This window comes from Camelina sativa, chromosome 7, assembly GCF_030686135.1.
Source record: "Camelina sativa cultivar CO46 ecotype springtype chromosome 7, ASM3068613v1".
NCBI lineage: Eukaryota > Viridiplantae > Streptophyta > Magnoliopsida > Brassicales > Brassicaceae > Camelina > Camelina sativa.
This window is the reverse complement of record NC_141886.1, coordinates 22,802,292-22,854,323: the sequence shown is the minus strand read 5'-3', so window position 1 is coordinate 22,854,323 and position 52,032 is coordinate 22,802,292. Positions and strand designations below refer to the sequence as shown.

Sequence of the window (52,032 nt, the reverse complement as noted above, 5' to 3'; positions counted from 1 at the left end):
TATATCTTTTGCATATTTTTTAGTTTTTGCCATTTGACATTTTTAATCATGTACACATTGAAATTATTATTTTTAGAAGGAAAATAAACTATAATATATTTATTCCACTGTTTTGTTTTTAGGAAAAAGAAAATTTTCAATTTTGAGGAAAAGAAAATAAATGAAAAAAAAAACAAGTTTTGTCAAATTAAGAAACCTTGGTAAATTGTTTTTTGAACCGCTTCAGTTCAATTTTGAGTGTAACCACTAACCATAACCGGACCATTATAATTTGGACTGGTCTAGCCCACAGTGCCGTTTGACATCCCTAGCGCCGATTTCTGTATACATAGTGCCGTTTGACATCCCTAGCGCCGATCTAATAAGTATACTGTATCAATATATATATATATATATATATATATATATATATTAGTCTTGCGAGAAAGCCAGAACTTTCAAATTCAATCGGTAAACGAAAAGGTTGAAGCTTTTACCCTTTTGTAAGTTTCGTGGAACCATCATTGTTTAATTGCAATTGTAGGATTTGAATCTTCTATGATCTCTGTTCCCTTAAGATTTCCTCTGGGTTCTTACAAGCGCTTAAATTGTTGTTCTTTTGAGCTTCCACTAGATTATAGCTAGACTGGTTTTGCAATGAGGCTGTTGTAGTAGTTTGATACTAATCGGTTTTCTCGTGTTTACTCGAGCTCGAATCTTCCTTTGAATAAAGCTTGAACCTTTAGCTTTTCGTATTAATTCATCGTCTAGTTGCGTGCTCAAATTTTTTGTAATTGTGAAATCTGTCTTTCATGGTTTGTGGAACTTCTCTCTTCTTTGCTTTTGAGCTCTCGCTAGGTTTTAGAAATATCCAATTTTTTTTTTTTTTTTTTTTCGTTTGGTGCGTTATGGCTGGCTTTTATCCAGCAGCTGAATCACTCACTTCATGTTTCAGGCACTTATAACTTTTAAGGAAGAGATTGCTTCTGTCACTCTATGGATACCAAAAAGTTGGATACTGGCTACGAAGATGCAATCAGCTGGCTCCCTCATGAGGTTCTGGGCGACATCTTGTCCAGAGTTCCGACCAAACTGGCTGCTTCAACATCTCTTCTCTCGAAAAAGTGGAGGGATCTGTTTGCATTGGTACACAATCTCGATTTTGATAATTCTGTCTTCCTGCAACCGGAAGATGGTAAGCGAGAGAGGGACGAGATCCGCGAGTGCTTCAGGAACTTTGTCGACAGAACACTGGCTTTGCAATGCGCTTCTCCGCTCAAGAAATTCTCGTTAAAATATCACATTGGCGACGACAGTGAGATGGATCATATGTACCCCTGGATACGTAATGCCGTAGAGCGTGGTGTAGTGGAGCTTGACGTTAGTATTGAGCCTACCTATGGTGACATCTTGCTGCCTTATGAGTTCTTCATGAGCAGGACATTGGTTAAGCTGACACTGGGGACACGAATTTCTTTTGGAAAGTTTCCTCCAGATTTGTCTCTTCAAGCACTTAAGAGTCTCTTCTTGGACTCGGTCGTTTTTGAATATGAAGATCTGTGTCATGTGCTTCTTCCTGGTTGTCCAGTGCTCGAGGATTTAGTCGTACGTCACAAGTACTTCGAAGCACTCCCATACTGCATATCGAGTCGGAGCATCAAGAAGCTATCAGTTCACTACGATTGTGAGCTTGAAATTGGTCCTTATAGTATTATGTCATTTGACGCCCCAAGTCTTGTGTCCTTGGACTACTCCGATTATGCCTTGGCTATATACGAACAAGTTAACTTGGCTTCCCTAGTGGAAGCTAAGCTGGATATTCGTTATTCTAAAAGAATCGAGAGGCCTGATGTATCAAATCTCATTGAAGGGATATGCAACGTGGAGACCCTGCATCTTTCTCCCGGTTCTGTTGATGTAAGTTTGCCACTTTCTTTTCTTTCTTTGCAACTTTGTAAAGAGCTTGGACATTCTCTCTAAGTGTGTGTGTGTGTGTGTGTGTTTCAGGTGATTTTTCGATGTGTTAAACGTGGAATACTTGTACCGGTGTTCAACAATCTGGTAAGCTTGTCTTTTGGGAGTAAGAATAAACGAGGTTGGAGACTGCTGCCATATCTGCTTGAGCAGTGTCCAAAGCTGGAAAGTCTAATCATCCAGGTATATATATCATTAGCAAAACCATGAAACGAATAGTATATATATATAAAGAGAGACAGGGATAGGGACTTAGTGGTTGATCCCTTACACATGCTTCTTCTCCAGGGGCTGGATAGTTACAGAGGGTATGTGACCATTCATCCATCCCAGGTGAAGGTGTTGCGTGTTCTTGGTTATGGAGGAACCGTTAAAGAGTTGGAAGACTTGAAGAAATTGATTGGGGAGTCGGAATGCCTTGAAGTGGTGCAAGTGGAGGTTGTGCAAGGTGTTGTGGTAGATGATGGCGTTATATCCCAAACCTACAACGATCTAAGGAGGCTACTTGGTGTTTCACTTCCATCCAAGTGCAAGATCACGGTCGCATAATTCAACTCAACCAGGATCTTCAACAACCTTCAAAGAAAAAACAAGTAGTAGTCATGCATAGCAGCACTTGAGAAAATGGATAGACATCATATATCATATAATATATTTGAGAACAGCAATGTTTTTTACCATCATTTTTTTTCTAGAATACTTGATATAATGATATGCTTTGAACTTTTAAATCGTATTTATATCCAATTATATAATTTTTGGAGTTTAATTGGGTAGCAATCCCGGATATAATTTGTTGGTAAACCGAGCTAAACGTCAGCTAAACCAATGATATACCTACTAATTTAATTACTCTTATAAGAGTCAAGCGAAACGGCGGCGTTTCTTGGATCACCATTCTGGTTTGTTTCTTCTTCTTCAGTCGCAATTCCAAATCTATTAGTTAAATTACTCTTAAAAGTCTAATAATTATTTTGCACTAATCTATATACTGATAAGAATCCGAATAAATGCGACTAACAGTTGTGTTTTTTCAATCGTACTTTTTGGATATCTTCTAAAAAATCGTGATGGATCATTAAAACAGTTATTTATGAAAAGTTACAACTATTCACTGTAAAGTTGTGTTGATTGGAATATTCATATCATTTGAAATATATATATATATATATATATATATATATATAATTGTCTGTTTGAAATGTTTTCATTTTTTTTGCCATGACACAAAATCAACTAAAATTTCATTCTTAACGGTTTACATTTTCTAAATTATTTTCTAGCATTCATTCTTTTAAAAATGAAGAAATTCCTCTAATTCTTGATTTAACAAAAGATTTTTGGAATAATGAATCTAATTTACATCTTTTAGTTAATTTTAAATATAAAAGTTTAATGAAAATAGATAGTGTTTTTCCAAGATTTAGATGGATTACATAGTGAGTTTTTGGATTTGACTTTTCAATATATTTAAACCCAATCTGAATAGATGCCACCAAAATTTGTGTTTCTTCAATCATACATTTTGGATATTTTTAAAAAAAATCTGTAGAAAAATTAAATTGTGTGTTTTACAAAAAGTTGTGATTGTTCATTGTAACGGTTTTTTTTGTAAAGTTGCAACTGTTCACTGTAAAGTTGTGTTTATTCGAATATTCATATCTTCTGAAATCTAGATATATTTGTCTTTTTGAACTGTTTTCATTTTTTTGTCATGACACAAAATAATATAAAATTTCAATATCAACAGTTTTAACAGCTTTCTAAATTATTCTTTGGCATTCATTCTTTTAAAAGTAAAAATATTTCTCAAATTCTTGATTTAACAAAAGATTTTTGAAATGACGAATCTAATTTACAACTTTTAACTTTTAGTTAATTTTAAATATAAAAAATTCATGAAAATACCTAGAGTTTTTTTTTAAGAGTTAGATGGATTATATAGTGAATTTTTGAATTTGACTTCTCAATATGATAAGAAAGATGTCTTTTATTTAAAATCAGTTTATATGAGTTATTAGGTGAAATCAAGTGCAGACATAATATTTGAGATTTTTCGTAGCACCTTTTCATAGCTTTTTTTAATTCAAACGGTTGTATCTATTTATTGTAAAGTTGTGTCTTTTTACAATATTTTATTTATATCTTTTCATCACAACTTTTTGGTCTAATAGGTGTGTCTATTTAAATAGTCATGTCTTTTAAAGTCTCTTTATATTTGTCTCTTCATCAGTAACTAACAAGTTCGTTGAAACAAATTTTCCATTTTATGTTGAATCTAAATAATTAAATATTATTATCTAATATTCAACGTGATTCTATAATCTAACTAAAATTTTAGAAATGAGTATAGCGATAGAGAAACTTAATACAACTTAATATAGAATTTACAGTTGCGTCTATTTTTATCGTAAGTTTTTGTTAGATAATTAGTTTAATATTTAAAAATAAGAATAACAATCTGAATAAATACGAACAAGAGTTGCAATTTTGCTTAGTATTTTTTTTGTAAGAAAATTGTTTTTATTCCTTTTTTAAAACTCAAACAGTTGTATCTTTTCATTTTAGAGTTATGTCTTTTCATTATATTTTATTCATATTTTTTCATCACAACTTTTCGTTCTAATAGGTGTGCCTATTTAAATAGTCATGTCTTTTGAACTTTCTATATATTTGTCTTTTCATCAATAACTAACAAATCATTGTTCGTTGAAACAAATTTTTCCGTTTTATGTTAAATCTAAGTAATTTGAATATTAATATCTAATATTCAACGTTATTCTATAATCTAACTAATATTTTAGAAATAATTATAGCAATATAGAAATTTAATAATACTGAATATAGAATTTTTTGCGTTGCGTCTATATATCGTAAATTTCGTTAAAAACTAATTTAATATTCAAAATTTATATTATTTTGTTTTTAACTATAATTATTTAATAGAAAGTTATATTTACTCTTTAACAATTAGTTCAATATTCTTAGTTAGGATCACTTTGTTATAATAATTTTTTTAATTGTAGATTTACCATAATTCTTCATAAAAAACCTTATATTTATAATATTTTAAACAATATTTTTTTTTTGCAAAGTTGCGTCTATTCTACATAATATTTTTTGTTATAAGTTTTCATTTTGATGGTTGTGTTTTTAGTAACAGTTTATGTTTAATTTATATATTCAAATTATTTTATTACATTCAAATGATTTCATAATATATAATTTTAAGTTTTAAATTTTATTTACTTTTTTTCTAAAATACTTCCCCATGACATCGCGGGGGAGGGGTCTGGATTCTAATTACTATAATAACTTGTCTACCTTTTATACCCCTAAAACTAGTGTACAGAAAAAACCATATTATAGAAAATGCCATTAAGCAAAAAAGAAAAAATATTAGAAAGTGTCAATCGTTGGTTTAATAATATACAGATCATGTAAATTTAGTTGGTAGACTGTAGGTGTACGCTAGATTAAGATGGAAGATTTATTAAAAGATGTAGACATGTAATCATATGGGTACCCTAATCATATTAAAAAAAGTAGAAATTATTTTCATAACTATATATAACTATATGTTATCTTTATATAAACATTGATAATGACATTGCATTTTCTGTTTGGTCAGACGGCATCAACATATATTTTAACTCAAGAAAAGAGCTAATAGTGATTTTTTTTAATTTTCTTGGAAGCTATTGTTCACGTGTCGTATTTTAATTGGTTAGATTGCAGGATCCACTGACGAGCACCCAGGAGGGCACCTGGTCATCGAAGATTCCAAAAGGGTATATGCGTAAACTAGAAATGGGCAATTTCGTTAATTGGCGTGTAATACGACGTATAAACCGGTACCCCTCTCTCCTCCTTATAAGAAAATTCCTCTCCTCACTTGCCAATTTCACCGTCGTCGTCGCGTTTCTCTTAAGCTTCTCTCTCTTTCAAAAATTTATTTGGATCTCTCCTCTCTCTCGGGTACGTTCTTCGTAGGTAAGCTTTGAATCTTCTAGATCTCAGCTATGCTCATACATTCTCAATTTAGATCATCAGGTTCTGCTTAGATCTGTATTGGATTTCATATGCATTGCGTTTTTGTGTTTCTTGTGAATTTGTGGTGATTGATTTGATTGAGGTTGACGTTGCTCGCTTAGATTTCACAAGATATGTATGTATGTCGAAGATTCTGATTACGATCTGACACTGTGGATCTGTTTCTATTCTATTCGTTTCCGTTTTCTCAGACGTTGTGATTGATTCTGATAGCCTCTGAGAAGCTGAAGATCTGGTCAGAGAGATCGTGAAGTTTAGGAATGTTTCAATTCTCTGTTTGGATCTGGCTGATCTCGTTATATTTTATGTTTCGTTAGTGGCCTTTTTTGGTATTGATCAGGTTCTTAGAGGATATAAGAATTGGATTTGGCATTGTAGATGCATAAGTTTTAGGATTTTCTGAGATTGAAATCGCTGTAATATAGAATGTAGATGAGGTTTTTGATATTGATCAGGTTCTTTTGTTGTGTTTGTGCAGTGAAGCAAAGATGGGGTTGAGTTTCGCCAAGCTGTTTAGCAGGCTTTTTGCCAAGAAGGAGATGCGAATTCTGATGGTTGGTCTCGATGCTGCTGGTAAGACCACTATCTTGTACAAGCTCAAGCTCGGAGAGATTGTCACCACCATCCCTACTATTGGTAAAAGCTTCACATTATTATTCTGATTTCTTATTGTGTTATTGAGTATATATAAACTCTAGGATTGTTTAGCGACTGAACTAAAAATCTGTCAACAGGATTCAATGTGGAAACTGTGGAATACAAGAACATCAGTTTCACCGTGTGGGATGTCGGGGGTCAGGACAAGGTACTACCATATCTAGTTATTTCTGCATTTACAGTATTCGTATCTGTTTGTGTCGTCCACAAGTGTTGAAAGTAAATTTTCTCTTGTTTGCTTCTTTTTCAGATCCGTCCATTGTGGAGGCACTACTTCCAGAACACTCAGGGTCTTATCTTTGTTGTGGATAGTAACGACAGAGACAGAGTTGTTGAGGCTAGAGATGAACTCCACAGGATGCTGAATGAGGTTTGTAACCAATGCTACAGACAGAGAGATTCTTTCTTCATACTTTTGTTAATTCGAAAGTCCTATATACTTAGCAACTTTTTTAATTGCAGGACGAGCTGCGTGATGCTGTGTTGCTTGTGTTTGCTAACAAGCAAGATCTTCCAAATGCGATGAACGCAGCTGAAATCACAGATAAGCTTGGCCTGCACTCTCTCCGTCAGCGTCATTGGTAAATAAACATCCCAACAAGTTCCAAAAATCGAAATCTTTCGTTTGTTCAATAGATTTATGTGTGTGTTTTTTTGCTTTCTACAGGTACATTCAGAGCACCTGCGCCACTTCAGGTGAAGGGCTGTACGAAGGTCTGGACTGGCTCTCCAACAACATCGCCGGCAAGGTAACATAAGTTTCAAAACACACAATTCTAACGAATTGGTTTATTTGTATTCTGTGGTACTTATATCTTTCCTTCGTGTGGCATCTTGCACAGGCATGATGAGGGAGATATTGTGCATTGCATCGAGATGATTCTATCTGCTGTGTTGGGATCTCTCTGGATGCAAAGAGATTATAAATATTATCTGAAACCTTTTTTTGCTATTGGGGTATGTGTATGTTTCTGATCGTGCAAGTAGATGTCTTGTACCTAAAATTTACTAGAAGAACCCTTTTAAATAGTTTTCGTGTATTGTACCTGGATTAATATGATTTTTTTGCTTTCTTATTCATGTCTTTTCATCTTTTTCATCGCATAGATAATTCTTTCTTTACAAAAATAAATGAATGAAGTTATTTCTTTCGAAATGTTGTGTAAATTTCACATCAGTATTGGTAACAGTAAACTCTTTAACAAGGAATATAGATATCAACATTCTGTTGCTGCTTGTTTCAAAAATCCTCAAGATATTTTTTTTCCAAAATCATGGTCTTGAGGCTTAACTCTTAAGACAAGTCATTCCGGCGTCTCCTTGATGTTCTTCTATGTGCTGCCCATCTTTCCTTTATGTCCCCAGATGTCCCAATCCGTTGCTCATCCGGCGAGTGACCATCCTCCATTTCTCCAGCTGCACGGATCCTGGTGGTCTCAGCCAATAAGTCATAGATGAGCATCTCTGTCGTCTTGGCCGTGATTCCTCTGAGATACCAAGAAATGGGTGGAGGTGGAACAATCGCTGGTTGTATTAGCTGGTCTAGTGTCACCTTAGATCCGATCCTCCCTTTGCCTCCAGTGCACCGGTTATACTCATCCAACGTTTTCGGCTTCAAACGATCACACATATGTTCGTCCACAAACAAAGGCTTAACTTGCCAGCTTCCTTCAAATCTCTTCATGAATCCACTCTTCACTTGCTTGAATTTCATCTGCAACACATCCACCAGTTTCACGAACCATTCAAGAAACTTAAAAAGACTATTGTTGTAATCAGAGAGGTCTTACAGAGTGATCTGCCCGGTTCTGATCCACCAAGACATGAACTGAGATTGTCCCTGACCACCAGAGAAATCTCCACAAAGCTGCTTGTTCTACTTCCACCACTTGCCTCAACCCTTCATCTACCAATACTTTCCGCGACATAACCTCCTATGATTTCGAGGCCAATGAATCAGAGGAGCTTAAATCTTACACAGAGCAAGATAAATATAAAACATACATACCTTGATATTCTTGAAGACTCTTCTGTTGTCAGGGTCAATCACAATGTTGTAGACTGCATCAGGAGGTAAACCAACATTCACCTCGGCTTTGAGATTGCAAAGCGATCCTTTTGGAATACTCACCTGCAAAGAATCTTGTTATTATCTCTTATACAACAAGATTCTCACTGGCACAGATAAGAAACCATGTGATGGAGTGAAGTCTCTTGTTCACCTTAATGACTGGTATCTGATCAGTCCACGAAGGGTTTTCTCTCCAAATACCTAACTGTTTCTCCAAATCAATTTGCATTGAGCTCGATGAGCTTTCTTTATCCTGCCTCCATGAAGAACCAATCCCATGCTTATCAGCTTTCAAATTCTTCAGCTGGGACTGTGACAAATATACCAAAAAATGCTTTATTTTTCTCAGCTCCTCTAATAGATAAACAAACATCACAGGCATGTGTGAAACCAATCATAGTATATCACCTTAAGACAGGTTTGGAGCTTCTGAGAAAACCCAACGAATCTAGAGATTGCAGGATCAAACACACTTGTGACCACATTATTCTTGTTTCTCTCGGTGTCTGGACCTGGATTGCCCATTTATTCCCTGCACAATGTATATATAAAGCAATCAACATCCAAAAGGTTCATGTCTGGATCAGAAACAACAACAACAACACTGAACAAAGAGCTCAAAAAGTAGGAAACGTTCTGAAATTGGTCATACACATATATTACATAAACAAAGAATTAAACATTCACTTAAAAGTATAAAGCTTCCACAACAAATACAATATACATCAAAAACCCAGACTTTAATGACGCAATTGAAGTAAAATCACCCCGAAACAAAAGCAAAAAGCTTTACTCACCAAGATACACAGCTCAGAAAAAAAAAAAAGCTGTAAAAAATTCACAATCAGATCCGAAGCAGAGACTCAATTTGTGCGAGGCATTAAAGTGAGAGATGGGTCTTCTTTTTCCCCGACAACACTCACCGAAATCGAGGACCCAGACCAGATCTTACAATAGCGATCGACAAAAGTCTAAAAATATCAGATTTTTTTTTTTTTTTTTCCTTCCCCAAGGGTCTAAATCGTATGGAAGCTTTATGTTGGTTTTGTGTTACACAAAGCCACCATGTGATTGATGTACACGCCTAAACACGTTATTCCAAGGAAGAAGATGACGAAATTATCATCAAGCTTTGAATCGGGATGCGATGGATTCGAGAGACCATTGAGGAACACGATTGCCACGTGTCATTTTTAGATGGGCGCGGAGAAAAAGAGATGAAGCTAACGTTTATCAAACTGCGTGCCGTTTTTTTACCCCGCTAGGAAAAACGTCAATCACTTTGATGGCTCTTTTTGCTCTATATATGGTGTAGTTGAAAATTTACTTTATTTTGTTTGGAGATAAACTTTTTGAATTCACTACAAGATTGGACCATAGTTCTTTATTTAATTTTCTCTGAGTAGTTGTTAATTATGAGTCTAAAAGATTGTATTGAGTGCACAATATGGTAGTAATGGAAGAGTGTTCATTGTTTAAGCTCATGAGTGATGAGTATCAAAAATGGCGTGATAGGAATTCATTAATATGTTCTACTTTTTCACCTCATGAAATTATGGATTTCAAACCTTTTGTTTAGCCAAAAAAAAAAAAAGTTCTTAGAGATTATCGGTCCCAACAATAGATTGTGTTACGGCGTAAATAATTAAATCAAATTTAAATACAATCTAAAATGTTGTACAAATAATTATTCATACTTTTATCATGAATTTTTAATAGAGAATAAATATGTCACTAAGAAACTGAATTGAACTAAACCAAATGCGTTGATAGTTATTTTGAAAATGAACCGATCAGTGTTAAAAAGAAAACAAAAAAAAATCTCATGACTCGTAGAAGTATAATTAGAAGATTTTAAACTAAGTGTCAATTGTATTTAAATGGATATATCTCGATAATCAGTATTTAAATACATCTTTTGTACAATATCATTTTTTTAACCACATATAAATTATAAAATTGTTTTCATGATAGTCCAATCTGAATATAAATATATTTCCATTTATATATATAATTAACAAAGGGCTTTATTATCTTATATTTTGAATATAAACAATCTTCATGTGTCATTTTAATAAGAGAGAAATTGTTAGAAATACATTTTTATAAATACTTTTTTACAAAAATACATTTTTTAGGTTATTTTTAGTTTTGTCATCTTTTTCACAATTACAATGTGTTAAAGTGATTTTGAGAATTTTTTCTTTTAGATTTGGGTTATTTATTTTACATTTATAGTATAGTTTTGAGAGGGTAGATTTTGGTATTTGGATTTTAGGATTTAGAAGTTAATCATTTTATATATTTAAAAATTTATTATTGAAAATAGACGACAAAAGAGTGTATTTTGCAAAAGGTATAAAAAAAGATATGTTTGCAAAACATAGACACATAAATATAACTTAAAGAAGAATATGTTAGAAACATCATCACCATGAACTAACCAAAGTCCAACACTAAACAAGTTGGATTCAGAGTCATATAAACAAAATATAATCATTTGTTACTCTCAATTCTACATTATTTACCTTATTCTATAATATTGCTTAGTTTTTGTAGTTTTTGCGGGTAAACACAACGAATACTATAATATCTCAAGTGCATCCTTCCTTCTCTGGACATCTACCTGACTCTTCTCAGCCATTAAACGCTTAAGGAATTCATCGCATTGACTATCATGTGGACACTAGTAATGAAATAATTTTTGAATCATAACACTCTTTTAGTAGCATCTTTTTTATTCATTACTAACAAACTTAAACCTAACCTTATATCAAACTAATCATACTCAAAGTTCTCCATTTGAAAACATATATAGATATCACTTCAAGAATCTTCATATATAATAAATTTACATAACATCTTTCAAATATTGTGGCTATATAGCAAATTTAACGACAAGTTTTTAAACGAAAGAAAAAAAAAAAATGTTTCTGTCCGTAGAGTTTAGTTTGTATCAATTTTAAATATATTTACAATAAATATATTAATTTATTTAATCGATAACACAATATAGTCGTAGGAACGAATGATGTATTTTTAAAGACTCATGCATGCAAAATGTTTAATAAGCGTTTTGAGGTTTTTCAGTTCATTAAAAACTTGAAGAACTTTTTGTTTTGCGCTCAAAGGCTTCAAAGAGTTATGCTTATTCAAGGATTGTTTTTCTTTCTGCAGGAAAAATAAAGGGAAGAAAATAAAGAATTATAAGTTTAAATCGAAAGATAATACATTGCAATTCATAAGAAGATAATACATTGTGAACACTTTCAGCATTTTCTGAGAAAGAAAAAGACATTCAAGGAGACAAAAAGTTTGAAAGAATATGAAAAAGAATAGAGGAAAATAATATTTGTGTGAAAGAACGAATATAAAATAAGTTTTACTCTAATCCCTATGTTGGATACAAATCTCATTCCATTCTCACTCATTGGAAGTTTGTAACCCCACTCTGAAACTGAAAGACTAAACCTACAAAACTAAAAGTTAAAAAAAAAACGAAACCTCCGCTCGGAAACTCACATGAAGGGTTAACCCTTGACACTAAAGAAGACTGATGGTGGATTTTGTAGAATTAGTGGATCCATATTCATAATTTTATTTGAAAACTCGAAAATCATCATTTAGTTCTCCTGATATTTAGCCTAACTTTATATAGAATACACAATATACATTCAACCACTACGGAATTGAAAATTGGAGACTAATGAAGAGTATAGAAACAAAAAAAAATGTGTATAAATTAACTCGGAATCGCCTAAAGAGTAGAGTCAATGATTGGTAAAGCATCCGCCCACTCATCAAATCTTTAATTTATCTTTCTTGGAAACAATGAATTGTGTCTCATCTTCAAAACACTTAACCAAAATCCCACTTTCTCTTCATACAAAGCAATCAGAAATTGCTCTAAAGTGCATCTCTTATAAACAAACCCACATTGTTGATATCAAAAGAAAAGAAAAGAAAACAACTACAGTATACTTCTTTATTAAAGAAAACAAAAAACAAACTGATAATTTCCACAAAAGTAAGCTATAGGCAACTTTATTTCAAAAATAAATAAAAAACCTATGTCTCACATGAGCTTTATTTGCAAAAAAAAAAAAATGATCATGGATGGACAGGAGTGCTACTACTATTAATACAATGAAGTACTCTTCATTATCACAGACCTCCTAAAGCATTATATCTCACCAACACAAGAATCAAAACCAAACCCACCAAAAAAAAAATGGGAGATCAACCACAAGAGATTCAGCAGCCTCTTTATGTGTATCCGTCTTCTTCTTCTTCATCTTCTTCCTCTTATACCCCGTCCCCGCCTACATCCTCTAGTACTTCACGTGGCTCGTTCGGTACAGTATTCATTGTTCTAGCAGCGATCCTTATCTTAGCAGCACTTGCTTGTGTGTTTGGAAGGCTATGCAACCGCGGTGGAAAGCAGCACAAAGACAAAAACAACAACAAAAATTCCAAGCATGAGAAACCGTCGTCAAAGAAGAGCCGTGAGATCAGACCTGTGGAGCGTGAACCGAGAGAAAGAGGTGATGTGGAGTTTGGGTTCGATATGAAGCGTCCAGGTCCAATGGGGAAACCCTCTGGTCGAAACGGAGGGGACATTGAGTTTGGGTTTGATAACAAGAGAGGAGGAGGTGGAGGAGGAGGAAAAGGAGGGAAAAGACCACCTCCGGTTATATATTAAACATGGAGTACGGTTTAAGTTACCGGAGAAAGGAGATTAACATGTTGAAGGCCACTTCATCAGACACGGTGGTTCCGACTTCAAACTCCGGTCAGAACACATTCTTAATTAAGACAAGAGACTTCTCATCATGCTTGTTTACTTTATTGTAGTGTTCTTGTTTGTTTGATTTTTGTCTTTTTTGGGTCGTTTGGGTTTTGTTTCATATTGGTATGGAACTTAGATATCAAATTATATATGAAAGCAAGCAAGAAAAAGAAAAATTAGATGACAATTAGTAAAGCTCAAATATGTAAAAGAAGAAAAGATGATGGAGTTCTTCATTCATGTTATCACACTCAACAAAAATCCGAAACTCATAAACATGGAGAAACAAACAAAAGCAAAACAAGATTCAAATGATCACTCTTTGAGAACTATTGTGACATCTCTTTTTCTTTTTGGTTGTTGCTTTTTTCTGTTCTCACCTATAATAAGTCTTTTGAGGCAAATGGCCACCATTATGGAGCAAAACTAAAGGTAGCTAGCAAGAAACGAATCTCACACAAAAAAAAATACAAAAGCGAGTATTAATGCTGTACAGAGAGCTCAACCATGAGGAGTGATAATAAGGCAAAGGAGTTGTTGACCTATATTTGGATCAGAACCGCCGGTTATTCCTTGTGAACTCAGCAGAGGCTCCGTTGGAACCTTTCCGGGAGCCTTGGACAGAGTAGTCTCCACTGTACATGCCGGAATCTGAGCTGTCGTCAAAACCAAACGCCATTTTCCTGAACTTCATAGTATCATGGTTATACTGACCAGAGTCATAAGCACTGCTTTGTCCCACTTTGATTCCGTTGCTGATATCTCCCATGTCTCCTTCACTATCCAGTGCTCTCACAACCTTATTTCAAACAAGATTTGTTTTAAGTTTTTCAAATTTGATAAACTAAAACATGATATGTATAGAATTGTTAATTGTTGCTATGCATGGGAGATTTGATTATAATGTAACTAGAAAGGTACCTGAACCATGCGTGGACGTTTTGGACCAGAATGCCTAACACAAGCAGCAGCCGTTTCAATCATTCTGAAAACCTCATTCTCCACGTAATGCTTTTCGAGCCGTCTATCAACTAGTTCGCTGAAATCACCGGTCTCAATGGCTTTGTGAAGCAGTGGGCGAGCCTGTGAGTTCATCATAGATTATGTCATTTGTATAAAAAACAAATCCCCAACTATATATTGAGATGTCAAGACAGATTATATTTACCCATTCAACCAAACTCTCTTCTCCAAGAGGCTGGTACTGGTCAACTGGTTTGCGTCCTGTTATAAGCTCTAAGAGAACAACCCCAAACGAGAAAACATCTGATCTATCAGTCAGCTTTCCGCTTTGTGCATATTCTGGTGCCAGGTACCTGAAAACAAAAGCCAATAACATAGAGCCCCTTATGTACTTTACAAGCAAACTAGTTCATCAGACTTGGAAGTGAAAGCTTACCCAATAAAGATACTATAATAGATTATTAACTATTGGAGTAGAGTCTTTGATCAAAGCTTACCCAAAGGTTCCCATAACGCGAGTTGATACATGAGTTTGTGTTGAATCATTGAGTTTGGCAAGCCCAAAGTCAGCAACCTAAACACCAAGAAACAGAAAGGTTAGAACACATAAATGTCTCATCAACTAAAAACTTCAGGGACAAAACTCCAAACAGAGGAAACGTTATTAAAAAAAGAGATGGTTTTTTTTATTGCCTGAGCTTCAAACTCATCGTCCAGCAAGATGTTTGCAGACTTTATGTCCCTGTGAATGATTTTTGGGTGACCTGCAAAACAAAGTCGCCATGATTCAGCTTATGTTTGAACTTTGAAGGACCTAAAACATTGCCATCACATGCAAATTAAGTACTTACAGTCTTCATGCAAATACGCCAAACCTTTGGCGGAACCTATAGCGATTCTGACTCTCCTAGCCCATTCAAGGACTGGCCTTCCCTTCCCTATCAAGAACAGAACCCATGTAAGTCAATTACTACATAATATCTGATGAGAAAAGTGGTAAAAAGAACCTCACCATGCAAATGATGCTCCAAGGTCTGGTTAGGAACATACTCATAGATAAGCAATCTCTCCGAATCCGAAATGCAGTAACCAACCAGAGAAACCAAATGGCGATGATGAACACGGCTAATGATCTCAACCTCTGCCTTAAACTCACGATCACCCTGTCCACTACCAACCTTAAGCTGCTTAACAGCTACTAGTTTCCCATCATTTAATTTACCTTTGTAGACACAACCAAACCCTCCTTCTCCAAGTATGTTCTGCTTAGCAAATCCTTCAGTTATGTCCATTAACTCTTCATAAGTGAAATGCGTTTGACCACTACCCATCACAGCTGAATCAGGTGCGCTCCCTGACCGTGTATAACCTCCACCTCCTCCTCCTCGTTGGCTGCCAAAGCTGTTCCCGGAACTGGATTGTTGTTGTGTATTGTAACCACCAGGACCAGAGTATCCCTTTGTAGGGTTTTGACCGTATAAGAATCCATCTAAGTTAAAGCAAAAGAGAAAAGCTTAATAAACATTTTGAATCTTGAAGACGAACAAAAGAAGATGAGAGATGGAGGATCAAGATTGAAACCTGATTTGATGGAGAAGTTTGAAGGAGGCAAGTATTGTGAGTCACTGTAAGCATCAATGTTTCTCTTCTTCTTTCTTCGGACTAAGAACACAACTGCCATCAAGGCAATGACTGCAAAACCGGCAACTGCAAAACCGACCATAGTCTTCCCTTGATAGCCGCTGCCACCGCTATTTGGAGGTGGCGGGACAGAGATTCCGCTGCTGGGGACTCCGCGCGGTCCACCAGCAGCGGTAGACTTAGGTGGTAATGCGTGAGAGGTATTACGCGGTGCAGCATTAGGAGGAGCAGGAGGCGATATGGCAGGTGCTGAAGGAGACTTTGTAGGTGCTGAAGGAGACTTGGTAGGTGCTGAAGGGGATTGTTTAGGTCCTGGTGAGTGTTTTTTTGGTTTCTTGTGTCCGGCCTGAGGTGAAGACGCTGGAGGGGGTACTTGTTCAGGAGGCGGAGGAGCAGGGGGGCTGCCTTCTTCATTAGGCGGAGGCGGTGGTGATTCAAACACTTCCGGAGGTGGAGGGGACTCCGACTCCGGCGGCGGTGAGTCTTTCGGTGGAGGTGGAGAGAACACGGTGGGAGTCGGCGGCGGAGCATCTGCCGGAGGGGGTGGAGGTGGAGAACTTGGCGGAGGAGATGGATCAGCCGGCGGAGGAGATGTATCAGCTGGCGGAGGAGATGTATCAGCCGGCGGCGGAGGAGGAGGAGGAGAAGAATCGGCCGGCGGAGGGGATGAAACAGCTGGAGGCGGAGATGAATCAGCCGGCGGACTAGGAGGTGGTGCTGAATCAGCAGGTGGCGGGGCAGATCCGCCGGTTGAGTTATCCGGAGGAGGAGCGGAATCAGCAGACGGTGCAGGTGGAGAAGAAGACGGCGAGTCCGACATTTTCTTCCTTCTTCTTCTACTTCAATTGTGTAATACTCAAATCCGTAAGAAACCTCTCTGTTTTAGCGAATACTCTGCTTCTGAAAATCCAAAAATCATTCAACAGAAGCAGAGTTATCGTCTCTCTCTCTCTCCAAGAAACCCACCAAAAAAAAGAAAACTATACCTTAAAATTCATCCATTGATTAAAACAAGATCCGTAATAAACTATGATTTTTTTTCTAATCACCAAAAAAAAAAAAAAGTTTATAAATCGAAGACCTGGAAAAAGCTGGAGAAATGCGTACCATTACGGAGTTATAAATTTTGAAGATGTCAAAGTTAATACAAACGTAACAGCTCCACATGATCTTTTTTTTTTTTTTTTTTTTTTTTTGAAATTTAGTTTAGTGATTGATGAATGATGATGATGATACACTTCATTGGAGGCACGTCGTTGTGTCTTCTGTGCCCCCCCGTTTGATCCAAAACTACGTCGTTCGGAATATTCCCATGTTACCGCGCAAACTTTCAAAATTCCTCGATCCGACCCGTTCAGACCAACCCGACCCGTTATAAATATTCCGCGTTGGATTCATAAGGAAAGAGGAACAGACACTACACGTGTTTTCTAATTCCAACCTACTGTGGCTTTTAAAGCCCAAACATATTGGGCCTCTTTATTTTTCTCCTGATTTTCAAATTCCAAATATCTAGAAATACAGTATTCTTTTTTTTTTTTGTTTTTTTTTTCTGTAATCACATGAAAAATGTTAGGGTATCTCAAAAAATAATTTATTGAATATTTATTCCTTTAAAAATAATATCATTATCGTATATCTGAATAATATTTGTCAAAACTTGAGAATTATGTGATGTGGAAGGAAACTAAATGGAAGAATATACAATTTCACAAGCTAACTTATTAATATACCAATATTTTTTTCTATTCACAAAAAAAAAAAAAGAAAAAAAAATAGAAGAGAGAATTCGTACACACTATTATGTAACCGACATCGAAATATCTACACATAAACACATTACACGCATTTTTTGGTTTAAGATTCTACTCTATTTGGTATTCTCTCACAAGTCACATGCATTCCCCAATTAAGTAATGTTGTTATAACTTCTAATACCCATTCTATCCCCACAAAACAAAAGTGTTAAGTTACTTACCCTTGCCCATATTCAAAGAACATTAAAAATTATTGACTCGTAGGTTGGTCACAAAACCATTAATTATAACCACATGATTTCAAATCCTAATCTGTAATTACCTAAATAACACGACACACATAAATCTTAAGATTTCACAATTTCTAATTATAGTCTAAAAGGGTAAAATAGTAATTGAAGAATATAGAAGTACAAACGCCACACACTCTCTCTCCTACCTATAACTGTAATCTGTAAATTTTCCTAAAACCGCCATTGAAACAATCATTTCTCTTTTTCCCCAAGAAAGCTTCTTCTTCTTCTTCTTCTTCTTCTTCTTCTTCTCTCTTCTCTCTCTTCTTTCTAATGGCGGCACAAGTGGAGATCGAGGATCAAGAATCCGTAACCAAATCAGATAACGACGGCGAAATCTTCAACCCCGTCGTCTCCGATTCTAGACCATCATCATCACCACCTAACTTCTCCGGCGGCGATAATAATGATTCAACGATCCTTCTACGTGAAGACACCTTAGAGCACGATCTCATCAAGAACTGTTTCATCTCAGGAATGGGTTCTTTCTCCAACGAAACAACGATCGTCTCCGTGCGCAAGAACTCGACAGAGAGAAGAATCACAACGAAGGCCAAGTTCGCCGTGTTCAAAGTTTTCACCGAAGTTATGACTAGGAAGAACGAAGGTGACGCGAACGTCAAGTACGGATGGTACTCTGGTTCTAAAGAAGAGATCGATCGTATCGTTGCGTATGGGTTTAGTAATAAAGAGATCGACAAGTTTGATAACGACGCTGGTTCTCACGGTGTTGGGATTCATCTTGTTCATCATAGATACTCTCTTGTTGCGTAAGTTTGTTTTTTTTCAATTTTTCTTCAGATCTGAGTTTTGGTTTTTTTTTCTGAGAAGTTGCTTAAGTCTCTTTTGATGATGGTTCTTTCTGCAGGGCCTTTAGTTGGTGAAGGTGATGAAGAAGGAGTAAAGCATGTTCTATTATGCCGTGTGATTCTTGGTAAACCGGAGGTGATTGTGGCTGGTTCTAAGCAGTCTTGTCCAAGTTCGTACCAGTTTGATTCTGGTGTTGATAATCTTGAGAATCCGAGGAAGTATGTGATTTGGAGCTCTACTATGAATTCTTACATTGTTCCGACTTATATCGTCAGTTTCAAGTCTCCTCGCCTGAGAGGTAATAATTACACAAACTTATTCAAGATTCTTTGTGTTGTTTTGGTTAGAGAGAGAGTGAAATTGATGTTTGTTTCAGGTCTAATTGGAAGAGCAAGGTCACCGTGTGTTAGCTTCTCTGTTCTTATGTCTATACTTTCGAAGTCACTAGACCAACCAAGAATGAACTTGATCTTGACAACTTATGATGATTTTAGGGTATGCATAGTTGATTTCAATTTCATTCAATTCAAACCCATGAGTCTGGTTTCTGAAATGTGATTCTGTTGCTTGTTTTTTCTTTTGTGAAGAAACGGAAGCTGGGAAGAGAGCAGCTGATTAAAAAGACGAGGGAAGTGGTTGGAGACCATCTTCTTTTCAAGATTCTCAAGAATCAGAGGCGTTAGAAGAAAAAAAGTAGTAGGGGGTAAGTCTCTACTACTAACACATATATTCCAACGTTCAGTATCTGAATAATAAATGTTTTTGCTTATGGAGCAAGGTCTCTATTACTTTTCTTAATAGGTTTGTGAAAAAAAAAGCATCTTTTTTACCTTTATTTCGTATGAATAAGTCAGATGAGAGAGTACTGATCATCCCTCTTTTGTTTTTTTTTTTCCTTGGCAGAGGAGAAAATTGACGTTACAGATTTTACCAGAAGTAGCCAAAGTAAAACAGCAGCTGATGAATGATGATGATGCGTAAAGGAGTAGGTTTGAAACCAGAAGAAACATATTCACACATAGTCGTATATGTAGAAATATATAGATTGCAGTAATGACTAAAGAAACACTCTTATATCAGAAAAAAAAAAAGTGTAGTCTTTCATTTGTTACCCTTTTTGTTTGTTTGTCTACGCGTTCGTTGTATCTGGAACCAGATTTTTACATTACTAATACAAAGACATTTGGTAAAAATCCCAATCATGCCCATTGTTTGGTTTTGTGACTTAATCCTATGACACTAGAGTCTAGAGAAGGATGACTAATGGATTTATGTGAAAGAATAGAAAAAAGAGAGAGTAATTTGACATTATTATATATATTGAATTACATAAAAGAATCATCTATTCTCCGATAAGCTTTTAAGGAATGCTGTTGCTGTTTATTAGAGAGCTGATTTGTTGTTCTAGCTGCAAAAACGTATTCATGTATATTAGTTAGATACTCTCTCATATATATGATCTCTAATACATTTGGTATAAGTAGCCCTTTTTTACCTGACTATTTATTTCTTTTCTTCTCTGAACTTCATCTACGAGCTTCTCAACACTGAAAACACATGAAACAATACTATTATCTCAACATTCTAATCAAATAAAGAATGAAGAAGAAGTAGTCATGAGTCATGACATTTTTTACCTTTGCTCCAAAAACTGAACCTGAGATTGCAGATCTTTCTCCTTTGATGGATATATCTGCACTCGTTCGGTTTTGGAGATTGGATTTCCAGTTTCTGTACAAATTATGACGGGAGGGTTATATCTATCAAGACCTAATCTATTACTTGAAAGAAGAAACATAATCTTGCTACAGATAAAACTCATGATGAGAGACATTACCTGCACTTCCATCAAAATATCTAATTAATCTGATTACTTTCTCCTGCCAAGAAAACAAAACAAAATGAATTCTCACAAGACAAATCCAAAATAAACCATTTTATCCACCAGAAGCCAGACAACACACTCTCTGAATGTCATTCTGAACCAGGAGACTCTTTAACAATGGGAGGATTTCCGTTGCTGCGCAAGGTGTTCTGTTCACAGGACTAACAGTGTATCCATTTTTTGGTTTCTCCTGATAAAGAACATTGTTTTCCAAATTTGACAACTATTATTACGATAAGGTTTCACAATCTCGAGAAACACATGACATTGTAATTGAAAATTACCGGCTCAAGTCCTGTTTTTTTCACTTGCTTTGTAGTATCCGCTAATGGTTCTAGTAGATGTGGCTCTTCAGAAACGAGCTTCTCCGCAGTTCCTAACTGTACATTATAATGCACCGGTTGAGAGGTTAACTGTAATGCAAAATAGGCACGCAGAAATATATATATATGCCTTACATAGGACGAAATGAAACTTGCCTTTTCTGAGAAGTATTCCAAAGGCATAGTCTGTGACCTTTGTACCACTGTGTTTCCTTTTGGTACATCAAGCCTGACATCCCCATTCTCGTTCAGTTCCTGAATCTCTGAATCGCACATTTCATCATTTGGAATCTGATAGCAGAGCACTGAAGCTTTGAGAGAGTGCGAATAAAAACTAGTTTTTTTACGTTTACTTTAAGACAAATGACCTTACTTACAAGTGATGCTTGCGTCTTCAACTCTTCGAGATCAAAATTCCAAGCACTAATTCCTCGCATATACTCATGCTGTAAGAAAGCAATATATAGGATTCTAAATTAGGCATGTCCACATACAGACTATAGCTTAGTACCAAAAGGGGTAAGAGTAGATGTTAGATTGTTAGTTATCGTTGTACGGTGAAAAATGCAAGGATTGAGTTATACCTGGGATAACTGTTCTTTGTCACCATTTAAGCCTTTAAATAACTCAGCCTCTGCCTCCTGTAAAGCCAACATAAGAGAAATTGCACAACTTAAATCACACCTACTAATATATAAAAGGTAAGTAGTGAAGATTCTAAATTCCAACAGATAAGGAAACTCTTAAACTCATCACCTTGAGCTTTTTAAAACGTTCACAAAGAGGAGAAAGACCATTAAGAATTTTACGAGACAAGTAATCTGTAGACCGAGCATGTTTGAAGAAAGGATGTTTCAGAAGTTTAGCTGAGGTTGGACGCTTTTTTGGATCTTTAACTAAGCAAGCTGCGATTAACTCTCTAAATGACTGCGAGATGATGAAACACAGTTAGTTCCTTTTCTAAGTGAAAGAAATGGAATAATACCTTTATAAGTTGTGTACATCATTAATTTCCACTTACCTTTGAGAACTTCTTATCTCTTTCATAGTCAAGACGAGGAGGAGCATTTTGTAAAGTCATCAGTAGCACCTGAAAAATAGTTGAGAGAATCAGCAGAGTAAGATTGTAGTAAAAACCACAATGGAAAAAAATCAGTAGAGGTGGACAATTCATAAACTCATTATGGCCATGAACTTTTTACACAGTTAGGACTCACCTTCATAGGTGGATATTTGGAAAATGGAGCATGACCATGAGCAAGCTCCAATGCAGTTATGCCAAACGACCATATGTCCGCTCTGTTATACCAAGCAGACAAAATGTAAAAAAACCAATAACCTACTTGTGATTTCTATGCATACAGAGAGACTAGTAAAATCGCATACATACTTGAAATCATATCCGTTTACTTGCTGCATAACCTCAGGTGCCATCCTGTAAAGCCAAAAAGATTCCATTTTTTAAAACATACAAGAAACTTGGGTGTAGTCAGAGAAGTAAGTAAGAACTCACCAACAAGGAGTTCCAACAAATGTATTCCTTGTGCGCATCCTATCCCCACTATCAAACATACATGCTGAAACTCCAAAGTCTCCAAGTTTCACTACACCTCTTGAATGAATCAATATGTTCCCAGCCTAGAAAAACAAAACCATGTCAACTAGCAAACTAATGATCTCTATCCAAAAAAAAAAGACAGAGACTTTTCTATCTAACCTTAACATCTCTATGGATGTGACCTTGTCGATGAAGATAAACAAGCGCTTTAAGCACTTCCCTAAGCAAAGTAGCAATGATAGGTTGCTCAAGACCATCCGGAAAAACAGATTTCATCAAATGAAAACAAGAACCACCAGACATATAAGGCATCACAATCCACAAACTACTACTGTCTATAAACGAACAATGCGCTTTCAACAAATTCGGATGATCAATCAAGTTCATTATATGAACTTCCTTGCGTATTGTTTCCTACATAGAATAAAAACAAGGCAAAAAATGTAAGCTTCACGGTAACAACAAAATTCAAAAAGAGATATTGAGGAGAAGAAAACGAACCAAATCGTTTCTGCATTTTTCGAGATCTAATATCTTAACAGCAACAATCTCGTTGAGAGCAATGCAACGAGCTCTGAAGACAGTAGCACTAACACCTTCGCCTACCTCTTCAAACAACTCGTAATCTTTAGCGTAAAGAGGAAACCTCTTCGTTGATGATGTTGATAAACCAGCCATATCTCCTCTCTAATTCGCTCCCTACAGTAACATTGATAATCTCAGGAGATTTTTTTTTTTTTTTTTTTTTATCAAATTCGCATTGTTAAAGAATTAATCAGAGAAACACTAACCTGAAGATGATGAAAATGCAGGGGAGAAGAAGAACAATCTCAAGATGATTCGGTTCGGGTTAAAGGAGGAGGAGGATACGAGAAAGAGGTAGAAGGAGGAGGAGGATACGAGACGAGAAGCTCGTGAGGAAGAAAAGAGTAAAGATTCGAATCTAAAGAGACACAGAAAAAAAAAAAAAAAAAAAACAAAGATTTGGAGAAGAGAGTGCAATCTTAATGTTAATGTTAATGATGATGGAAGAGATCAAACTTTTGTGTTTTGCTTTTTGGTGATTTTGACCAGACAATGTCTTAATTTAGTAAAAATCTAATCCGATATTTAATTGGATCCTCTCTTTTCGTCTTCTTTGTGATTTTCTTCTTTTTTTATTTGAGTTACCCAACCAAACAAAAAGAAACTCTGTCAAAAAGTAAAAGTTCTACGATTTGGTTTTTATTTTTGTCTAAATATAAACATGTATTAATCTTTTGATTTCATATGATTAAGATTTATATTAATTTACCCATTCAATGATGACCACTTCATCAAATTAATTATTATTTTTGTTTTCCACTTCTAATTGATGAAAAAGTATTTTTATGTTCTTCCGTATAATCCAAGGGACAAAAAGCCTATGAACTTTTTTCCTGTATTTACTGATGTTTACATAGATAAATAGCGTTATAAGAAAGGAAAAATAATTGCCAGCTATTTGAAATATAGGCCAACACATGACCACACATACAAACAATATAAATGTCTTGTTAACTACGTTAACTATTTTCATCATATAAAGACATCCATAAACAAACAGAGGTTATGTGTACAACACCATAAATATTATTTTCCTTTTTACTTATTTATAAGATCATGTCATTTGAAATATATCCAAGGCATTGCCAACTATTTCTTTGATTTTACAAAATCAACTTTTTCTTAAAATTATGTCTTTCATGTAAATAAATAGAAAAAAGAAAAAAAAATTAAAACCCCACCTGTGAGAAAATACAAAATAAAAATGATTTTCAAAGGAAAAGATATATAAATGATGAGGGGCGGAAGCTATAACAAGAGAGACGGGCAGTATTTAGACGGAGAAGACGTAGGCTGAGTGAAGGTGGAGTGTTGCTATGTTTTGGTGTGACAAAAACAGAGTATCAAAAGAGAGATGACGATGGTGATGATAAGACGTGAGGAAGAAAAGAGATAGAGTTGGGATCTCTTCCAGGAATTGATCTCAACAAGGATTGTGCAAGTCTTCCTTGCAGGGCTCTAAGACAAGCTCTTTTTGGATAGTTAAAACTACCTCTTTTTGGTTTTTTTTTTCTTTTATCAAAATCAAAAGCAAGTTGTCCTACAATGGAGTCTACAATCTCTATTTATAGAGATGTAGATTAACATAAACGAAAGCTAAAAGCAAAGAGAATATTCTTCTCTCATGAAGAAATAGAAAACTAACATAAAGCCTAATGAAAAAATAAGTAAACACTAAAATCGACGGGAAAAGGGTATATTTCTACCCGTACTATTTGTAAAGTGTATATTTCTACCTGAACAAAAGAAAAGTGTATTATCCAACCTGAACTCTAATAAAATTCAAAATTACTACCCAGACTTTGAAGCGTTATCGATAATACTACATTGACACAAACATTGTTAGTCAACTATTAAATATGAGTGATTCATATGACACATAAGCAATGATGTGGCAAGAGTTTTTGGAATGAAACTCAAAACGACGTCGTTTTGATTTGGGAAAAAACTTCAATTAGGGTTCTTTTTTTTTTTTTTTGATTTCACGATTCGTTTCTCTCTTTCTCTGCGAAGGCGTTTATGCTTCTCAATTTCGAAGAAATCAAATGGATAATCAAAGAAGAGGTTTCCCCAAGAGATGTCAATGCGGAGAACCTGTTGTTTTGAAGACATCGACAACTGCTAAAAATCCTGGAAGATTGTTTCATTGGTGTCCGTTTGGAAGGGATGGGGTAAGTGTGATTCTCTCAATTTTGTTGTATAGTTTGGCTGTGTCTGCAACTAAAAGTCTGTAAATGTCATAGAATTGGTATCATACATTTAAATGGACCGATACGTCTATGGTCAAAGAGATCGAGGACTTGATTGAGAAAGTGGAGAACATTGATGGAGCTGCAATGACATTGCAGAAGGGCGTCAATGCTTGTGAATCTCAGATTGATACTCTCGCCATGGAGACTCATGTGCATTTGGGTGTGGTTGAGAAGGAGGTCAAAGAGATGAAAATGCAACTAAGAAGCTTGAAGAACATTGTTGGCTTTGTTATGGTTATGGTTTTGTTTTTCATGTGTATGTATTGAATATGTGAGTTAAAAAGTGGTTGTATGAGAGTAACTAGTTTGGATGTTTAGAGAAAAATATGGCTTGTAAGATTGTTTGTTTGTATGAAAGGTAATGGAAAAAGAACAAGACATATGACATTGCTCAAACCCAATCCAACTGTGATAGAATCCAAAATAGACCGAGACATTTGGTTGTGGTACATGTCACAAAACATACCATAAAATTAAAAGACATTGTGTTGCTACATGTCCCCAAAAACAGACCATGACATCAAAAAGAGAAAAATAAATAGTCCTAAACCGCTTCATACTTCAAGCTTCCAAACCCACAAATGTCATGCTTGATCCTAAGTTCTCCAAAGTTCCTGTCAGAAAAACAAAAAAATCTAACCGTACAACACAACATAATCTGAATATTTAAGATGAGAATAAGAAGATTGAAACCTGAAAATGTGTCTTGTGTTGGTTGACTTGGTCCTCCTCCATCTGCCGATGGTTTAGTCTTCTTCTTTTTCATAGGTGGCATAGAATTCTCCACTTCCATATTTGGACATTTAGCTGCATTGTGTCCAGTTAAACTGCAACGACGACAATGCATGATTCTCTTCTTTCTACTAGCCTTTTTCTTTTTTGGAGACTCATTCTTCCCTTTCTTCCTTTTTGGCTTTGGCTTTCTTCCTTTTCTGTTTTCAAGTTCTTCAACCAGATTTGGAGGTGGCAATATCACATAACCGGAGTTATCCCAGAAACACATACCATTTACTGGCCGAATTGAGTCCCTATAAATTTGTTGTTGCCTTCCATTGAGAAGCCAACTAGAGATGTAATCTTCATGATTTAGCTTCTTTTCTGCGATGATGCGTAATGCATGCCTACATGGAACTCCACTCATTTTCCCATCTCCTGCAGGCACATGTATTCATTCTAATGTTCACAGAGTAAGATGTACCTGACTCACGGACTTCATTTCTACCGTCTGATCCAGGGATAACCTTGCAGAACTTAAGCCTTTTCTGCTCCAACGCTATCATTTCTTTTATTCTAGGAGGTACTCTTCTTAGATCCTTGTCAGCTTTTGTCTTCCTCATATCAATACGCACCATGGTTCTTCTCCTTATCGTCTCCAACATCTCTACCATTGGCATATACCTTGCAGCATCTATTGCATTGTTGAAAGATTCAGAGATGTTGTTATGAACATCTACGCAGGAGGATGTTGGCGTGCAAAAAGCAAGGCTGCAATTCTTTGGGTTCTTCTCCATCATGGCTTCATAAACACGCATATCATAGCTCTTTACCAATTCCAAATTTGCTTCATACTCTTTCGTGGTATAACTTTCCGCTACTTGCCAAAAGAGATTTTTCATGTCACCTTGATCGGGAAATATCTTCTTTAGGTTCCCATAGATGTGTCTAGCACACATTCTATGTTCAACATAAGGTAACTCTCTTTCCACTGCATTCAATAAACCCTGTAAAAGCAAAACAAAGATATATTAGTTAAACCATACATGTCATTTTACATGTTCTAAAGCCTAGTACGGGTTGGAGATATACCTTTTGCCTATCAGATATGATAGTAAACCCTTGACCCTCCTGTAGATTGAAATCAACCTTCAACTTTTCTAGGAACCATACCCAATTGTCTTCATTTTCTATATCAACAACGGCCCAAGCCATGAGATACATTCCATTGTTAGCATCCCTCCCCACAGCAGCCAATAATTGTCCCTTTAATGTGCATTTTATAAAACAACCATTCACTCCAAAGATAAGACGACACCACATAAACCACATCTTTCGAATGGCAGCAAAACACACATAGAATCTATGGAAGATCTCTGATCCATCATCATCAAGCACTGTGTCTAGCACCACTATTGACTCAGGGTTAGATCTAGCAAAATATCAAAATGAAAACCTAGTTAACAGATTGGAAAACACTTGCTAAATTTAAAATTTCAGTAATGGAAGAAGAAATTACTGAAGAAGTGCTAAGCGGTAATCTTTCAGCCTAGAAAATTGCTCCTTGTGCTCACGGTCGATGATCTCTACAGCTTTTTTCTTAGCATTTTTACATTTGTCTATGCTTACTATCAGATTGTAGTTCTTCTCAATCTCTTGTTGCATCCATTTTGGTCCATAATCAGGATCAGTTCTGATATCATCCAAAAACATCTTGCAAATCACAGGTGCTTTCAATATCTTACAATAGTTATCATTTGTGCAACTGTGCTGATCTTCAAAAGTTTTCACTTTCCACTTGCCAACGCACTCCTCATAAGAACATTAGATATACCATGAACAAGGCTCTTTAGTCCCACACACAGCCGCTGACTTGTCTTTCCCCCATCTACTTATCTTTATGTTACAACCCTATTTTAATGCATAAGCTACTAAAGCTTCTCTGAACTCCTCTAGACTATCAAATACTTGTTCTATCTCTAGCTGACCACTACCTCGTTTGTATCTAACCAAATGCTCCTCTTCTTCTTCACCATCAGAGTTAGGAGGTGTGTTATGATAATCGAAATCCTCATCCTCATCAACAAAAGAAGCCACAATTCTTTCAACCCGGATCTCTTCTTCACATGGCTCAGATGACTCGATATCATTAGGATGCTCTGCTGAGTTCACCAAAAAAACATTCATCACTCCAGTCCATCTGCCCGCATCACACATCCTCTTAAAACTCAAATCCGCAGACCTCAATCTCTTTCTTTCATTATGCTCTTCAAAAGGGTACTTATACCACATGTTTTGGCCATATAATCCCTCCCCCAACTCCGCCGACAACTTGATGAAAAACTCTTCTGATTTACATTCTATAGCTATGTCTTTACCATTGAGATAAGCAACATCTCCTACATGATTCTTCACCCAATACCCTCCAAAATACACAAGGAATGTCACATGATCCGGATTGCTGTCAACAAAAAAAATTATACAAAGTTTCAAACACTCAAGCATTTAATCAAACACTTAGTGTGCAGTAAACAAATACGACTCTTTAAACATAAAACTTCAAATTATTGTCTCCCCAAACATCTACATTATGCAACTATTAAACAAAAACAAGATAAAATACAAGATTTAATACCAAAAATCGAAGCAACGTTTGTGATTTACGAACTAAAAATACCTCATTTTTGCTTCTGTAGAAACGATTGTGGGTAATGCTAACAACTCCTTCGATTCACGCCTTGTTTCCTCTACACTTATCCCTCGCAATTAACTTCAATCCTCGTTCTCCATTTTCTCCTTCGCAGAGAAAGAGAAAGAGAAAGAGAGAAACGAATCATGAAATCAAAAAAAAAAAAAGAACCCTAATTGAAGTTTTTTCCCCAAATCAAAACGACGTCGTTTTGAGTTTCATTCCAAAAACTCTTGCCACATCATTGCTTATGTGTCATATGAATCACTCATATTTAAAAGTTGACTAACAGTGTTTGTGTCAATGTAGTATTATCGATAACGCTTCAAAGTCTGGGTAGTAATTTTGAATTTTATTAGAGTTCAGGTTGGATAATACACTTCTCTTTTGTTCAGGTAGAAATATACACTTTACAAATAGTACGGGTAGAAATATACCCTTTTCCCCTAAAACCGACACCACCGTAACTTGTTGGGCAAGCAACTCAACACCGAAGCCCAACAAGAGTGTAAAATATGCTGCATCAGGTCCCACCGGGTAGGGGAAGATTCGACCACGAATCTAGAGGCTCATTATCACCGTGAAATGGAGAAAGATGTTTGACATTAAAAACGTCCGACGTCCGCATGTCCGGTGGAAGCTTCACCTTATAGGCATTAGCATTAATACGTTGTAACACTTTAACAGGTCCAATCTTCCTCGACTTCAGCTTATTATACTCCCGTGCTGGAAAACGATCCTTAGTGAGGACAATCCAAACTAAATCACCTGGCTGAAACTCCAATGCTCGACGCTTAACATCAACAGCCGCCTTATACTTCAACGACGCATGTTCTAAATTTTCTTTGGCTTTAAGGTGAACATCCTGCAAATCATCAACAAAATCAACAGCTTGGCCATGTAGACGAGAGCGATCTAGCAATATTGTTAAATCCAATGGGCAACGAGGAACACTTCCATAAACCACACAAAATGGTGAATAGCCAAGACTTCTATTTAACGCATGATTGTGAGCAAACTCAGCTTGGCACAACTTGGCATCCCAACTTTTGATATTATTACCCACTAAACAACGTAAAAGATCTCCAAGGGCTTGATTAGTCACTTCGATTTGACCTTCAGACTGAGGATGGTAAGCGGTGCTCATGTTTAAACTTGTCCGGAGTAATTTCCACAAAGAGCGCCAAAAATGACACAAGAAACGAGTATCACGATCAGAAACAATGGATAAAGGCAACCCGTGAAGGCGATAGATTTCCCGAAAGAACAAAGTTGCCACACTAAGTGCATCAGTCGTTTTCTTTCAAGGAAGAAAATGAGCCATTTTAGAAAAACGATCTACCACCACAAATATAGAATCGTTACCTCGTTGTGTTCGCGGGAGCCCCAAAACAAAATCCATACTAATATCAGTCCAAGGTTGTGCTGGAATGGGCAATGGAAGATATAACCCAGCATTAGATGATTGCCCTTTTCCTTGTTGACATACAGGACAACGTTCTACAAAACGTTCCACAGCCCGTCGTAAAGAACGCCAAAAGTAAGAGGTTGACTCTTAATGCAACGTACGATCCCGTCCAACTTGTCCCTCATTGTGTAAGTCTTGAATAATTTGAAGGCGTAAACTACAAACAGGAACACAAAGGCGCAACCCTTTGAAGAGGAACCCATCATGAACGACGTAGTCAACGTGTAGCCCTTGTTCTGCCGTGAGAAAAATCTTAGAAATATGGATTTGTGGAATACAATTCCGCAAACGAAGCAAATCCCGGAACAGAAGTGTGAACAGTCTAGAGAAGGGAGTGTCGTCGGCTCAATGCGTCTGCTACACGATTCGTCGCACCAGATTGATGTCGAATCGAAAATGTTAATTGTTGGAGGAAAGCAATCCACGAAGCATGACGAGACGAAACCTTTGATTGACTGTCTAAGTGGCGTAAGGTATTATGGTCAGTGAAGAGGACAAAGTCACGGTGGACTAAATAATGACGCCAATGCTTGACAGCTTGCACAATGACATAAAATTCAACATCATAAGTGCTATAACGAACACGAGCTCCCGATAACTTCTCACTATAATAAGCGATGGGCGTCTGGCTTAAAACTGCGCCAATGCCTACTTTCGATGCGTCATAATGAAGTTCAAAAGTCAATGAAAAATCCGGAAGAACCAAGATCGGAGCAGAGGTGAGTTTAGTCTTGATCAGCTGGAACGTTTCGGTTGCTGAGGGATTCCATTCAAACTTGATTTTCTTCATACAATCAGTAATGGGAGCCATGATCGTACTGAAATTATGCACAAAAAGTCGATAAAAAGATGCTAACCCGTGAAAGCTACGCACCTCCGTGATAGTGCGTGGAATAGGCCAGGAACGAACAACCTCTACTTTAGTCGGATCAACTACTAACTCATGATTAGACACCACACATCCCAAAAAGAAAATCTCCGAAGTTCCAAACTCACACTTATGTTTAGCAGCAAATAATTGCTCCTTGCATAAAACTTGAAGAACCTCACGAAGATGAACCACATGATTAGCAACGGAAGAGCTAAAAATGAGAATGTCGTCAAAGTAGACAACCACGAACTTTCCAATAAAAGGTTGAAGAGCCTGATTCATCACACGCATAAATGTGTTTGGAGCGTTAGACAACCCAAATGGCATCACAAGCCACTCAAAAAGTCCTTCACGTGTTTTAAATGCAGTCTTCCATTCATCTCCCGGTTGAATACGAATTTGATGATACCCACTTTTCAAATCATTTTTGGTAAAAGTCGAAGCTTTTCCAATTTGATCCAACAAATCATCCAAGCGTGGGATAGGAAAACGATATCGTATAGTGATATTGTTGATAGCGCGACTATCAACACATATTCGCCATGTTCCGTCTTTCTTCGGAATAAGTAAGGCGGGAACAGTACACGGACTAAGGCTCTCTCGAATATGGCCTTTAGTGAGAAGGTCTTCCACTTGTCTTCGTAGTTCCTTATGTTCTTGTGGACTCATTCTGTAATGAGGTCTGTTAGGTAGTGTTGCACCTGGAACAAGATCAATACGGTGTTGAATATCCCGTAACGGTGACAGTCCAGTGGGGAGTTCACCCGGAAAAACGTCAACAAACTCAGCTAACAACGACTCAAAAATTGGAGAATGCAAAGAAGGCAATGATGCCAATGACGGTTAGTAACAAACAAAGCCCATGCGATGCCTTCGGTGCGAAATTCTTCCTCAAACGTAGCGAGAGAACAAAGTGAGGACTGGCCGTGCTTGTTAGAAGTAGTAGATGTCTTACTCGAACTAGAGCAAGAGGGACCAGGTAGCGATGGAGTCGGTGGTGTGAGTAACGGTTCTCGAGATAGAAGCAATAAAATCTTATGGGCCTCCCAGATGAAGGCATATGTGTTATTAACACCATCATGTGTAATTTTACGGTCGTATTCCCATGGTCTCCCAAGAATCATGTGACATCAATGGGAGCAACATCAAAGTAAAATTGATCCTTATATAAAGGACCAATCGAGAACGGGACCATGGCTCATTGTGTTACACGCATGTCCACGCCGTCTCTCATCCATAACAAAGAGTACGGTGTTGGGTGAACCTCTACAGGCAGACCAAGCTTGGTAACCGCATATTCAGCAATAATATTGCGACAACAACCAAAATCAATGATGAAGGTGCAACTACGATCTTTAATCGTACATGTAGAGCGAAAAATATTCGTCCGTAGCCAATGCTCCTCACGCTGTTGTGGTATACGACAAACATAGTGAGAAACCAATGCCATGCCATGATCACCATGCGTTCGCTGAACAAGATTGTCGGATTCCAAGTCGTCTCCGTCTCACGAGACATAGTCGTCAACGTTTTGAGCATCAACATCCGCGATGAGTCCACATTTCTTCTGGTTGGGACAAGCGGTTTGACGATGACCTCTTTCACCACAAGCATAGCACCGTAACACATTCAATCTAGGTGGAGGACGCTTCAAGGTTGGATCATCATCAAAAGTTTTGCCATCGGAAGGGGCTCCAACGGGGTCAGTTTTGTGATGAGGAGAGGCGCTTATGGATGCTGGTGTGGAGTCCACAAAATGGCTTCGCGACGATGTCGAGACCCAAGAAGACGAACGAAGTTGCTGTTCAAAAGATGTGGCACGCCGGTGTGTTTCAGCAACGGTAGTAGGGTCGAACTGAGCCATTGCATTCTGGATTTGAGGACGTAGCCCACCAATAAACCTTGAGACAATTTGGGTTGAAGTGTCATATATGTCGTTTCTTGTCAATAATAAGTAGAACTCCTCTGTATAATCATCAACTGACTTGGAACCTTGTTTCAAATTTTGCAACCTCGTATACATGGTGCGTTCATAATTATGTGGAAGAAACGTCGCACGCAGCTTCTTTTTTAGTTTTTCCCAAGTGTGAATTGGCTCCCGTCCCGAACGTATACGAGTGGCTTTAAGTTGTTGCCACCAAGAGGCAGCGTGATCACAAAACTTTGTTGCAACGAGCGGCACTCTACGGTTTGCAGGAACATCTTTGAACTCTAAGATTTCTTCAACAGCAACAATCCAATCTAACAGAGAGTCACCACGAAGGCCACCATGGAATTCTGGGATGTCAAAGCGAAAGCCACCTTCCCAACGTGTGTCCTGGATTCACTGGTCTTGACGGTGGTAATGAACGAGGTCACCTTGTTGATGGTCTATGTTGACCAAAACATTACGAGCATCGTTGCCACCGGCTTGTTGTTGGAGTGGTCGTGGATTTGTTTGATTATTCCTCAACACATCACACAGGTTTTGAATGGAAGTAGCAATTGAAGTCTGCAAATTTTCCTGCATCGTAAGTAAGGCTTTGGATAATTCCTCCCAGTTTTGAATTGGAGCTTGGTCCTCTGGTTTTGGAGCCATCATGAAAGAGGAAGAAAGAACACCAGGAGCGGTATGAATCTGATACCAGATGATGAGAGGCGGAAGCTATAACAAGAGAGACGGGGCGATGTTTAGACGGAGAAGACGTAGGCTGTGTGAAGGTGGAGTGTTGCTCTGTTTTGGTGTGACAAAAACAGAGTATCAAAAGAGAGAAGACGATGGTGATGATAAGACGTGGGAAAGAAAAGAGATAGAGTTGGGATCTCTTCCAGGAATTGATCTCAACAAGGGTTGTGCAAGTCCTCCTTGCAGGGCTCTAAGTAGGGATGTTAAAAGTGGGTTAAAACCCAATGGGTACCCAAAACCCATGTTTAATATCGGGTATGCGGACCTGTTTTTTCAGTAAAAAAAAATGGGTTTAAAACGGGCGGGTATCCAAAATTATAGAGTCTTACACGGGTTTACCCAATAAGAATATGGGTACCCACGGGTTTTTTTCTCTCACCTATCAGATACCAAAAAGACAAAATTTTATATTTTTCCTCTTTGGAAAATCAAAACACGAACCCTGAACCCTAGTCCAATTGATTTTGTTTGTTTATGTGTGAATGATTTTATATTTTGTGGGATTTCGTTGGGTCTCAGATCGATTTGAAAACTTAACAATTCCGGTTTGGTTTGATTTTGTTCATGTTCTGAAATTTTCTGAAGTTAGAAGCAGTTCTCGTGGTCTATGATCGTAACTCCGAAGCAGGTACGAATCCTCTTTGATTTTCATTTTCTGGGTTGGTTTTAAATTACAGCCTTTGATTGTGTGTGGAATCAAGTTTCAATTTTGAATTAGCTTTAAGCTTTGATCTGTCTATATAATTTATGAGTTTGTATCGATTTAGGGTTCTTCCATGTGACCCCTTTTCGATTACTTTTCTCTTGTATCGATTTAGGGTTTTTATTAGGTATATAATCTTCTTGACTCGATTCTTTCCAACGGCAATGGCTAAACTTTCACAAGTCTTATTCATTTTTGTGTTTTTGTGTCTTATCGAGTCAGTCTTAGAGTTAAGGTTAGTGATCTTAAGAGTCACTTTAGAGCAGTATAAGTCACAACTTCCTTCTTACGCATCATGATCTAAGTTTATCTTGTTCGGAAATTAGTTGGTTTGGTTGATGTGTTATAGAATGAGAAAAACTTGAAATGCTGAGCATTTTTTTCTTTTCTTTTCTTTATAGAATGGATTCACAATCATTGGAGACAATGGCAGCTTTAAATGCTGAGCATGAATATCATGCAATGAATGAAGATGGCCAAGAGGCTGAAACTCAAGGAGGAGCACAAAGTGAAACGCAGCCTACTCAAGAGACTACTACAGACCAAACGGTATTTAACTCTAATAAACGCTTAAAGTCTGATGTTTGGAAAGAGTTTATACCAGTAGAAGGACTAGGAACAGATGGTAAACATAGAGGTCGTTGCATTCACTGTAATAAGAAGATGATTGTAGAAATTAGTCAAGGAACATCATCTGTTAAGCGTCATTTAGCTATTTGTCCAAAGAGACCTCCAGAGCTGAGTAAAAAAAGTGAGTATGATCAGAAAGTAGATCGTGAAATGGTTACTGAAATTATTGTATACCATGATATGCCTTTCCGTTATGTTGAATATGAGAAAGTGAGAGCTAGAGATAAGTATTTGAATCCAAACTGTCAGCCGATATGTAGACAAACTGCTGGGAATGATGTGTTTAAGAGGTATGAATTGGAAAAAGAAAAGGTGAAAAAGATCTTTGCAGGATTCAAAAGAAGAGTATGTTGTACAGCTGATTTGTGGACAGCTCGTGGCACTCTCATTGGCTATATTTGTTTGACCGCCCATTATGTTGATGATGAGTGGAGGTTGAACAACAAGATTCTAGCATTCTGTGAAATGAAACCTCCACATACAGGTGAAGAAATAGCTAATAAAATTCTTAGTTGTTTGAAGGAGTGGGGTTTAGAAAAGAAGATTTTCTCTTTAACTTTGGATAATGCTAAGAATAATGACAGTATGCAGAAGATCCTTAAGCATCGTCTTCAGATGATTAATGGTAATGGATTGTTGTGTGATGGGAAGTTTTTTCATGTCAGATGTTGTGCTCATGTGTTGAATCTTATTGTGTCAGAAGGTTTATCAGTAGCTACTGATTTATTGGAAAATATTAGAGAGAGTGTTAGGTTTGTCAAACTATCTACTTCTAGGAGAGAAGCATTTGCCGCATGTGTTGAGAGTGTAGGGATTATAAGTGGTGCTGGATTATCTCTAGATGTCCCTACACGTTGGAACTCAACATATGATATGCTTGCCAGAGCTTTAAAGTTCCGCAAGGCATTTGTTAGTCTAAAAGAATGTGACAGAAATTACAAGTCATTGCCTTCCGAGGATGAGTGGGACCGTGGAGAGAAAATTTGTGACATCTTGAAGCCATTTAGTACCATCACTACTTATTTCTCAGGTGTCAAATATCCTACATCGAATGTGTATTTTCTGCAAGTTTGGAAAATTGAGCGTCTTTTGAAGAACTATGCAGTTTGTGGTGATTTTAGAGTAGAAGAGATGGCTAGGAAGATGCGGTTGAAGTTTGATAAATATTGGGATCAGTACAGTATCATATTAGCTATGGGAGCTATCTTAGACCCAAGGTTAAAGGTGCAAATTCTTCAATCAGCTTTTGATAAATTGGATCCGAGTACTTCTAAAGAAAAGGTTAAGGTTGTTGTGAAAAATTTAGAGGATCTTTACAAAGAACACAAGGAAAAAGTTTGGACTTCTTCAACTTTCTCAACAACACAAACTCCACTTGATCTTCTTAATGAATCACCACTAGAGGATGATCCGAATTATGTAAGTATTTTTCTCCATTTATTTAGTGTCTTCTTAATGAATGCATGATGTGTTTGTATGAGGTTTGTATTTTTGAATGCGGTTTGTATTTTTGAATGCAGGATGTGTTTGAGCTTGAGAGGAGCATACAAGCTGGTTCTGACAACACAAAGTCTAATTTGCAAAATTATTTGGAAGATCCAAGGCTAGATTTGAGGTCTTTTACAGATATGGAGGTTTTGAGCTATTGGAAAGGCAATGGGTAACGCTATGGTGATTTGGCTTCTCTAGCTTGTGATGTTCTTAGTATTCCAATTACCACAGTGGCAGCAGAGTCGTCTTTTAGCATTGGAGGTCGTGTATTGTGTCCTTACAGAAACCGCCTCCTTCCAAAAAATGTACAAGCTTTGCTATGTACTCGAAACTGGTTACGTGGTTTTGCTGAGTTAGAAGGTAAAAACATAGTCCAAATTTTTTTTTAAAAAAAATTTCATTGTTTTGTTGATTTATATTTTCAAATTACAGGTGACATTGAAGACAACTTTGATGATGGAGCTGAGTGTACTACATCAGTGGCAAGTAGCTCAGGAGTATGAACCTTTTATGTGTTTATGTTTGATTGTTGTTGCCTTGTGAATTTCTAAACATTTTATGTATTTTAACATTGCAAAACCTTTTATGTATTTAACATTTGTTTTTAGTTTTTGCTTAATCTAATTAGAGTTTATAAACTTTTGAAAATTGTCACAGATATAATAAAATACACAAAATACATAATATAAATCATATTTGTTTTTGGTATAGAAAAGCTATAGACACAAAAATACACAATGCAAAATGCAAAATACATCACATGAGACAAAAAAATTCGGGTACCCACGGGTTTACCCACAAGAGTTAAAACCCGTTCGGGTTTACCCACCAGACCTAAAACCCGTTCGGGTTTTTTGAATTTGGGTTTTTTCTGAGCAGGTTTTTTTCGGGTTCGGGCCGGGCCGGATTTTTTCACCCACCACAACATCCCTAACTCTAAGACAAGCTCTTTTTGGGTAGTTAAAACTACCTCTTTTTGGTAACTTAAAAAGTAACAAAATCCACACAAAAATCGTTTTACATTTTCAATATATACTTCAGTTTCAATTTTGTCATTTCCATTAAAAAAATTAGTAAAGAATTAAAAAAAAAAATCTTCGTTAGAAAAAAAATATTGTTATAGATAAATTATGTCTATCACGAGGTATTTCTTATTAAATGCATTTTTATAAGGAGGTTAAATCCGCATATTACCTCCTTATACGCTAATTAAATATATATTATATAAATCCATCTTTGATATCTATTAGATGCATTTAATGAGATATCATTGTACTCCTGCATATTACCTCTTTATATGCTAATTAAAATTTCCAATTTTTTAATTTTAGTTATGAAATTTTCGTTTTTTAAAGAGGTTAAATCTGCATATTACCTTCTGATACGCTAATCAAATATATATTATATCAATCCACCCTTTGATATCTTATTAAATGCATTTAATTAGATATCATTGTACTCCTACATATTATCTCTTTATACGCTAACTAAAATTTTCTATTGTGTAATTTTAATTGTGAAATTTTTGTTTTATAAGAAGGTTAAATTTGCATATTATCTCATTATATGCTAATTAAATATATATTCTATAAATCCACCCTTTTGATATCTTATTTAATGATGTAGGCTCTGTTCTTATTTAATGATGTAGTATCTAGACGTAGTATTTGGATGCGACATCTAGATGATGTTTGTTTGTGTTATTGGTTCATGTGTCCATAAATTGTATTTTGATGCAATTACGTTTGTTTTGTAAGTTGATATTTGTATTTGGATACAATATATGTAAAAGATCAAAAACGCGATTTTGCGGTTTTGGCGGAAAAACATAATTTTGCAGTTTTGGCAAAAAAACGTGATTTTGCGGTTTTGGAGGAAAACGTAATTTTGCGAGTTTGGCGAGAAAAACAAGATTTTGTGGTTTTGAAAAGAAAACGAGATTTTTTTGGTTTTGACGGGAAACTAGATTTTGCGGGTTTTAGCGAAAAAAATAAAATTTTGCATTTTTTGCGGGAAAACGTAATTTTGCGAATTTAGCGGAAAAATGAGATTTTGCGGTTTTGATGGGAAAACGAGATTTTACGGTTTTGGCGGAAAAATGAGTTTTTGCGGGAAAACAAGATTTTGCGGTTTTGGCGGAAAAATGAGATTTTGCGATTTTGGCGGAAAAACGAGATTTTGCGATTTTGGCGGGAAAACGAGATTTTGCGATTTGGAGAAAAAACGAGATTTTGCGGTTTTGGCAAGAAAACGAGATTTTGCGGTTTTGGCAAGAAAACGAGATTTTGCAGTTTTGGCGGGAAAACAAGTTTTTTTGTGTTTTTTCGTTTTTGGCATTTTTGGCAAGAAAACGAGATTTTGCGGTTTGGAGAAAAAAACAAGATTTTGCGGTTTTGGTGGGAAAACGTAATTTTGCGGTTTTGGCATGAAAACGTTATTTTGTATTTTTATGTTTTTGGTGGAAAATCGTAATTTTGTGGTTTTGGCGGGAAAATAAGATTTTGCAGTTTTAGCGAGAAAAATGAGATTTTGCATTTTTACCAATTATGGATGAGTTTACCTCATCCAAACTCTCCAAAAAAACTCATCCAGAAATTCGGTTTTTTGGATGAGTAATTCAAAAGTCATTGAGATACCTAATCGAGTTCATTTCTTAATTCTCACTAATCGAACAATAACATGCATATGCATCCAGATACTGCATCTGGTTCACCAAACGAACAGCACCGTACTCATGCATATTATCTCTTTATACGCTAATTAAAATTTCAATTTTGTAGTTTTAATTATGAAAAATATTTGAAATTCTTGTATAACTATAGTTCAAACACTTTATAATTAAAACGATCAACTGAAAATATAGATAAGCGGGATGATAGGTGGAAGCCAAATCACAAAGGAGCCTCAAGGAAAACTCGCTTCTCATATCAAGCTAAAGGCATGCATATCACACATTCACATTTAAGTAACACAAACATCTACAACTAAAGATCACCGCATATCATCACTTCATATGGGTAATTCTCTCTAAGCCTAAACTTTTCAAAGTTAGTTTATGACTTAAAGTAACTAACATTAATGTTGTATAAAACTTAAAATGTAATTAATTAGGGTTTTTAAAAAAAAAACTAGTATTGAATCTGTTAGTTGACTTGTTTCGATTTTATTAGGTTCAATATTTAAATACAACAATCGATATTTAAAAGTAACGTACGTTTTAGTAGATCTACGGTATACCAGTACCACATATATTATCACAACTAGACTTTGAACCCGACAAAACCGATGTGGACCGAAAATCCAAAGCCTAAGAAATATCCCAAAGATATCCAAAAAAAAAGCATAATCGAGAGTTTCAATCGAAATTTCAAGAAAAATATCTACAAAGGAACCAATTTGAGAACCGTATCAAAAAGGTTACAAAACTTAACACATAAATCGTATAATGAGTTCATGACCCGGGCCGTTATAAACGCTGCTAATCGCGTTGACCATAAGCCACATTGGTCAAGATTCACCAAAGGCATACTACAACGTTGTCGTTGTTGTAGGTCAACTTCTCAAACACAAGAAAAACCAAGTGAGAGCTTCTCGAAGATTTCAAACTTTTTTCCTGCAAAGGTCAACACGTGCACCTCAAGCCACCTTCCACGTCAGCACACATGTCAGGACATTGAACAAGTCCGGGTTCGGGTCGAACAAAGTGGTTCTGTAACAAGATAACTACGATTCTACCCCTCTGTTATTATATCGGCCGTCAGCTTCTTCTCATGTTCATTTGCCCATCACGCCATGACGCGCTTTTACTTCCAATCAGCAAAAAGGGAGATAAGAGGAAAATGCATTAGAAAATTCTTATATTCTTTTTTTTTTTCTCTTTATTAATTGGTGAAATGTTTTTATAATAATTTGGAGAGAATAAAAGAACCTAACTTAGTGTGTGTTTTATAAGATTTGATTGGAGGAAAGTCTTTTTTATTCAGATTTTTGTTCAGCTAAAAAACCCAAAGTTTTCTTTTATTTTTTTATATTTTTTTTGGTGAAAGGGTTTATATGCTTACCCATCTTTTAGATTATCTACTTTGTAATGTATCTATGAAGGTAAGGTTGATTCTAATTACAAGAAAGTCTTCAATTAGTTTTGTTGTTCTAGAATCTCAATTCATATTCAACGCAACAAAAGAAAAATATATAGATTTGTTTTGTTAGATACTAGGATTTCACCTGCGGTATACCGCGGAACTAAATTATTATATTTTAAATAACAATTTTTAATTTATTTAGTTTTCAAATTATCATTTAATTAACTTTTGTCTAATTAATTTAGAATTTTGTTTGGAATTTTTTTTTCTTCTTCTTACGTTTTATAAAATTTATAACTTAATTACACTAAATTTGTTATTAGATAAAATATAAAATTCTAGATTTTTTTGTTCTCTAGAATTAAACAGATGTATATGCCTATATAGTATGTTAGTGTATATTTTGATGTGTATTTAATTTTTTTTTGTTTTTGGAATATTAGGAATGTGCTATAGTATGTGTAATATTTTATAGTTCATATACTAAATAATTTATAAGTTAATTTTCAAAACTATAATTACAAATCTATAGTATATATGAGATAAATTAATAGTTTTAGTGTTGGTTCTATAGTCTAAAAGGCGGGTCAGACAACATGTTCAAAGATTTTTAATCTGCAAAAACTCATCATACGAAACCCGTGAAAATAAAATTAACTTTAAATACGTTGAGATCAAAAATCTCGGCCACGGATCCTCCTCCAAGATCGAAAATCAATTCGTTTATTGATTAGGCCGATTGTTTAGGAAATTTGTGTATGGAGAAAATATTGTTTTGTAAAATTGGAAACTTAATATTAATTAAATTAATTATAAACTTCATATTAATTAAATTAATTATAAACTTAATAGTTAATACTTAATGTTAAAGGTAGGGCTGGGCATTCGGGTAACCCGTTCGGGTTCGGATATTACTCATTCGGGTTCGGGTAAATGGGTTTAGAAAAATAGAACCCATTGAGTATTTTTAGATATATGGGTTCGTTTCGGTTTGGGTAGTATCGGGTTCGGGTCGGTTTGAGTTACAAATTTTAGAACCCGAACTACATGGTACCCAAAAAAATATAATTAAATTTAAATAAATTTAGTTAAATTTTGACTTACATAACAAAATATTTTAGATATTTTGATTATTTTTGATATTTAGGTATAAAACTAAATGAAATATTCAAAATTATAATCATAATTTTGGGGTAATTGCATTATATTAGTGATAAATATTATAAATATGTTTATATGTTCGGATTTAATGGGTACCCAAACGGGTACCGGGTATTACCTGATCCTAACCCGAACCTATGGATATTAGAAAATAGAATCCACTTAATGGAAGTGTTTCTATTGTTTTGGAAATTTATTTAGGAAGAGAAATCTTATTTTCAAAAATAAAAACTTAATATTAATTAATTAAATGAAAAACTAATTAATAATTAATAACAATAGCATACTTGTAAATAGGTATGAATTTCAAGATTTATTTTATAAATGTCTAAAAAAACGTATATATAGACGGATAAAATTCATTTTTGTTGTAGACCAATTTATCAAGTGAGCTTTGACCGGAGATTAACGACGATATTTGACCATATTATTTTAAGTTTTTCACAGTCTCATCATTAAAAAAAAAAGAGAAAATAATATTTTAATACAAAAAATAGGAAAAAGAAAAAGAAAAGAAGAGGTGTTAAGATTTGGGAGCTAATTAATAATAATATCACAAACCATATATAAAAAGAGAGCAAAGGCTTCACCTATTTTTATCAAATCTCAACAAAATACTCTTCTCTTATTTTCAGACAAAACAAAAGAGAAAAAAAACTTTTTTTGTGTTTATGTGTTTTGAGATCTGATTGATAAAAAAAAAGATGCAAGTTGTTTCTCCTTCATCTCCGGCGCAACAATTCGCCGGAAAAGAGAGGTTTTTAGAGGTTTACGGTAAATTAAACAACGAATTTGGCTCCAAACTAAAGATTGGTTCTACAACAGAGCAAGAACATAGAGATCATCATCATAATCTTGATAAATCACGGTTGAATCAGAACAAGACCAAAGCAGAATCTGATGAGGAAGAAGAAGGAGAAGAGTTCTCATTCGCAAGTATAAACGCAGAGAATTCACCAATAACCGCAGAAGAAGCGTTCGAAGACGGTCAGATCCGACCGGTTTATCCTCTGTTTAACCGGAATATTTTCTTCGACGATCCAAAGGAAGAAACTTTACGTTCACCTCTCAAGAAACTCTTCGTGGAAGCCACCACCACCGCGGAGGACGAAGATGAAGAAGAGCCGATGGGTCCTTATTGTTCATGGAAAGGTCGTACGGTGGTAGAAGCATCACCGGAGACTTGTCGGAAAAGTAACTCGACAGGGTTTTCGAAGCTATGGAGGTTTAAAGATCTTGTTTTGAGAAGTAACAGCGATGGTAGAGACGCGTTTGTGTTTCTAAGCAACGGGAGAGATGGTGACAAGAACCAACCAACTTCTTCGTCTTCGTCGTCGTCGGTGAAATCAAAGAGAACGGAGAAAGAGAAAGAGAAGACGAAAACGGAGAAGAAGAAGAAGAACATGAGAACGAAGTCGGCACATGAGAAATTGTATACGAGAAACAGAGCAATGAGAGAAGAAGGTAAACGAAGATCGTATCTTCCCTACAAACATGTTGGATTCTTCACTAATGTCAATGGTTTAACCAGAAATGTTAATCCTTTCTGATTAAACCGATCCGTATCAATTTCTCTCTCTACCGACAACTCTTATTATGCCTTTGTGTATATAATATCTAACCTTTTTTTTTTTTGGGTACCTTTTTGTATTATAAAACGGACCTTCTTTTTTTTGTTAAGTAAAAAAAAAAGTGAAATTTACTTATTAAATTTCTCAATGTGTCCATTTGATTTGATATTGTGGATAAAGAACGAGATTCACCGATCCTTTTATGTTGTTGGCATCTAAAAGATTACCCTAAATCTTTTTTCCCACCCTCAATCTTTCTTTCTTTCTTTTTTTTTTTTTTTTTTTTTTTTTTGTCAAAACACCCTCAATCTTTCTTTAGCTATGAAAGAATGTTTTTACTCATTTCATCCAATTTCAGAAATGTATAATAGAAATTGGTAGTTTTTTGGTCATGTAATGTAATCTATATACTACACAAGTAAGTGTAATAGATCAATGGATTTATTGATTTTGATGACACGTTTTGATAGACCAAAGCATATATACGAACAAATATTTTTAGTATCAGTTTGTACAAAATGTTAGATCCACAAGAATATTTTTAAAAGATGCTAGAATAATAAGTACGGTATTATATCTCTATCTAATTTGATTAACGAAGGCCGCAGACCACATGTAAAAAAAAACATTTTAGAGGTGTGGCTACTGGCTACAAATTAGTCGCATTTATTTTTGATAGCTTAGTTTCACAAATTCTGTTTACCGACAAAATTAACTGTTTAGATGAGGACAAAAAAGAAAAGGTAAAAGAACGAGAGAAGGTTAGTCTCTGTAAAAACCCTAAAATCGCCGCGCGAGAGAGAGCTGCCATCAACTTTGATTTGCCTCTCCGGTTGCTCTTCCGGCGCTGGAGAGGGCTCTGTCCCAAATAGTTTTCTTTTTTTGTAGTTCCTTTTCAGTTTCCCGCCTCTTGCTCTGTTGTCGCTGTCGGTTGGGTGCATCTAGAAGGTGGTGGATCCGGTGATTCCTTGGTGTGTGAAGCGAAGATCTGTTGGGTGGAGATCGCCGGTGAAGGCTCTGATACAGATGTTGGAGAACAGCGTCGACTCTTAGCCATGTCTGGTGGATCTGTGGCGATTCCGTTTTCGGTTTTGTCACTGGCGGTGTGTGGTGAGAACGGTGGTCTGTGGGCTTTGGAGAGTAGTGAGGGCTGAAGCTTTCTTCGACGAGATTCAGTGGTGGGGTTTAGGTTCTTCTTCAAACCTTACCTCTCATATCAGCCATGGCGGTGTCCTGCAGCAAGGGGTGGTGGCGTTTTTGTTTTTTTTTCAGTCCGGCCAAGGTGGTGAATGCCTCTTGGTCGGGTCAGTCGGATGTAGTGTCTGTTTTAGGTTTAAGACCGGAACAGGGAAAGCCGGAGAGACCAAGCTTCTCTGATATTGCGCCTCTGGGTGTTGAAGCTATTGAGACAAGTTCTATACGTCGATCATGAGGATCTAATCGCTGGTTTTTGAGTTGTTTTCAGTAGTAGCTTAGGCATCCTCTGTGTTAGTATTTGTTTTCGTGTCATTGGGTCAATTTAGGTGGTTTAAGAGATGATTTCACTCTGAGCCGTTGAGTGTTATCTATCTCATTGTGGTTAAAAAATGCAATGGTTCTCGATTGGATAGCGTTGGATATACCTTGTGTTCCAAGTCTATGGAGGTGAATGTAATGTGTCTTTGATTTGGTTGTAACTTTGATTTAGTGAATGAAAAGTTGATGTTTGAGCCAAAAAAAGAAAAAAAAAACTGTTTAGATTGTCGTCGAAGTACAAACCACACTATTGGAACTTTGGTAGTGACAAGTGACAACACATCTGCTAACCAAACTCAATGTCTCCTCCGGAAAACAAGATTACAACAACTAATATAGCGTTATATGTATGAGGCCCATGTAAAATAGTTGGGCCAAGAACAAGAATCATAGGCATGTAATCCTGGTCCAGGGTGACGAACACCACTCAGAAATAGATAGTTTATAATATTCTTGTAGATAGATTCATCAAGCCCAATAATTTTCTGGTTTAGGATTCAAAAAGTAGATTAATAGTAGTATTGTTGACTCAAAACAAACTTATAATTTATAGAATTAAAAAAAAATTGTCAATAATAAAAAATTTGATTTAATTTCTGTTAGATTAATGAAATTCAGAATATTTACGTGAAAGCATATATATAGATGATAATCATCTGATTTATCTTCTACCATTATTTTTAGTGTTTTCTCATGATATCAATAACTAATATATTAAATATACAGAGATCTCTTATATCTGGTTGTGATTTTTACTAAATAAATAACAGAACCAAATAAAAAGAAGAAGAAAAAAAAAAAGAACACATGGAAGAAGAAGAAGTCCTGCTTCACTCACCTTTCGCTTTCTCTATCCCCTTAACAGAGCTCCCCCACATTGCTCGAACGGTCGTCATAAATTCCTTGTTACCTCGAAAATCCAAAATCCCCATATCCCTCCAATCTTCTATCCAAAATAAACATATAAATTAACATTTTTTTGGGGTTTTTTATTATAATTATTAATAATTCGATTCCCCAAAAAAAAACTTTGCCTCATCATCTTCGAACTGTTCCCACGTCCATAAGAGTTTTTCGAGGAGCTAGAGAAAGAGCGTTACCCAAGTGCTTCATCTTCATTCTCTTAACACTTAGGTAACTTTTATCTTTTCTTATCTCAATTTCTTTGAACAAAACCGAATCCATTTTTTCCACCAATTAAAAAAGAAAACACAAGAACTTCGTTTCACGTTCATGTTTGAAAAAGGAAAAAAGACGAATATATACAGTATAATATAATGATGTTTGTTTGAATTGTGGTTTGTTGACAGTGAGCCCATTTGTTTTCCCGAAATAGGTTAAGAACTTAATAGTATAATAGAATAAACACTTCGTGGCAACGAATATAGTCTTATACAATAATGGTTAATGGAAATGAAATTGGACCTTCGGTCCTAATGAAAAGCCAGCTTGCGTTTCTTGAGCATTTTAAGCCAAAAAAAAGTTTGAAAATTTCTATGCATATTATATAACTGGAACTAAAGAGTCATAGAACCATTCCGGATTTAGATCATCTATCTATTTTTAATATTTGTGCTGCATTATTTGATCTCTAAATATAATAAAATTACAAATCTGTTATGAATATGCCGACGTGAGAGTAATCAATAATGTAGTCGATTTGTAAGTTACAGTGTGACGTTTTCTCAGAAGTTTATTTAGATGTATTTTTTTTTTAAAGGATAGGTGTTGGACTGGACAGGTCTCAAGGAGAAGCAGAAAGAGATCAGGTTCATGGCTCCTGCATTTGGCAAATGTTTCATGTTCTGCTGTGCTAAGACCTCCCCGGTATGTCCGAGCTATTCATTTGTCAATTTATTTACAATTGGGTAACGTAATAGATTTTGGATTATTTTAGTTGATAGTGCTAGTGTTTTTGCACCAAATTATATTATACTTTTTGGTGCAAGCACCAAATTATTTAAAAGTGACGAAACTGAATCGAAAAAGTAATGAACTAATGCTGATTAAAAAAAATGCTGACGCGTAGAAGCCAACTGGCGAGTCGGTTACAAAAACATGACCGCGTCAGCTCGTAGGCTTGCCTTGGTTGACTTATCCTTCTATGCCATTGGCCACCAGCCCATCGGAAAAGACGCAGACCAAATTTGCTTTATATATATAGCCTTTACGGAAAGAACCAAAAAAAAAAAAAAACTGATCATTTGCCACGCTGCGTTTTGTTTACTTTTTTAGCGATCAGTTTTATGGTCAAACTATAGTAATTTATTAGTACTAGTAAAAATGACTTACAGCGTCAATCAAGAAGATCAACATATACATACATGTAGTGGTAGCATGTCATGTATAGTTGACTTAAATATATTTTGATGAAAATTAATTTCTGATGATGAGGGGCATCTTGGCGCTGGTGATGGCATGTTAAACTCATGCTTTCTCTAATTTTGTTTTGTTTTGTTTGTAATCCCATGTTTATACCATATCCTGCATGATGATTTCTGATTACTATTCGTATGAAAAAAAGTTTTCCCAAACAAAAAAAATTGATTGATGTAAACCCAAAATAAATAAAAAAGTATTCTTTTAATTATTGGGTATGAGAAACCTAACACAAAAACTGTACCACTACATATATAAAGATAAAGAAGTCAAATGAACTGTTGTAGTCAAATAAGGTATAAACTGGGGTGAAATTTTATTTTCTATATATATTTTTTTACTTTCTTATTTTTTTCTTTACCTCCAAAAAAAAGCAAATGGATTTTTATTGAAAAAAATCATCAGTACCACGGAGAATATAGAACCTAAAAATATATTCAGAGCATATGTTTCATTCTTTTACTCCCCATACCATCCACAAAGACATAAGCACATGCTTATTCTCTCTTCCTCAATCAACATATTCACCCCCCCCCCCCCCCCACACTATTAAAAATAGTTTCCTCCAATCATTTTTTTATTTTATTATAATATAATCTTCCCATTTTTGTGGAGTTACTTTTTTCCCCTTGGAAGAAACTTTTTTATTTTGGTAAAAGAGTTGAACACACACACCAAATGGGCATAAGAGAGAGAGAGAGAGAGAGATCACAGGTCTATAAATACCTACTAGCCCAAGACTAATCCCATCACACACAATTCACAACGAAAAGAAAAGCATTAACTGATTTTCACATTCTTCGATAAGGATTTCTTAAACTTCTCCCTCTGCTTTTGTGTAAAAAAAACAAAAACCAAACCTTCAAAGGTCCCTTTCTCAAATCATCATCATCATCATCATCAGATCCCAAATTCATGAAATTCATTACTTTTTTTTTTTTGTTTTTCCTTCGATTTCACCCAATTAAAACTACCTTTTTTTTTTGTTTTGTTACTATTTAGGAAGGAGACGAAATGGACACAGACTCGTACGAAGCCGCCATTACAGGACTCAAGGATCTTCTCAGGTACGCACACTCTCTCTCTCTCTGACTCAAAAAGGACAATTATTTCATCAACTTGTCGGTCATATCCACTGTTCATCTTTCAAACGCTTTTTTCCCAACAATCATCATCATCATCATCATCATGCTTAAACGGCAAAATCAACGCCATCGCCATAGCATAAACTCTTGCGTTGAATCGGAAAAATAAAATAAAAAGTTGCGTTTGTTTTTGATTTCCGCGTTTTTTGTTTTGATCAAAGAAAAAGTTAAGTAGGGATGTCATACACGTGGATTGATCTTAGCCGTTGATCACTAGATCCTACTTCTTTGCCTTGGGGATAAAGTTTTTTTTTTTTCACAATTTAATTATCTCTGTTTTTTTTTGTTTTTGGTTAATGGGGTATATAGTAAAAAAGCGGATCTTGGAAACGTAGCAGCCGCGAAGATCATAGCGTTGACGGAAGAGCTAAAGGAGATCGATTCAGACAACTCAGACGCGATTGCACGAATCAAGTCTGGTTTCACCCATTTCAAAACTGAGATATACTTGTGAGTATATATCCTTTTTTTTTTTTTTTGTTAATTTTGTTTAAAAAATTAGTTGTGAGTATATTACTAAAACTTTATAATGGGTTGGTTATTTTAAGGAGAAAGAATATAAATTTAATTCGTTTTGTTCTTCTGTAAAGAATTTTTCATGACGGTGAAATGGAATCAATTGGTCCATATCCTTTTTTTTTTTTTTCTATATGTGCTTTGAATAAAGCAAACACATATAAATGATAGGAATAGTAGGATAGTGCTCTATCAACTTTTTTATTTTGTTTGGGGGTATCCTTCTTTGTGTATTACAGTTTTATTCATCGGATAGTGCTAAAAAAAAAAAGTTATTAATTAAAAAGCTTATTAATTTAGTCGGATCGTGCTTAGTATTCATAAAGGGCTATAATGGGATTCAATTAGTATATGCAGTAACAGATACATATACACTATGAATTTTATAAGGTTGATTTCATTATTATTATTATTTTTTTGATGAATGTTTTTACTACAGGAAGAATGATGCTCTGTTTAATGATCTTGCCAAGGGTCAGAGCCCAAAGGTTTTCTCTCTGTTCAATTACTTTTTTTTCTTTCTTATTTGACTAAATAATACGTAAGAAAGACTAAGAGAAATTGGTTTAATAATACGTACAAAAGAGTATGAATGCTTTAATCCAACGTCTGATCTTGACTTTATCAATACTAAGCTAACGCAATTCTTAATATGGACCCCGGTCCACCTTTCTTCTTTTGATAGATTAAAAGTTTGATTTTTTTGTTTAATAAACTATAACAATTATAAAAAATTTGAATTTTTTTTCTAATGACTTTGTTGTTGCAGTTTTTGGTATTTGCTTGTTCGGATTCTCGAGTTTGCCCATCTCACATCTTGAATTTCAAACCTGGTGAGGCCTTTGTTGTCAGAAACATTGCCAATATGGTTCCACCCTTTGACCAGGTTCCCATACCCTAAACCCATTTCACAATTCTTCTTCTTTTATCATAATTACATCACACAAGAATTGTCTTCCCTCAACTATTATAAGTAACAACAACACATTGGCTTTGTGAATAATATTTCAGAAAAGACACTCTGGAGTTGGTGCCGCCGTCGAATACGCAGTTGTACATCTCAAGGTACGTTTAGTCCTATTTTTTTTTTAAGGATAGACACTTAGATTAATAAGATTAAATAAGCTATAAACTTTGTTTCTTTCTAGTCAGTAATCAATCACCCAAAGTTTGGCTCTTTTTTTGATTGTGCTCATTATTAAAGTCGTTGGTTATGTCATTTTGCTTGCACATGGTTTATTTAGTTAGTACTACTAAAAGTTGATGGTCTATCTAGTCACTGTGTTTTTTGGACCCATCTCTCTCATCCACCAAACCCTCTTCTCCTTTTTTTTGCCACTTGGATTATCCTTTTTAAAGTAAAGTTGAATCATTTTTGGATAATGTTTGAGAATTGAAATGGGTCTTAATGCATCAATTTGCAGCTACTTTTTTATTCTTAGGCAACAGTTGTATTAATATTGTTAATTTATTTGTAGGTGGAGAACATTCTGGTGATAGGCCATAGCTGCTGTGGTGGCATTAAGGGACTCATGTCCATTGAAGATGATGCTGCCCCTACTCAAAGGTAATTTAGAGAACTGATTGATCTTGACTTGTCCTGAGTTATGAATCAAGAGATCACTAACGCAATGCCATAAATCCTCTAAAAATGACAGTGACTTCATAGAAAATTGGGTGAAGATAGGTGCAGCAGCGAGGAACAAGATCAAGGAAGAACATAAAGATTTGAGCTATGATGATCAATGCAACAAGTGTGAGAAGGTAATAAATAACAACAACTCTTTACTGTTTAATGTTCTTGATAAGAGAGACAAATGCTTATTAAACGAATGTTAATTTTGTGTTATCTTGTGCAGGAAGCTGTGAATGTGTCGCTTGGAAACTTGCTTTCGTATCCATTCGTGAGAGCGGCAGTGGTGAAGAACACACTCGCAATCAGAGGAGGTCACTACAATTTCGTGAAAGGAACATTTGATCTCTGGGAGCTCGATTTCAAGACCACTCCTGCTTTTGCCTTCTCTTAAAATCAAGAGAAGACACTTTTGATTTCAAGGAATTTATAAACTCTTTTGAGATAAGAAGACACTTTGACTCATCTTTCTTCTTCTCTCCATGTTGATGATTCCTCTCCAACTCCTTTGGTTTCATTTCCTTTTTGTTTTTTGTTAATTCAACTTTGCTGCTTATATTTCAAAAGCTCAAACAATAAAAGCTGTAACCAAACGTTTGAAACTTTCTATATTTCGTGTAACTGATGTTCGAACAAAGATTTGAACATTTTCGTTCTTTTTATTTCAGATCATATATCTCTTATGTGTATGCAGAAGCCCATTTACGAAGGACCAACCTAAAGTGGCCCAATTGTGATTGCTGACTTATTAGTGATTTCTCTGCTTTTGCGATCCAAGTAGAAGGAAGATACAGTAATAAGCGGTAGGCAAATCTTGAAGATATTGACATGGACATGGCGTACTGAGAGACCCGCCTTAATCACGATGATCTCGACAGTGTTTCAAAGCTAGACATATGTTGATATAATGAAGAAAGTGGAAGAGTTTCTTGAGAAAGGAACTGTATTAGAAGATGATCATCCTGATTACAAGAAGCTACTCGTGGATTCTAATCAGCTCTTAGTTGATATCGAGGATAAAATAGTCGTTGTTAACAACTTTATCCGTGACATGTACAGACCTAAGTTTAAAAAACTTGAGTTGCCATCTCATGCTACGGAAACACCCTCCTCCTCTTCTTCCTCCTCTGCATCTGGACCCCCTGAACATGATGTAACGCCAAAAGCTGCTTCAAGGAGGACAAATGGTTCTTCTTTTAAGTTCTAATT

General features: G+C 35.7%; 8 protein-coding genes and 3 pseudogenes across 25 annotated transcripts; 6 read left to right on the top strand and 5 right to left on the bottom strand.

The window, feature by feature from the left end:
- Positions 1-419: 419 nt before the first annotated feature.
- Positions 420-2,719, top strand: LOC104701690 (F-box/LRR-repeat protein At3g60040-like). The gene is made up of 4 exons (XM_087459161.1): positions 420-482; positions 935-1,896; positions 1,987-2,136; positions 2,242-2,719. Exons 2-4 carry the CDS (start codon positions 976-978, stop codon positions 2,500-2,502), a joined length of 1,332 nt encoding a protein of 443 aa, XP_087315287.1. The 5' UTR covers positions 420-482; positions 935-975; the 3' UTR covers positions 2,503-2,719.
- Positions 2,720-5,761: 3,042 nt separating this feature from the next.
- Positions 5,762-7,739, top strand: LOC104701687 (ADP-ribosylation factor 2-B). Of its 5 annotated transcripts, none has more exons than XM_010417427.3 (7): positions 5,762-5,931; positions 6,485-6,642; positions 6,741-6,811; positions 6,914-7,033; positions 7,126-7,244; positions 7,331-7,412; positions 7,506-7,739. In XM_010417427.3, exons 2-7 carry the CDS (start codon positions 6,495-6,497, stop codon positions 7,509-7,511), a joined length of 546 nt encoding a protein of 181 aa, XP_010415729.1. In that variant the 5' UTR covers positions 5,762-5,931; positions 6,485-6,494; the 3' UTR covers positions 7,512-7,739. The 5 variants fall into 5 exon arrangements, with proteins under 5 accessions (XP_010415729.1, XP_010415728.1, XP_087315289.1 ...); XM_010417426.3 differs by having other exon boundaries at positions 5,762-5,946; XM_087459164.1 differs by lacking the exon at positions 7,506-7,739 and adding an exon at positions 6,198-6,264 and having other exon boundaries at positions 5,834-5,946; positions 7,331-7,421.
- A 56-nt stretch (positions 7,740-7,795) lies between these two features.
- On the bottom strand, positions 7,796-10,013 carry LOC104701686 (uncharacterized). Of its 2 annotated transcripts, none has more exons than XM_010417424.3 (6): positions 9,532-10,013; positions 9,143-9,266; positions 8,886-9,044; positions 8,672-8,794; positions 8,454-8,597; positions 7,796-8,377 (listed from the first exon to the last, which is right to left on the bottom strand). In XM_010417424.3, exons 2-6 carry the CDS (start codon positions 9,257-9,259, stop codon positions 7,958-7,960), a joined length of 963 nt encoding a protein of 320 aa, XP_010415726.1. In that variant the 5' UTR covers positions 9,260-9,266; positions 9,532-10,013; the 3' UTR covers positions 7,796-7,957. The 2 variants fall into 2 exon arrangements, with proteins under 2 accessions (XP_010415726.1, XP_010415727.1); XM_010417425.3 differs by having other exon boundaries at positions 9,658-10,013.
- A 2,806-nt stretch (positions 10,014-12,819) lies between these two features.
- LOC104701684 (uncharacterized) lies at positions 12,820-13,710 on the top strand. The gene has a single exon (XM_010417421.3). The coding sequence runs from the start codon at positions 12,966-12,968 to the stop codon at positions 13,434-13,436; it is 471 nt and encodes a 156-aa protein (XP_010415723.1). The 5' UTR covers positions 12,820-12,965; the 3' UTR covers positions 13,437-13,710.
- A 19-nt stretch (positions 13,711-13,729) lies between these two features.
- LOC104701685 (proline-rich receptor-like protein kinase PERK13) lies at positions 13,730-17,408 on the bottom strand. Of its 2 annotated transcripts, XM_010417423.2 has the most exons (9): positions 17,235-17,408; positions 16,068-17,027; positions 15,499-15,975; positions 15,338-15,424; positions 15,180-15,250; positions 14,984-15,060; positions 14,692-14,839; positions 14,445-14,606; positions 13,730-14,322 (listed from the first exon to the last, which is right to left on the bottom strand). In XM_010417423.2, exons 2-9 carry the CDS (start codon positions 16,945-16,947, stop codon positions 14,077-14,079), a joined length of 2,148 nt encoding a protein of 715 aa, XP_010415725.1. In that variant the 5' UTR covers positions 16,948-17,027; positions 17,235-17,408; the 3' UTR covers positions 13,730-14,076. The 2 variants fall into 2 exon arrangements, with proteins under 2 accessions (XP_010415725.1, XP_087316300.1); XM_087460174.1 differs by lacking the exon at positions 17,235-17,408 and having other exon boundaries at positions 16,068-17,210.
- A 937-nt stretch (positions 17,409-18,345) lies between these two features.
- On the top strand, positions 18,346-20,180 carry LOC104701683 (putative inactive poly [ADP-ribose] polymerase SRO3; annotated as a pseudogene). The gene is made up of 5 exons (XR_015562237.1): positions 18,346-18,955; positions 19,055-19,285; positions 19,364-19,482; positions 19,575-19,690; positions 19,891-20,180. The product of XR_015562237.1 is annotated as a putative inactive poly [ADP-ribose] polymerase SRO3 (transcript).
- Positions 20,128-23,882, bottom strand: LOC104701681 (serine/threonine-protein kinase ppk11-like). Of its 7 annotated transcripts, none has more exons than XR_015562235.1 (17): positions 23,545-23,805; positions 23,255-23,452; positions 22,913-23,167; positions 22,709-22,833; positions 22,586-22,630; positions 22,413-22,494; positions 22,217-22,285; positions 21,952-22,122; positions 21,780-21,836; positions 21,569-21,641; positions 21,352-21,486; positions 21,157-21,252; positions 20,952-21,062; positions 20,825-20,867; positions 20,625-20,718; positions 20,483-20,534; positions 20,128-20,395 (listed from the first exon to the last, which is right to left on the bottom strand). XR_015562235.1 is itself a non-coding variant. In XM_010417419.3 (17 exons), exons 2-17 carry the CDS (start codon positions 23,429-23,431, stop codon positions 20,348-20,350), a joined length of 1,629 nt encoding a protein of 542 aa, XP_010415721.2. In that variant the 5' UTR covers positions 23,432-23,452; positions 23,545-23,882; the 3' UTR covers positions 20,128-20,347. The 7 variants fall into 7 exon arrangements, 5 of the variants coding, with proteins under 5 accessions (XP_010415721.2, XP_087315286.1, XP_087315284.1 ...); XM_010417419.3 differs by having other exon boundaries at positions 21,573-21,641; positions 23,545-23,882; XM_087459160.1 differs by having other exon boundaries at positions 21,564-21,641; positions 23,545-23,837.
- A 2,269-nt stretch (positions 23,883-26,151) lies between these two features.
- On the bottom strand, positions 26,152-29,119 carry LOC104704807 (uncharacterized; annotated as a pseudogene). The gene is made up of 5 exons (XR_015561997.1): positions 28,982-29,119; positions 27,824-28,765; positions 27,397-27,736; positions 26,284-27,311; positions 26,152-26,204 (listed from the first exon to the last, which is right to left on the bottom strand). The product of XR_015561997.1 is annotated as an uncharacterized LOC104704807 (transcript).
- Positions 29,120-30,783: 1,664 nt separating this feature from the next.
- Positions 30,784-33,910, bottom strand: LOC104704806 (uncharacterized; annotated as a pseudogene).
- Positions 33,911-42,611: 8,701 nt separating this feature from the next.
- On the top strand, positions 42,612-43,838 carry LOC104701680 (uncharacterized). Its single transcript, XM_010417418.3, has one exon. The coding sequence runs from the start codon at positions 42,769-42,771 to the stop codon at positions 43,612-43,614; it is 846 nt and encodes a 281-aa protein (XP_010415720.1). The 5' UTR covers positions 42,612-42,768; the 3' UTR covers positions 43,615-43,838.
- Positions 43,839-45,955: 2,117 nt separating this feature from the next.
- On the top strand, positions 45,956-51,470 carry LOC104701679 (beta carbonic anhydrase 4). 4 transcript variants are annotated; one of them, XM_010417415.3, is made up of 10 exons: positions 45,956-46,284; positions 46,892-46,977; positions 48,532-48,596; positions 48,984-49,124; positions 49,630-49,678; positions 49,960-50,076; positions 50,202-50,255; positions 50,669-50,757; positions 50,849-50,954; positions 51,050-51,470. In XM_010417415.3, the coding sequence occupies exons 2-10, from the start codon at positions 46,924-46,926 to the stop codon at positions 51,215-51,217; spliced, it is 843 nt and encodes a 280-aa protein (XP_010415717.1). In that variant the 5' UTR covers positions 45,956-46,284; positions 46,892-46,923; the 3' UTR covers positions 51,218-51,470. The 4 variants fall into 4 exon arrangements, with proteins under 4 accessions (XP_010415717.1, XP_010415715.1, XP_010415716.1 ...); XM_010417413.3 differs by having other exon boundaries at positions 46,876-46,977; XM_010417414.3 differs by having other exon boundaries at positions 46,871-46,977.
- Positions 51,471-52,032: the final 562 nt, after the last annotated feature.

Coding starts and splice junctions, on each gene's coding strand:
- LOC104701690 (XM_087459161.1), top strand. CDS start 976: ATGGATACCAAAAAGTTGGATACTGGCTACGAAGATGCAATCAGCTGG. Junction 1,897..1,986: donor TTTCTCCCGGTTCTGTTGAT/GTAAGTTTGCCA, acceptor TGTGTGTTTCAG/GTGATTTTTCGATGTGTTAA. Junction 2,137..2,241: donor TGGAAAGTCTAATCATCCAG/GTATATATATCA, acceptor CTTCTTCTCCAG/GGGCTGGATAGTTACAGAGG.
- LOC104701687 (XM_087459163.1), top strand. CDS start 6,495: ATGGGGTTGAGTTTCGCCAAGCTGTTTAGCAGGCTTTTTGCCAAGAAG. Junction 6,643..6,740: donor CACCACCATCCCTACTATTG/GTAAAAGCTTCA, acceptor ATCTGTCAACAG/GATTCAATGTGGAAACTGTG. Junction 7,034..7,125: donor TCCACAGGATGCTGAATGAG/GTTTGTAACCAA, acceptor TTTTAATTGCAG/GACGAGCTGCGTGATGCTGT.
- LOC104701686 (XM_010417424.3), bottom strand. CDS start 9,259: ATGGGCAATCCAGGTCCAGACACCGAGAGAAACAAGAATAATGTGGTC. Junction 8,795..8,885: donor ATCAGATACCAGTCATTAAG/GTGAACAAGAGA, acceptor GATTCTTTGCAG/GTGAGTATTCCAAAAGGATC. Junction 8,378..8,453: donor AGAACCGGGCAGATCACTCT/GTAAGACCTCTC, acceptor GATGTGTTGCAG/ATGAAATTCAAGCAAGTGAA.
- LOC104701684 (XM_010417421.3), top strand. CDS start 12,966: ATGGGAGATCAACCACAAGAGATTCAGCAGCCTCTTTATGTGTATCCG.
- LOC104701685 (XM_010417423.2), bottom strand. CDS start 16,947: ATGTCGGACTCGCCGTCTTCTTCTCCACCTGCACCGTCTGCTGATTCC. Junction 15,251..15,337: donor GGCGTATTTGCATGAAGACT/GTAAGTACTTAA, acceptor TTTGTTTTGCAG/GTCACCCAAAAATCATTCAC. Junction 15,061..15,179: donor ACGATGAGTTTGAAGCTCAG/GCAATAAAAAAA, acceptor CTTGGTGTTTAG/GTTGCTGACTTTGGGCTTGC.
- LOC104701681 (XM_087459158.1), bottom strand. CDS start 23,431: ATGGCTGGTTTATCAACATCATCAACGAAGAGGTTTCCTCTTTACGCT. Junction 22,286..22,412: donor CCAAATATCCACCTATGAAG/GTGAGTCCTAAC, acceptor ACTATTTTTCAG/GTGCTACTGATGACTTTACA. Junction 20,719..20,824: donor ATATTTTGATGGAAGTGCAG/GTAATGTCTCTC, acceptor TAATTTGTACAG/AAACTGGAAATCCAATCTCC.
- LOC104701680 (XM_010417418.3), top strand. CDS start 42,769: ATGCAAGTTGTTTCTCCTTCATCTCCGGCGCAACAATTCGCCGGAAAA.
- LOC104701679 (XM_010417415.3), top strand. CDS start 46,924: ATGGCTCCTGCATTTGGCAAATGTTTCATGTTCTGCTGTGCTAAGACC. Junction 49,125..49,629: donor TTCAAAACTGAGATATACTT/GTGAGTATATAT, acceptor TTTTTACTACAG/GAAGAATGATGCTCTGTTTA. Junction 49,679..49,959: donor CCAAGGGTCAGAGCCCAAAG/GTTTTCTCTCTG, acceptor TTGTTGTTGCAG/TTTTTGGTATTTGCTTGTTC.